The sequence below is a fragment of the Pan troglodytes genome, chromosome 11 (genome assembly GCF_028858775.2).
Source record: "Pan troglodytes isolate AG18354 chromosome 11, NHGRI_mPanTro3-v2.0_pri, whole genome shotgun sequence".
Lineage (NCBI taxonomy): Eukaryota > Metazoa > Chordata > Mammalia > Primates > Hominidae > Pan > Pan troglodytes.
Window position 1 is genome coordinate 78568692 of NC_072409.2, and position 70994 is coordinate 78639685.

The following is a 70994-nucleotide window of genomic DNA, read 5'->3' on the forward strand; positions in this document are numbered from 1 at the left end:
TGATGACTGGTTTTACCCAATGAAGCCCAGGTCAGGCCTCCTCTGCTTAGCAGATCCCTCTTCCTGTGCCCTCAGCTGGCTCTGTTCCTACCACCCAGTAGCACTTATTGAGCCCCAGCTGTGTGCATTGTTTTGGGGGAGGGGACCCATTAACCTTCCGTGTCCCCTCCTGGCCCTGGTGGACAGGTTTCTCCCATGCCCAATGCCCTTGTTTGTACTTGTGTGTAAGAGGAGCTGGGCTCAGGATTAACAGAGAACACTCACTGGTTAACAGAGGCCGAAGGGCCTGGCCTGGGGACAGAAAAACACCTCTTTTTGTCAATGTTTGATGTGTTTCAGAAATGTTCCCTGGCCTGGGAACACAGATAATGGCCTGAGGGTAAGACACTTATTAATGTGTTACTTAAGAGAGGGAGGTAGCAGGGTGGAGCTGTGGCCGGGATCCAGGTGGCCCAGGGACTTGCTGTGTGATCTTCAGCGGGTGATGTCACCTCTCTGTGAATATCATACCAGTTCCCTCATTTGGGCCCTCATGGGGCAGAATGTATTCAGATCAAATCAGTGGAGAAGAGGTCACTCTGTTGTCCACTGGGCCTCCCAGGCCTAGGAGCAGGTAACTGAACAGCCCTGGAACAGAAGTGAGGCCCCCGGAACCGAGGGGCAGGCCTGGGCCCCTCTGCTTGTCCTAAGCTGGCTTCGGCTTCTGCGGGCACCAGGGTTGGTTTCCTTGAATGGATTTGTATTTGTGAAGTACCCATATATGTGTGTTGTGCTGTTGTAAGCACTACATATATCCTCTCAACAAGCCAGGAGGCAGGTGCTATTATTATCCCCATGTTACAGATGAGGAAATGGAGGCGCACAGAAGTTTTTAATAATGTCTTGTTAGTGGTAGAGTGGAGTTTAAACCCACTGGCTCCAGAGCCTGGGCCCCTCACTTCTCTCCCCCATAGCTTCAGTGCCTGATGAATGTCTAGCATGGCCCAGGGCCCATGCAAATGCTGCCTTGTGTGACAATCGCAGTAACCCTCAAGGGTAAGTGTTGTACCTATTGTGTGGCTGAAGAAACTGAAGCTTAGGAAGATGATCTAACCTCACCAAGGTCAAACAGCTTGTAAGCGGGGGAGCCAGGATGCAGACGACCTGCAAACCCTGGGGCTGCCGTGACCTCACATGGTCCCATGCACTTCCTCCAGCCAGTCAGCAGGTGACCCAGGCCTGGGTGGCTCATAATATTGGGCGTTTCATACAGGGAACTACACCAAGTATTGAAGAGGTCATTTCTGGATTGAGACTGCCCCTGTCCAGGCTCCTGAGAGTACACACATCAGACCAGTCTCAGAGACCAGTCCGTGTGACCAAAGGCGCTTGCCTGGAACAGTGTGGCCAACGTGGAACAGACCTAGCATGGATGGTCAGGACACCCAGGCCCTGGGAATGGGAGTGGTCCCTGACCGCATCCCCCAGCCCATTCTGACAGCCCGTCCACATGGACACAGACACCTTAACACACTCAAAAAGGACTCTCCTCAGGATGACCTTCACTCCCACCCCCAAACCCTAAGATATACCTGCCAGTCCCCCAGCCTCTGGGGCAGTGGGTGTCATCCTTGGCCGCGTCACCCTCCAAACAAATCTCAGGGCTGGATGGCATTAGCATCTCTTCTGGTTCCAGGGTTGACTGGGCTCAGCCAGTGTTTCTCGTTCAGGCTCTTTTGTGCGGTTGTAGCTGTAGTCAGATAGGAGTTGGCCTGGAGTCATCCGAAGACCTCCTCACCCATACATCTGGTCATTGATGCTGGCTGTCAGCTGAGCCCCTGGCTGTGCTGTTGGCCTGAACACCTACACATGACCTCTCAGTGTGTCCTGGACTTCCTCACAGCCTGGAACCTGGGTTTCAACCCTGGGCCAACCCAAGAGACAGAAAAAGTGGGGGCTTTCAGTCTCTTCAGGCCTGAGCCTGTGGAAACAGGACCCTGAGCGTGTAGAGAAAGCAGGGCTCCCATGATGCCTTGAACAAGATACTGCCCCTCTCCCCTGGGGCCCTGATTCTTCATTCATAAAGTGTGAGGAAGATGTACTAGAGCAGGGACTAGCCAACTTTTTCTTCAAAGGGCCAGGGAGTCAATATTTTAACACTGTGGCCCATACTGTCTTTGTTGCCGCTCCTTAACGTCACCATTCTGGTACAAGAGCAGCCACAGCCAATACATAAACAAAGGGTGCAGCCGGCTTCCAATAAAACTTTATGCATGGCCATTAAAATTTGAATTCGCATGTCTTTTATTTATCACAAAATATTCTCTAGATTTTTTTTTTTCTGAGCAGGACCCATTCTTAGCATGGGATTCATATGAAAATAGGTGGCCAGATTTGGCTTGTGTGTGTCATTGGTCCCTAAGCCTCTGGACTTGGGCAGAGCTTCTCACTTTAACTTGAAAAGGAATTACCTGGGGATCTTGTTAAAATGCAGATTCTGATTCAGTGCATTCGGCAGAGGCCAGAGAACCTGCATTTCCTTTGAGTTCCCGGGTGATGCTGCTACTGGTGGTGCTGCTGCTGGTCCGCAGAGCGCACTTTGAGAATCATCCAGCTCAGCCAGTCTCTCAGGTTCAAAGTGTGGCTCTGCACTGAAAGAATGCTCAGTCAGAAGCCTGGACACACTCAAGGGCCTGGAATTTTTTTTTTCCTTTCCTTTCCTTTTCTTTCCTTTCTTTCTTTTTTTCTTTTCTTTTTTTTTTTTTGACAGGGGTCTCACTCTGTCACCCAGGCTGGAGTGCCGTGGTGAAATCTCAGCTCACTGCAACCTCTGCCGCTCAGTCTCAAGGGATCCTCCCACCTCAGCCTCCCAAATAGCTGGGATTACCAGCACACGCAACCACACCTGGCTAATTTCTGTATTTTTTGTAGAGACCGGGTTTCACCATGTTGGCCAGGCTGGTCTCGAACTCCTGGCCTCAAGTGATCCTGGGCCAGCATTTTCTGTGTAACCTTCATCTCTGTCCCATGTTTTTTCTGCTTTATTTATTTCCTTGTTTTTTGTGTCTCCCGCCAGTCCAGCCGCCCCCAGCTAGAACACAAGCTCCTTGAGAGTCGGGCCTTGTTGCTGGGTTGCCCCACAGTCTGGCACCATGCAGGTGCTCAGTCAATATTCGTTAAATAAACGAATGAGTGATGCAGGCGGTGCCTGGTTGGCCTCCCTTATCGCCCATCCCCACGGGGACTTCGTCATTCTATCACCACCTAGTGGGCACTTTTGTGTACTGCGAGGTGGGGGAGAAAAATGTCCATGTTTGAGCCTGATCCAGGCCGAAAGTAGAGAGATGTGGGCAGAGAGATGCCCCTTCTGGTGCCCCTGTATCCGTGTTTTTGTCTGCTTGCACAGAGCTCCTCGGAGAGCCTTCCTGGAGAAGGCAGCATTTGAGCTGAGCAATGAAGACAATATGCTTTGGAATGGTAGGAATGCGAGAGGGAGAAAAGGCATTTCTGGCAGAACAAACGGTGAGCAAAGGCCTGGAGGCTGGAGCGAGTCGGCATCGCCAAAGGGAGGAGAAGCAGCAGCAGCTGAGATGGGCAGTGGAAGGTGAGGTCAGATCAGGGTGTAAGGAGGTGGAGAGCGGCCCCAACGGAAGGGAACTTGCGCTGAGAGTGAGTGATTCGTGCCAGGCACTCCACACACAAGAGTTTGTTTAATCCCCACAAAGGCCAGTGAAGTTGATTTTAGGAACCCCAAGTTACAGACGAAGAAACTGAGGCTCAGGTCAGTGGAGGGACTTGCCCACGGTCACACAGCTGGTAAGGAGCAGAACTGGGTTTGAATAGAGATCATCTGACTGACTGTCTCCTCTCTGAGGGGGCCCTGCCTCTGGTCTGTGCTTGGTGAGGGGTGGGGCAGGGCACATGCTGGAAGCCCATTATACAGATATGGAAACTGAAGCCCAGATGGGGCGAACATTTTCCGATGACGCGCAGCAGGCAAGGCGCAGTGTGGCTTTCACCCTGGCCCTGCCTGGGCTTTTGTCTGACTGCTGGAAGCTGATGCTCTCGTACAAGAGACATGAGCAGCTGGCCACAGAGGGTAGCAGAGAGCCCAGTCGGGACCCCTTGGCCAGCCCAGACCCCTGGGAAATGTGCTCAGGCTTCAGCTCCCAGTGAGGTGTGGCCCTGGGGGGCAGGGTAACAGCTCATCAGCAGACCTGGGTTGCCCCCAGACTCAGCCTGCTGCAGCCTTGCACCCCACACAGGAAGCCACTTGCCCCTTTCTCAGCCCCTCAGTCTGCTCTTCTGGGGAGCAGAGGGCCCCAGCCTGGAAGATTCAGAGGGGCAAGAGAGCCACCGCTACTCAGACAGGATCGGGCTTCAAACTATGTGATGTTCACCCCACAACAAGCCTTCAAGTGGGCACTGTTAGGATTCTCACTTTCAAGTCAAGATAACTGTGGCTCAGAGAGCCTCAAGTCCTTCTGCCTGAAGGACCTGCCCAAGGTCACCACGCTTGAGCTGGACTCAAATCCAGGTGAAGGTAACTGCTGTGGTTTGAATGTCCTCTCCAAAATGCCTGTTGAAATTTAATTGTGGCTGGGCATGGTGGCACATGCCTGTAATCTCAGCTACTCAGGAGGCCGAGGCAGAAGAATCGCTTGAACCCAGGAGGCAGAGGTTGTGGTGAGCCGAAATGGTGCCACTGCACTCCAGGCTGGGTGATAAGAATGAAACTCCATCTCAAAAAATAAAAATAAAATAAAATAAAATTTAATTGCTATTGTGACAGTGTTGAGAAATGGGTCCTTTAGGGGTGATTGGGTCATGAGGTGCTCTGCCCTCATGAAGAGATTAATGCAGTTATTGTAGGAGTGGATTACTTATGGCAGGAGTGAGCTTCTGATAAAAGGATAAGTTTGGCCCCATTTCTCTCTCTGTCTTGTGTGCATACTGGCCATGTGATGCCTTCTGCCACAGGATGACTCTCTCCAGATGCTGGCACTATTTTTCTAGACTTCCCATCCTCCAGAACCATGAGCCAAATAAAGTTATTTTCTGTATAAGTTACCCAGTCTGCGGTATTCTGTGATAGCAGCGGAAAATAGATTAAGACAGTAACACTGAGGCATGTGACCACAACCCTCATGGCTGCCCTGTCCTGACCTGCCAGCCAACCCCAGTGGCTCCTTCAGCTACATCTGCTTATTCATCCATAGCCTCAAGGCATCATGGTTGCAGGCCTCTGGCTTTGTGCTAATGTGGCCCCCACATACATACCCCACTTTTCCCTCGGACCCTCTCCTTTTACCTTCCCAGCTTCAAGCCTGGGAGCGACACAGGGCAAGGACAGGGTAGGGTCCAAGCCTTTTCATGGTTCCAGTGCCCAACATGGGTCCCCACAGGGTGAACACTCTATAGACATATTCTGTGTAAGTGAGTACATCCCTGTAAATGGGGATACCATTCCCAGTTTTTAAGTAGGAAAGCTGAGAGTTAACAGGGGACAGTGCCCTGCCTGGGTCACCAGCAAGTTCGAGGCAGAGCAGCGCCCTGTCCAGGCTTCTTGCCATCCAGCCTCAGGTTTCCTCCCTGGGGCGATGCAGCCTAATGAAGCTCCCTCAGCAGCTGGCATTACCTGAAGTCCTGCCCGTGAATCAGAAAGCTAGCACCCTGGGCTGCTTTTCTGCCAGGCATTGGCCGATCGCGCAGATGCCCAGCTGGCCCCTCTGGCACGCAAACACCCGGAATGTGCATTGGTTAGAGACCGCCGGGAGAAGATGACCGTGGTCAGATTTCTAGGGCTCCCTGGGAGGGAGTGCATTCTTTCTGTTGGGGATTTTTTACCGGAGCAGTTTCCTTAATCCTCCTCAGGGCATAGCTGGGATTTAGTAATGAGTTGTAACAGCCAGAATGGTTGATTCTCTGAGCCAGGACCCAGCTGTTCATTCTTGAACAAGCTGGGCTCCTCTTTTCCAGAGGTCCTGGCTCAGCTACCGCAGGGTGAGGTTGGGAGCAGGAATCCAGAACCAGCGTCACACCACCGCTCACAGGGGCAGAGCCTGTGCCCTCATTGTATAGATGGAGCCACGGAGGCCCAGAGAGGCTGTGAGGTGGGGTGGAGTCAAGAGCCAAGGTGGGCAGAACAACTTTGTGTGCAAAGACTCAACTGTGGGTGGAGCCAAGGGGAGGGGCTACCTCCCAGGACCGAGGCCAGTCTTCGGGCACCAGGAACAGGGCCTGCCAAGGTGTCATGGGACCTCAGGGCAGGACTGGTCCCACTGGGAAGCTTCTCCCCAGGAGACAAGCTCTGCGTTGCATTCTGTTTTATAGGGGTGCAGTCAAGGAGGATCCGTCCAAGCTGAGAAACAGCAGGAGTGACCCCTGGAAGCTGTGTCTTGGGTCGGGTCCCCAGAAGCAGGCTCTCTGCTGAGGATTTGTGAGCAAGTGATTGATTAAGGAAGTGCCCCCAGAATAAACCAGGAAAGGAGTGGGAAGCAGGAGAGGGGAGGGAAGGAAGACCAACAGTGCCATGTCTGGCCAAGTCCAGCAGGCAGGTGCTTCATTGTGATCCCGAGGGCCACTCTGGAATGCAAGTTACATCTCAGGGTTATTGAAACCCCAGGCAAGGAAGCTGGGCTTCCACACTCCCCACACCCCATGAGTTAGCATCATCCAAGGAGATCTGGGCAGAGTGCAGCTTCCTGGAGGAGGAGGCATGGGCCTTGCTGTGTGACGACCCAGCAAGGGGTGTGCAGGTTCTGAGGAAAAAGGGTTTGAGCAGAACCTGAGGGAGGAGCTCAGGCATGCTGCTTGAAGGCCAAGGTTGCCCTGGGTAAGGACCAAGGTCCCATCCCTGATTTAGGACAGGCCAAGGAGGAGCAAGGGGATGGAGGCAGGGGATGGCTCCCTGCAGGCCCAGGTGAAGTTCATGCTACCATTTCAGCAAAAGTCCCATAAACCACCTCAGGAAATCCCTCTGTCATCTGCCGCTGTTTGGGGCCAAAAGCTTGAACTGTGATGAATTTTGTGAAAGGGAGAACTGCCTCATTCTGCCAAAGCCGTTCAGAAGTGAGTCACTAGCCCAGAACAGGCCCCACATAGCTGCGCCAGCTCAGACCCCATCTAGCTGCACCTGCAGGAGCTCAGGCCCGAGGTGGACATCGGGCCTGGGCCCCAGGGCAGAGCCATGACCAACAAGGGGCAGCCCAGGGAGCTACTCCCCAGCCTTCAGTGGGCCCCACTTCCCTTCCCTCCTCCCCTCCCTGAAGGCCCCGCCCAGACCGCTTGGCCTCCGGCCTTGCCTCCTCCAACCTGATCTCCTAGGGTTGCTCAAGGGTCTCCTCTAAAAAGCAAATCCGGTCTTGTCTTTCCCCTGCCTGCCACATTCCGTGGCTCCTCACTGCTCTCAGGAGAAAGACCAAAGTCCCTGTGTGCTCCCAAGCCCTCTCCTGATGATGCAGAGGCGTGGCCCATAGGGACTGAGAGCTGCTCACTTCAGGCAGAAGCCAGGCATCCTGGCAGCCCCTGAGAGCCGCCCAGCTGGCCAGAAGGAGCTGCCCCGGACCTGCTCCCAGGCCTCCCTTTCCCTGTAATTCATATATAGAAAGCATCTAAATCAGGAGCCAACCCTCCACCAGAGGGAGCGGCGCCCTGGAGCTGGAAGTGGAGCTTTTCTTAGTCATTACATTTGGTTTTGTTTTGGGGGAAAAAAACAAAATGAAACAATTAAGGTCTTATTTTCACAATCACCTGTGGAATGAGGAGGCTTCCAGATGGTATTTGGTGAGAGCACCAGGAACCTTGTGGTCCTGTGAGGGCATTCAGGGGTAGGGAGTCTAACTCATCACCCAATCCTCATGGCTCCAACTTTAAACACACCCAGAAGCCTATCTCGTCCCCCAGCCCAGCTCCGTCGCCTGCACCTGGTCCAAGCTGAGGACCCTCTGCCCCAGCCTCCTGGTTGCCCCACTGTTTCTGCCCTAGGCCTGCTCCAGTCCCTTCTCACGGACAGCCAGAGCCAAGCCTCTGCTCCAGTAAGGGATCTCTCCAAAGGCTCCTGTCTCCCTCCGGGTAAGGCCAGGGTCCTAATCACGGCCCACAGAGGCCAACACCACCGCCTCTGACCTCCCTCCCTCTGTCTCCAGCTTTCCTGGGATCCCGCCTGGGATCCCCTCTGCCCAGCACTCAGACCTCCTGCACCAGCTGTTCCCCTGCCTGGAACATTCTCCACTCCCCCTAGGTCCACAGGGTCTGAGCCTCATGTCCTACAGATCTCACTCAAAGGGTGGCCCTTCACTGGCTTCCCTGATGGCACCACTTCCTGCCCACTGGTCCTTCTCTCCCTCCCTCACTCTGCCTCATCTAGCCCTGGACACTCCACCAATCTGATACATCTTTATTTCTCTGTTTATTGTCTAGTTTCCCTCCATGCCCACCAGGATGTAAGCTCTGAGAGCAGGGGCTTTGTTTCATTCGCTGCCATAATTCCAGTACCAAGAACAATGCCTGGCACCTCCTAGTAGGTGCTCAATAAATATTTATTGAATGAATGAATGATTGAATTATGTCTGTCATTGACAGAGGGAAGTCTGGGCAACATAGTGAGACCCCATCTCTACCAAAACTAAATAATTAGCCAGGTGTGGTGGTGCATGCCTGTAATCCCAGCTACTCCAGAGGCTGATACAGGAGGATTGCTTGGTCCCAGGAGGTAGAGGCCACAGTGAGCCATGATCACACTGCTGCACTCCAGCCTAGGCAACAGAGAGAGATATAGTCTCAAAAAAAAAAAAAAAAAAAAAAAAGAAAAGAAAAAAAGAAAATAAAATACATAGGGGTGGGCAGATTTCCCCTAAGATGCTCTAAGGATGCCCTCTCTAGGTGCAGGAGTCAGTCTAAAGTTACCTCCTGGGGGAAGTCTTCTGTCCAGTTTTTAAATGGAAGCTAGCAGGGTGCTAGCTGCAGGCAGCAAGTCTCATCACTGAACAGAACCGGTTTTCATTTGGTGCAAACACTATCTCCTCCAGGAAGCCCTCCCAGGACCCTTCCCAGCCCCTAGTGAAAGTGCCTCCCTCCTGCTAGCCTGCCACTTTCTCCCTTGTGGTCCATTCTGGATGTCAGTGCCGGGCCAGTGAGCATCCTAGCGGGTGCCTGAGTCATACCCGGAGTGCACCTGGAGAGCCCCTTTCTGCTCACACTTTACAGGGCCCCATGCTGGCCTCAGACACGCCCATCTTCTCATTTAAGCCTTACAACAACCTTCCGAGGTAGTCATCACCATCCCCATCTTACAGATAAGGAAACTGCGGTCAGAGGCCACAGAGGTGACTTACCCGAGCCCCACACCTGGTGTCACAGTGGAGTAGAGCCTGGCTCCTTGGCCCTGAGTTCAGCCCCCATCACAGCTGCCGCATTCACAGTCAGTGCTCAACACGTGTTCACGTGTTTGGAGGACGAACCAAACCCGAGTTCTCGGGGCTCCCCAGCCAGCATGAAGACCGTGTAACCACAGCACGCATGGGCGGGCCGCTTGGCAATGGCCAGGCTCATGCTCTACTGAGCCCCTGGGGGTCACGACTCCCCTGCTGCTCTGTGCAGAGAAAGAAAAGGCAGTCACCTCTCTCTTCCCTCACTGGAAGGTGAGGCCCAGGGGGTCCGGCCTGTGGGATGTGAAGAAGCCACACATTGGTGCCCATCACCTGGTCCTCAGCCTCTCCTTAGGGCAGAGTCGAGGCCCAGAAGGTTGAAAGAGCTGGAAGCTGGGGACAGAGCCTGCACCAGTGCCTTTGCCTCTTATCAGTCAGTCCAATTTTTGTTCTCTGACTCCCCCTGCTACATACCAGAATTGTGCTCTCTCTCTCCCCCTCTCTGGGATCTGCACCTCAGTTTCCTTGTCTGTAATATGGGGGTAACTGAACCCCCATATTAAAAGGATCCAAGGATAAATGAGATAACACAAGTGCTTGGCATAGGGCCTGGAAGAAAGAAAGTAAATTCCTTTTTTTTTTTTCGCTCTGTCGCCCAGGCTGGAGTGCAGTGGCGTGATCTCAGCTTACTACAACCTCCGCCTCCCAGGTTCAAGCAATTCTCCTGCCTCAGCGTCTTGAGTAGCTGGGATTACAGGTGCGTGCCCGGCTAATTTTTGTATTTTTAGTAGAGACGGGGTTTCACCATGTTAGACCAGGCTGGTCTCGAACTCAGGTGATCCACCTGCTTCAGCCTCCCAAAGTGCTGGGATTACAGGCACTGTAATCCGCGGTGAGCCACCGCGCCCGGCCCAAAAGAAAGTAAATTCTTAATAAGCAGAACATGTAATTATTAGCTAGCACATATATTACTTTGCCTCCTTCTTCCCCACTCTTACAAATGGATCTCAAGGCCTGGAGCTACAAAGTTGGTTGTTAGACATCCTATTTGTTTAGGATGAAAAACAAAACAAAATAATAGTGCCCAATGCTGGAGAATGCCATGCAGAAATAGTACAGTGTCAGCCGGGCATGGTGGCTCACGCCTGTAATCCCAGCACTTTGGGAGGCCAAGGTGGGTGGATCACCTGAGGTCAGGAGTTTGAGACCAGCCTGGGCAACATGGCGAAACTCCACCTCTACTAAAAATACAAAAATTAGCCGGGTGTGGTGGCGCATGCCTGTAGTCCCAGTTACTCGGGAGGCTGAGGTGGGAGGATTGCTTGACCCAGGAAGTTGAGGCTGCAGTAGGCTGTGATCATAACACTGCACTCCAGCCTAAGCAACAGAAGAGATCCTGTCTCAAAATATAAAATAAATAAAACAAAGCACAGTATAATAGCATTTTATGAGCATTTTAAATATTCAAGGTATTTTATCAAATGTTAAATACTAATAAATTCTCATTTTTGTCTCAGCTCTCCTGACTTTTAAAATGTATACCAAAAAATAAGTCATTTCGAAGCTGTCCAGTTAAGTGAGCTATAAACTGGATTTATAATATTGCCAAGTAAGGCATTTCCTCAAACTGGCAAACTAATATAAATGTCTCCCCCTGTCTTTTGTCAGGTGTAGTTTTTCCTTCTTCTTTTTTCTTTTCAGACCTGGTGAGCAGGAAGTACAGGATCGTTTTGAATTCAGCAGATTTTGAATAATGCCAGATCAGGAGTGGATCTCTGGGGTAAGATGCAATGGTCCCACACACTTATATGTCACCAGAGTCCACTCTTTGGGGAACAGCAATTTGACAGAACATGTCAAGAGCTTGTGAAAATAAGTAATTCACATTCGACCTGTTACCCAGAAAAAAACCGGGGTTCATTCACCTGGTGAATCTCAAACGGCTCTCCACGAGAACGCAGGTTTGGATCAGTAGGAATTTTATGACTCGCCACAGGTAAGAAGAGCCCTGGGAGGATTCTCCAAAGCAGTGTCTCCCTGAGGGAAAGTGACAGGAGGGTTTTATGCAGTGATGGAGGGGACGAGGGGCCCCGCTGCTGCAGACGCAGGGCCCCATCGTGCCAGCCCACAGGTTGCCTGTGATGGTGATGAAGGTGTAGCTCCTCCTGAGGTGGAGCTCATGGTCAGCATGGTCATGAGGAATGTGTACTCAGGTTCATCTAGAACAGGGGTGTCCAATCTTTTGGCTTCCCTGGGCCACACTAGAAGAAGAATTGTCTTGAGCCACACATAAAATACACTAATACTAACTGTATCTAATGAGCTAAAAAAATCGCAAAAAAAAATCTCATCATGTTCAAAGAAGGTTTATGAATTTGTGTTGGGTCACATTCAAAGCCGTCCTGGGCCGCCGGTTGGACAAGCTTGATCTAGAAGTTGCCTGGGTCTGTCAGGAGCCGGTGCCAGCAAGTAGGTGACCACATTCAACACAGGGTTTGGGAAAAAACAAGCTGCAAAGCAGGAGGCTGTCAAACAGGCTTATTGTGCCAGTTGACTAAATGCCTATAGTCCCTAGAGACCCTCCCTGTCTGCTTACAAACCTGTTGGAATTTTATTTGGAGCCTTAAAGGAAATGTGACTGTGGGACCTGAGTCACATAACAGGCAGCCACAACCTCTGTTTCTCTGATTATAGATCAACTTTTTCCATACCTACATTCTTTTGTAAAATGTTGTAAAAGACTAAAGGGCACTGGAGGAAAGACCCCCTTTTCCTCATTACTGACTCTCCTTGTAGGTTAACTTCCTTCTTTCTTCTCTTGTACCTGACTCCAACCAGATAGCACAATAGGCTCTGTGACAATCAATTTACTCAAGATAGGTGTTGACTATACCTTTCTGACAAAGAACAAGCTGCAACCAATCAGATTGCTGTAATTCATAGATCAGCCTCGTATGGAAAAGGCTGCTAAACTTTAGTAATCCTGCTAAATTTCTTTGTTTCTACCTATGCAAGTAAAACCTTAACTTCTCCATTTCAGAGCATTGATTCCATTCCTCTGGAGTCTGTGTCTCCCGGACAGTCATCCTTAAACTTTGCACTTGCATTAACTCTTTTTTTTTTTTTTTTTTTTGAGATGGAGTCTTGCTCTGTTGCCCAGGCTGGAATGTAGTTGTGCAATCTCAGCTCACTGCAAACTCCACCTCCCAGGTTCAACCAATTCTCCTGCCTCAGCCTCTTGAATAGCTGGGATTACAGGCGTTGTGCCACCAGGCCTGGTTAATTTTTGTATTTTTAGTAGAAACAGAGGTTCACCATGTTGGCTGGGCTCGTCTCGAACTCCTGACCTCAGGTGATCCACCACCCCACCCCGCCGCGGCTTCCCAAAGTGTTGGGATTACAGGCATGAGCCACTGCGCCCAGCCGCATGAACTCTTTAGAACAGTAATCTGATCCTTTTGATTATCAGGTTGAAAAGCCATAGAAACAATTTATATGCTTTAACCAATTATTTCCTCTGGGATTTATCCCAGAGGAAATAATTTTTTTAAAGCAAACCAAAAATATAAGTGTTGGGGTACAGAAAATGATTCCCCAAAATGTGGCACTTGGGCATGCTGAGTGCTTTTGAAAACTGAAAGGCCTTACAAATAAGCCTCAGCATCAAGGCCTCTCTAACCTTGTCTCGTTCTCTCCCTCTCACCCCTCAAGTCCTTGGAGGGACTCTCTGGAATTTCCTTATCTGACCTAGAAAGTGTCTTGCCAAAAGAAACACATTTGCCTTCTGTCCGTCTGTTACCCCATTATCCACTGCAGAAAAGAAGCCGGAAGAAAAGAAGTCAGAAGTCCAACCACAGCTGGATGGACTTTTCCACAAGATGTCTGCCTCTCAGACTCATTCCATTCACAAGTTAATTTCTGTCTCCCTGATCCATTCATTCTCCTTAATAATCATTTACTGCTCCTCAAAACAATGCTCTATGTTTCCCATCTCCTTGCTCCCCTGGGAAAAAGAGTACATAAGCTTCTGTACCCCATTGGGGGATTGGGGTAATCACACTGTAATTCTCTCCCATGAATGTTAATAAATGTGTATGCTTTTTCTCCTACTAATCTGCCTTTGGTCAGGTGATTTTCAGTGAACCTTCAGAGGGAAAAGGGGAAGTTTTCCCTTCACCCATATGCAGGCATGTAAAGATGTTCATTGCAGTGCTGTTTATAGCAGAGAAAATGGCAAACACAATCAAACAATAGGGGGATGGTTAAGAAAAAATGCACAATTGCAGTTAGACTGTTCTCTACCGGCAGGGAGGTTTTTTTTCACCCTTTTTGATTCTCACAGCAGCCCTATGATGTAGACAAAACCGGGTTCACATTTATTCTCCCCATTATTCATGGGGGTGGGGGCCAGGAGGCAGACTGAGTTTCGAGAAATTCTGGGCAGAGCTTCCAACAGGGAATCAGATTCTGAACTGGGACAGCTCCCAGGTGTCCTAAAGTGGAATCCAGAGCTGACTCACAGCAGCGTGTGTCTCACAGGGGGATCCAGCGGCAAGTCCCCACTCTTGGATAAAGATGAAACCACCTTTGCGAAAATTATGACAGAGGCCGGGCGCGGTGGCTCATACTTGTAATCCCAGTACTTTGGGAGGCCAAGGCAGGCGGATCACCTGAGGTCAGGACTTTGAGACCAGCCTGGCCAATATGGTGAAACCCCGTCTCTACTAAAAATATGAACAAATTAGCTGGGCAGGTGTCTGTAATCCCAGCTACTTGGGAAGCTGAGGCAGGAGAATTGCTTGAACCTGGGAGGCGGAGGTTGCAGTGAGCCAAGATCGCATCACTGCACTCCAGCCTGGGCAACAAGAGCGAAGCTCCAACTCAAAAAAAAAAAAAAAAAATTATGACAGAGAAAGAGATCTGACCTAACCAACTCCATCTTGCCTTTAACCTCCAAGCTGCCCTGTTCATTCCTGGGCATAGGCTGAACTTAGTTTATAGTTTAACTTTGAAACAAAGATGCTAACAGCCCTTTCCCTAAACAAACCCCTTCCTGCCTGAGGACCAGACTGTCTTTGTAAGACTAACAGGCTAGCCATAAGATTTGAAATTATGGTTTAGGAGTCACACAGCTGGCTACAAGATTCTGAACCTTCCCAGTTCCTCCTAGGGATAACATCGCGATTGTAAAACCTAAGATTGGCACTTGAGGTATTTCTCAGACCCTGCACTGCTGATGCACTCTGATGCACAAACAGGTGCCACCCAGGCCTGTAATCTGGCTCAACCAGTTCTGCGATCCTACCCAGGAACAGAAGACAGCAAGAATCCACTTCAGGCCAGGTGCGGTGGTTCACGCCTGTAATCCCAACACTTTGGGAGGCCGAGGTGGGCGGATCATTTGAGGTTAGGAGTTCGACACCAGCCTGGCCAACACGGTGAAACCTCATCTTTACTAAAAATACAAAAATTAGCCAGGCATGGTAGCGCATGTCTGTAATCCCAGCTACTTGGGAGGCTGAGGCAGGAGAATTGCTTGAACCCGGGAGGCAGAGGCTGCAGTGTGCCGAGAATGCGCCACCACACTCTAGCCTGGGTGACAGAGGGAGACTCTATCTCCAAAAAAAAAAAAAAAAAAAAAATTGACTTCAACCCCCGTATGATTTCATCTTCAGTCTGACCAATATGCACTCCCCAATCCCTGGTCCCAGACCTGCTGAATTATCCTTAAAAGACCCATTTTTGAATTTTCGAGGGGCTGATTTAAGTAATAATACATTCCAGTCTCCTGTTTAGCCGGCTCTACATGTATTAAACTCTTTCTATTGCAATTCCCCTGTCTTGATAAATCGGCTCTACCTGGGCAACGGGCTAGAACTTGTTGGGCTATTACTAAGACAGTGTAAGATCAAGCTTCATTCTGGCCCACTCTCCCCATCTCACCCAGAAGAGGTGGACTCCTAGGCTGCCCCTTCCTCTCTTGATCTGACTGGGATTTCCCCCCTGTTAGGGAGCTCTGGAAGAACCCCCAGTCCCAGGCCCCACCTGGCTCTGAGCTGGGCTTACAGGAAGCCCCCTGTGCACCCCTGTCCCATGAGGTCATGTGGAAAAACCCTGGGAAACTCTAACACCTGCTGCAGGTGCTGGCTGTTCCTTTTTTTTTTTTTTTTTTTTTCAAGCTGTAGAATTTCTCTGCCATGCAAAACTTGTTGATAATAATATAACAAACATTTCCATCTCTATTGCCCTGCTTAGGAAATAAATCTTACGGGGACACTGGAAGACTCTTGGGTGCCCCTTCCTGATCCTGTTCCCCACCTCTGTCACCAGGGGTAACCCAAACCTGAACTGCGTGTTTATCCATAAATGATAAGTGGTATTGCTTTGCATGGTTTTAAACTTTCAGTAGCGGTTTCTGTCTTTTATTCATTCATAAACTCACAAACATATACGTATTGAGAACCTACTGTATGTGAGGCACCATCCTAAGCCCTGGGAACATCCGTAAACAACAGAGAGGATTACTGCTCTCATGGGACACACATTCTGGTGGGGTGAGCCAAACCATAAACAAAAGGTATGAAACTGAGATACATTATTAATATGTTACAACGTGAGAAGTACAGAGGGAAAAAATAAGGGAAGCTGGAGAGGCAGGGGTGGTGGAATATTGCAATTTTAAGTAGGATTGCAATTTTTTCCCCTTTTTTCTCTTTTGAGATGGGGTCTTGCTCTGTCCCGCAGGCTAGAGTGCAGTGGTGCAATCATAGCTTGCTGCAGCCTCAAATTCCTCAGGCTCAAGCAACCCTCCCATCTCAGCCTCCTGAGTGGCCAGGACTACAGGTGCACACCACCAAGCCTAGTTAATTTTTTTTTTTTTTTGAGACGGAGTCTCGCTCTGTTGCCCAGGCTGGGGTGCAGTGGTGTAATCTCCACTCACTGCAAGCTCCGACTCCCGGGTTCATGCCATTCTCCTGCCTCAGCCTCCCGAGTAGCTGGGACTATAGGTGCCCGCCACCACGCCCAGCTAATTTTTTTGGGGTTTTTTTTGGTAGAGATGGGGTTTCACCGTTTTATCCAGGATGGTCTCGATCTCCTGACCTTGTGATCCTCCCGCCTTGGCCTCCCAAAGTGCTGGGATTACAGGCGTAAGCCACCGCGCCCGGCCAATTTTTTTTTTTTTAAGTAGAGACAAGGTCTCGTGATGTTGCTCAGGCTGGTCTTGAACTCCTGAGCTCAAGTGATCCTCTTGCCTCAGCCTTCCAAAGTGCTGGGATTATAGGTGTGAGCCACCATGGCTGGCTGTGTATGTCTTGTGTATGTCATGGCATCCTTGTATGTCTTGTGTATTTACTCAATATTGTATATGTTTTGTATAACTGTGCCATCTTTATTCATTCCCCTGTCAATAAGTATTTATTATATCTTTCTCTTGTATTTGTCCTTATAAACAACGTTGCCATAGCATTCTTGTAAATGTCTTTTTTTTTTTTTTAAGTCAGTGTCTTGTTCTGTCACCCAGGCTGGAATACAGCAGCACGATCATAGTTACTGTAACTTCAAACTCTTGGGCTCATGTGATCCTCCCACCTCAGCCTCCTGAGTGCCAAGACTACAGGTGCATGCCTCTATGCCCGGCTCATTTTTAATTTTTTTTGTAAAAACAGTGTCTTGTTATGTTGCCCAGGCTGGTCTCAAACTTCTTACCTCAAGTGATCGTTCTGCCTCGGCCTCCCAAAGCACTGGGATTACAGGCATCAATATCTTTTTGTGCACGCACGGGAGAGATGTTCTAGGGCATGTATCCTAATATAGAATTGTCGAGTCCAAAGTATCTTCAACCTAGCTTAGCTAGATGGTATCAATGGCTTCTGCAAAAATAAATAAAATAAAATAAAATAAAATAAAAAATGAACCAAGCATAGTGGCACACACCTGCTGGGTCAATAGGCATAAGTGTTGTCAAAAAAAATTAAAAAATTAGCCAGGACTGATGGCACACACCTGTAGTCCTAGCTACCTGGGGGGCTGAGGTGGGAGAATCACTTGAGCCTAGGGGTTTGAGGCTGCAATGAGCTAGGATCACACCACTGCACTCTAGCCTGGGCGACGGAGTGAGACTCTGTCCTAAAAAAAAAAGAAAGAAGAAAGTAATTTTAAAAATATTTTGTTTTCAAAAACCCAGAATTGAAGAACACAAGTATCTGGCATGAAGAAAATATCCTACAAGTTTGCAGAGAAAAAGTGGATTTCATACAAAGGATCATGGATCCGAATGGCACTGGATTCTTTAACAGCGTCAGTGGGAACCGGAACATGATGGAGGAATATGTTCAAAATTCTGAAAGAAAGAGTTTGTAGTTAAATTAGTGATGAAAATTAGTAAACCAAGCCAATGGTAAAAACAAGACAATTGGGCCGGGCAGAGTGGCTCGCACCTGTAATTCCAGCACTCTGGGAGGCTGAGGCTGTGGATCATCTGAGGTCAGGAGTTTGAGACCAGTGTGGCCAACATGGCAAAACCCCATCTCTACTGAAAGTACAAAAATTAGCTGGGCTTGGCGCGTGCCTGTAGTCCCAGCTACTCAGGAGGCTGAGATAGGAGAATCACTTGAACTTGGGAGGTGGAGGCTTCAGTGAGCCAAGACTGTGCCATTAAACTCCCGTCTGGGGGACAGAGAGAGATTCTGTCTCAAAAAAAAAAAAAAAAAAAAAAAAAAAAAAAAAAAGCAAGACAATTATTAACTCTAAAAATCTTGAAAACAGATTTGCAGTCAGAATAAAGCAAATAACGAATATTGATCTGATCAGAATGACAAATAACTATACTGGGAGGCTGTGGGGGGTGGGAATACATGTATTAATATGTGTTTTGTTCCAGGGTGGGGGGTATTGTGAGTGAGTGATTGATGAGAGCCAAATTCTCCCCTTCCATAATGAAAAATCACTATATAATGTATAAACCTGAAAAATCAAGAAGTAGCAATATAAGCATGGTATTTAGAGAAAATACACTAAATACTTAAAGGATTGAAATAGTATCTCTGAGGCTGTGTATGGTGGCTCATGCTTGTAATCCCAACAGTTTGGGAGGCCAAGGCAGGAGGACTGCTTGAGCCTAGGAGTTCAAGACCAGCTTGGGCAACACAGGGAGACCCCTGTCTAGGATAAATGATAAAAGTTAGCTGGGCATGGTGGCACATGCCTGTGGTTCCCACTACTCAGGAGGCTGAGAAGGGAAAATCACTTGTACCCTGGAGGTCGAAGCTACAGTGAGCCGAGATCATGCCACTGCACTCCAGCCTGGGAGACAGAGTGAGACCCTGTCTCATAAAAGAAAAAAAAAAAAAGTATCTCTGGGACTGAAAAAGCAGAGCAGGGCCATGACTGGGGGAGTGGCTTCAGGGAATTGCTGATTTTTGTAACAAATTTTGTAGAATTTTTTGACCTTTGAAATCATGTGCATGTATAACTTGATACAAATTAAAGTTAAATTTAAAAGCTCCCCTGAGATTAGCAGCCTTGAACATATGTCTTTCACATCTCTTCATTTGTTTCCTTAGGATAAATTCCAGAGGTGGGACTGCTGGGTCAACAGGCATAAGTGTTTTCAAGACCGTATCACCCACAGTGGTAAACAGGGCACCCATCTTTCCCTTTCCAGAGGGTTAATAGCCTTTACTTGCCAGTCTTTGCAAACACCATTATCAATTTTCACATCTCTGCCAATCTGATGGTAAAACATGGTATTACATGGTAGTTTTAATTTGTGCTTCTTTGACTACTAAATAGTTTTACATAGTTAACATATTTAACCATTTTTAGTTCTTCTTTTATTAATTTCCTGTTACTGTTATTTGTCCATTTTGTTCACCTTTTTCACTCTTGATTTGTAAGGGCTCTTTAAATAGCAAGCCTGCTCATTCTCTATCACACATTGCAAATATTTCCCCCACAGTGGGCCCTTCTCCTTTCAGTGTTCTTTTTTGATATAAGGGATTTTTTTGTTTTTATATAGTTCGTCTATCATTTATGTTTTTGGCCTTGGGGTTATCCCCGGAAAGCCCTGGCTCATCCGTGGGCCTTTTACAAGCGCAGCATCTCCTACAGCTTCACCTACTATTCCTATCGAGTGTTTCATCAACTCCAAGTTTTTCACATTTTTAATCTCTGAAACTGGGATGGTGCTCAGGTAGTAGTCACTGCCTGCTGCAAATCAGGATGTGCAGAAAACATCAGTGATTTGTCAACAAAGGTCCCAGAGACGACAGTGGGGTATTCTGCAAGAAATGCTGCAACGTCACCTGTTTCTTTTTCCTGCTGGGTACGGAAGGAGGTAACATTTCTCAGCCTCCCTTGCAGTTAGGAGTGGCCGCGTGACCAGGTTCTAGCCACTGGACTGTGGGTGGAGGTGATACAGGTGCCTTGCCCGGTTGGCCCATAAAACCTCCCACGAGATCCTCTACTGTCTTTCTTCCTGTTTGCCGTCAGAGGAGCTGGCAGTGGCTCTGGGGGATGGCACAAGCAGTGGAGGTCCCTGAATGGCCACATGGGAGGCAGCTGGCTAACCAGGGATTCTCACTGCTCTTTGTGTAAATAAGTAATTTACTTCCATTGTGTTCAGCCATTGAGGTTTGGAGTTATGTTCCTCATAGCAGCTAGCATTGCTGATACCTAACTGATACCCTTGTCTTCATTCTGACTCTAATCCAAACTCCTCTAGACGGGGTTTAGTGTTTTATCATTAGTATGATGTTGATTCTTGATTTTAGATAGATACACTTTATCTTGTGCTCTTTTAAAAACCGTCTTAGTATTGGAGTTATGCAAAGTGTGTAAAATTAATTGGAAAATTTTTAACTTTTTTCTAAGCTCTGGGAAAGGTTGCATAGCACAGAAATTAACTGTTGGGTGAAACTGACAAAATTCGTCCTAAGAACTGTGTGTGTCCTTTTGTAAGAGCACTGCTTTAACAAGCTTTACTTTTTTAAGACAGAGTCTTGCTCTGTCGCCCAAGCTGGAGTGCAGTGGTACCATCTCAGCTCACAGCAACCTCCACCCCCTTGGTTCAAGCAATTCTCATGCCTCAGCCTCTTGAGTAGCTGGGACTACAGGTACTCACCACCATGCCTGGCTAATTTATTTATTTATTTATTTATTTATTTATTTAGTAGAGATGGGGTTTCACTATGTTGGCCAGGATGGTCTTGAACTCCTGACCTCAAGTGATCAGCCTGCCTTGGCCTCCCAAATTCCTGGGATTACAGGCATGAGCCACCATGCCTGGCCTACTTTCTTTTTCTTTTCAAACTAACTTTTGTTATAGACTAAATTGTGTTTCCCCAAAATTCATAGGTTGAAGCCCTAAACCCCAATGTGACTGTATATGGAAACAAGGTCTTTAAGGAGGTAATTAAGGTAAAATGAGGTCACAAGGGTGGGACCCTCATGCAATATGACTGATGTCCTTAAAAGAAGAAAGACACCAGGGACACATGTGCACAGGGCAAAGGCCGTGGGAAGACATAGCAAGAAGGTGGCTGTCGGCAGGCCAAGGAGAGAGGCCTCAGGAGAACTAAGCCTGCCAGCACCTTGAACTTGGACTTCCAGCCTCCAGAACTGTGAGAAAATAAATTTCTATTGTTTAAGCCACCCAGTCCAGTCTGTGGTATTTTGTTATGGTAGCCCTAGCAGGACAACTTTTATTTTATTCGTTTTTCATTAAAAAAAGAAAATAGAAAAAGAAAGCCATCCATAATTCTACTACTCAGGAATAACCATTGGTCAAATTGTGGTAAATATCCTTGCAAATACCCACTGACATTTATATATTTACTCATGTAAGTGGGAGCCATTCTCTATATATACCAATTTGCAACCTGCTTTTTACAAAATTTAATTAATTATTATTATTATTTTTTAGAGACAAGGTCTTATTCTGTCACCCAGGCTGGAGTGCAGTAGTGCGATCACGGCTCACTGCAGCATAAGACTTCTGGGCTAAGTGATCCTCCTGCCTCAGTCTCCAGAGTAGCTGGGACTATAGACATGTGCCATTATACCTGGCTAATTTTTAAATATTTTGTAGATATCAAGTCTTGCTATGTTGCCCAGGCTGGTCTTGAACTCCTGGCCTCAAGTGATCCTCCCACCTTGGCCTCTCAAAGTGTTGGCATTACAGGTGTGTGCTACCATACCTGGCTATGCAATCTGCTTTTTTTTTTTGGAGACAGAGTCTCGCTCTGTCACCCAGGCTGGAGTGCGGTGGCACGATTTTGGCTTACTGCAACTTCCACCTCCCGGGTTCAAGCGATTCTCCTGCCTCAGCCTCCCAAGTAGCTGGGATTACAGGCATGCACCCCGATGCCCAGCTAATTTTTTTGTATCTTTAGTAGAGACAGGGTTTCACCACGTTGGCCAGGCTGGTCTTGAACTCCTGACCTCGTGATCCACCCGCCTTGGCCTCCCAAAGTGCTGGGTTACAGGCGTGAGCCACCGTGCCCAGCCACAATCGGCTTTTTATACTTAATATCACAAATATTTCCCATGTGGCCAGGCGCAGTGGCTCACGCCTGTAATCCCAGCACTTTGGGAGACCAAGGCAGGTGGATTACCTGAGGTCGGGAATTTGCGACCAGCCTGGCCAACATGGTGAAATCCCGTCTCTACTAAAAATACAAAAAATTAGCAGTGAGCGGTGGCGAGTGCCTGTAATCCCAGCTATTTGGGAGGCTGAGGCAGGAGAATCTCTTGAACCCAGGAGGCGGAGGTTGCAGTGAACCGAGATCGTGTCATTGCACTCCAGCCTGGGCAACAAGAGCAAAATTTCATCTCAAAAAAAAAAAAACAAAAAAAAAAAAACGAAGGTTAAGATGTAGATTTTTTGTTATGTGTATTTTACCACAATTAGAAAAAAATGCTCTGAGGTTTTGTAGTTACCGGGCTGGGGCACCACCTAGAGAACGGTGCCCACTGGGCATGGAGAGCATAGAGCCCTGACTCCAGAATTCCTGGTGTGCCCCCAGCTGCCCTGAGGGGTCCTGGCCCATGCCTTCTCTTTGGGCCTCACCTGTCAAATGCTAAACAGATCCATGGAATGGAAGATGTCCACGCTTCCTCCTGGCCCTGATGAGCTAAGATGAGAATTAGCACAAAAGCGTGTGCTTTTAAAAAAGTAGATAGAGAATTAAAAATACAATCAAAAATCACACTCACTATTCCAAGATTAAAAACATTCTTTAGAAACTGGGCTTATTAGATGACATACTTCCTGCATTGTGTGGGAGGGGAGGGGGCCGGGTCACCGGCGCTCTCCATAGGGGGCAAGCAGGTGAAATGATTATGAAATATGTCAAGAAAATGGTCCTTTTTTCTCGCCAGGAGATAAGGAAAGGTAATTTGGTCTGTCAGTCGCGCACACAGAAGACGTCATGGTCAACTGCATTAATACTGAATACTTTGTCCAGAGTCACAGAGCTCAAAGAAATTACAGAATCTTTCTCCTGTGAATTCTGGCACTACTCTCAGCAGGCCTTTTCCCACCTGAATTCACAAGAGAGATTAATAATAAAAGGCAGGGCTGACGGTGGGACCAGAGCTGCTTTTCCTGGGACCCCCTCCTCCAGCCCACCGGTTCAGCCTCATCTCTTGCCACACCCTCCCCTGTCCGGCTTCAGCCCAACTCAATCCCAGCTGTCCTGCTCTCTCCTCTTCCTATGGGCTCCTCTCCCATAGACGCCAGTCAAAGCCCACCTGCCCAAGCCACCTCCTCTGGGACATCTCTCTCCAGTCCCGATCACCTCCCGTCTGACTGACGCTCCCTCTGCCCCCACGTGCTCACACTTCTTTTTGCAGTTGTTGTGAGGATTGTGTGTCCCTATCTCCCTTCCCCAAACACCCCAGACCTCCCCGAAGGACAGACTTGCCCAGCTGGCCTCTCCCACAGTGTCCAGCCCAGGGTCTGGCACTTCTCAGTGGAAGGGGTGAGTTCACGAGGCGTCTACAAGCTTTCTCTCTTCTGATCTAATAAAAGGGTATCTGTGGTAGATTCTTTCTTTTCTGTATTTTTTGACCTGGCAGGGGTGAAGATGTGTGGTTAGGGTTGGGAGTAGACATTGGGATGCTCTCTAAACCCGTTGTTAAGCTGTTAAATTGCAAGAAACCATCTTCCTCTCCACCCTCCATTCCCACCCTATTCCCACAGGGTGAACAGGAAGCGCCCGCTCAGAGCCCTTATTCCAAAGGTGGAAAAACCTCTTCCCTTTGCTGCTTTTGGGGACTCATCAGTCTCTGGAACAATTAAACCTCTTTCAATGCAGTTATATTCCCTCATGTAATAAGTACTGCATTATTTTTAGACTGTTTTACCCAATTAATTTTATTATCAGTTAATTATGTATTACCATCTTAAGAAAATGAATATTTGCCCAGTTGCTTAAGCTAAATCATTAAATATGTATGAATTCCTTTCTTTAAATGCACACCTGTTATCTTTTACAGATGCAGAAGACGTGTTTGGAGCCATCTGTGCCTCTGAAACAGACCCCCATACAAAAGTGCTATCTTGGCCCTACGAGACAGCTCATGTGGGGCTGGGAGGCACCTGGGAAGTGAGGCCCACAAACATGTCAGAGATCTCGGCCTCAGGGTAAGTGGGAGGGCCACTGTCCTAAGCACCAGCTTGGCAGAATCTGGGGTGAGGGGAGGTGGGTAGAGCCCAGAGCCAAATGCATGAAGGTGCATGGATACGGAGCAGCCCCTGGAGGGTGATAGTTTAAGAGACAAACCTCGAGGCTGGGTGCAGTGGCTCACATCTGTAGCCCACAGATTTGGGGGCCAAGGTGGGAAGATCATTTGAGGCCAGAAGTTTGAGACCAAGCTGGGCAACATAGTGAGACCCTGTCTCTGCAAAACAAAACAAAAGAAACAAAATTTAGCCAGGCCTGATGGTGCACACCTGTAGTCCAAGTTACTCAGGAGGCTGAGGTAGGAGGATCCCTTGAGCCCAGGAGATAGAGGCTGCAGTGAGCCAAGATCATGCCACTGTACACTGCACTCCAGCTTGGGCAACAGAGTGAGATCCTATCTCAATAAAAAAAGAAAAGAAACAAATCTTGATTGAGGTGGGCATGGTGGCTTACATGTGTAACCCCAGCACTTTGGGAGGCCAAAGTGGGAGGATCTCTTGAGCCCAGGAGTTCAAGACCAGCCTGGGCAATAATATAGTGAGACCCCCATCTCTAATTAAAAAAAATTAGTCAGGCATAGTGGCACACAACTGTAGTACCAGCCACTTGGAAGGCTGAGGTGGGAGGATCTCCTGAGCTCAGGAGACTGAGGCTGCAGCGACCTATGATTGTGCCACTGCACTCTGAACTCAGCAACAGAGCAAGACCCTGTCTCAAACAAAATAAAACAAAAAAGAAACTCCTCCTGCTGCCTCTGGGTGATTGGGCGCAAAGCTCCACAGAGGTCAGCACGTCCGGTCCCTGTGGGACCCAGACTCACTGTGTGTGACCTGGGGCCAGTCAGCAGACTTAAGCAGCCTCAGTCCCCTGGCCTGCCAAAATATTGAGATTACAGGCATAAGCCACAGTGCTCAGCTGAGAATTTTCTTTTCTTTTCTTTCTTTTTATTTTTGAGACAGGGTCTCTGTCTGTTGCCCAGGCTGGAGTGCAGTGGTGTGATCACGGCTCACTGCAACCTCCACCTCCTGGGCTCAAGGCATCTTCTCACCTCAGCCTCTCGAGTAGCTGGGGCCGCAGGTGTGTGCCACCATGACCAACTAATTTTTTTATTATTTTTTTTATTTTTAGTAGAGACAGGGTCTCCCTATGTTGCCAGTATGGTCTCAAATTCCTGAGCTCAGGTGATCCTCCCACACTGGCCTCCCAAAGTGTTGGGATTACAGGTGTGAGCCACCCACTCAGGTGAGAATTTTCTTAATAACAAATTAGATGAGACATCCCAATTGTTTGTTGTAGTGAGATTTGATTATAATTCACTCAATAAACACCTAAGCACTTTCTTGGTTGGGTACTGGGGAAACAGTGATAAATCAGATTTAGTCTCTACCCCAAGGATCTCCCACTCTGATGGGGAGATAAGCATGTGTGTAAGAATATAAATTGAATATTCAATTTATATTCTTATATTCAATTTATATTATCATAAATACACAGAGGAACTTGGGCCACAGTGTATATTTTTACAAGATTCCTGGAAGCATAGATTAGGGAGTAACTGGTTCTGTATAGGGAAATCAAGGAAGGCTTCTGAGAGGAGGTGATGACTGAACAATTTACTTCATTCATCTGAAAAGACTGAGTACTGTGTAAGCGAAGGGGTGTCACTGTATATGGCAGCCCTGTTGAGTGGGCCTTAAAGGACTCTTGGTTGCAAGTGAGAGATACCTAACTCATTGTAGCTTAGGCAACCAAGGAATTCATTGGCTCCTGAAGTGTGGAAGTCTGAGGGGAAGCAGGCATAGCTGGATGCAGGGGCTCAAGCAGCCTTGTCAGTTCTCTCTCTCTCTCTCTCCCCCCGCCTCTCCCCACCCTCCCATCTCTTGCCTCTCTGCTTCGCTTTCTTCTATGAGTTAGGAAAGATGGTGGTGGGCAGACAGAGAACGTCCCAGCAAGACAGCTCTATCCAGGGGAGTCCTCCTTTCACCCAGGGACTAAAGTAACAATCCCAGAAAAGAATTCTTATTGGCTTCTTGAGTCACATGCCTGCCTCTGAACCAATCACGTGCTGAGGGGTGGGGCAGAGTGCTCCTCAGAGGGCCTGGGTTGGAGGAAGAAGCCACCAGGATTAACAGCCTCATGCTGTGGGAGGAGGGTTCTCCCAAGGACACTTGCAAACAAAATCATACATCCACTACAAAGAGCGGGAAAGACCTCTCCAGGCGACTCGGAAGGAGGTCTGTAACCCAAACATTGCCAAAAATGCTACTCCCAGGGTCTCTGCCATGCAGGATGCCATTATGACCAGTGACCCCTAAGCTACTGGGCAACCCTGCCCATGTCCAGCTGTGAGGACTGTTGACCTCTGAACTCAGCTGGGGAAGAGAAAAGAGGCACCCCCTTCCCACCTCTTCTCTAGGCTGTTAGAGCTCAAAGGGTGCTTGGAGTCCACCCATTTGTTCCATGGAGCTCTTTAAAAATAACAGCAAGAGCTCATGAACTAGAATGCACACAACTTTCTTTTGAAACCTCCTTTGCTCAGCCACAGACCATGGGAATTAAATTTGTGTAGTGCATTTAACAGACAATGAACATTGAGCGAGGTCACAAATACATGTTGGGATTACAAGACAAGACACCGAACAGAGACCAGCCATCATCCTCAGCCTTGTTATGATAGCTGCCTCATGTGCTGCCCGTGCCTGGATTCCCGAGTCTGACATCGCCCTCGTAGGTGCCAGCCTCTCACGCCGTGCCCCCTGCTCCTAGCACGACACCATTTCTAAAAGGTGGATCACCGCCGAGCAGTTAGAATGATATGGAACTGCTTTGTCTTTTTCTTATGCATTTAAAAATACTTTCAGGCCAGGCGTGGTTGCTCACGCCTATAATCCTAACAGTTTGGGAGGCCAAGGCAGAAGGATCGCTTGGGCCAAGTAGTTCAAGACTGGGCAACATGGTGAAACCCCATCTCTACAAATACAGAAAGAATAAAAAAAAATTAGCCAGGTATAGTAGTGCTTGCCTATAGCCCCAGCTACTTGGAAGGCTGAGGTGGAAGGATTGCTTGAGCCCAGGGAGGTCAAGGCTGCAGTGAGCCATGATTGCACCACTGCACTCCAGCCTGGGTGACACAGTGAGACCCTGTCTCAAAATAAATAGGCCAGGCACGAGGGCTCTCACCTGTAATCCCAGCACTTTGGGAGGCCAAGGTGGGAGAATCATTTGAGGTCAGGAATTCAAGACCAGCCTGGTTAACACAGTGCAACCCCATCTCCACTAAAAATACAAAAAATTAGCCAGGTGTGGTGGCACATGCCTGTAATCCCAGTTACTTGGGAGGCTGAGGCATGAGAATCACTTGAACCTGAGAGGCAGAGGTTGCAGTGAGCTGAGATCTCACCACTGCACTCCATCCTGGGCGACAGAGCAAGACTCTGTCTCAATCAATCAGTCAACCAATCAATAAAAATACTTTCAAGAAGGCGGTCACTGGCATCTTTTTGGCTTTTAGACCAGAGTGACATCATTTGAGAAAGACTGTTCTAGTCCAACCCTGCAGTTTTATAGATGGAGAAACTGAAGCCCAGAGACGGAAAGTGATACTGAAAGTGATTTCAACAGCTGGACTCAGAGTTGGTCTGAGACTCCTGGTCTGACACCTTTGAATTCGGTCAGGTGAGGAACTCGGGAAGGTCTGCAGGTGGCGCTGCTTCTAAAGGGCCTTCGGGACACTTGGGCTCAATTTTCTCACTTAACCTTGGGTTTCTGATTGAGAGTGGGAAACGCTGCTTTTCCTGATCTCAAAGGCGAAGGTTCCACCAAAGTTGTTCACACAAGTGTTATAAGAGAAAAATTTTAAACAAATTAAAATGTGGTACATCCTATTTAATGGTAATCTATGAAATGTACATCTATGAAAAACTGTATTGCTACCAAAAATGGCAGGTATGAAAATTAGGGATTACGGTAGATTAAGAGCAGTGATTGACACTACGATTACTGGCTTCCATGTATGCATGCCCTTGACCCTGAAATTTGTAGTCCCTCCCACTCTGACTCTGGGCCGGTCTTGCGACTTGCTTTGACCAGCAGAATGTGATGGAGGGTGAGACACTGTGTGGCCTGGTCACCCCAGTTGCCCAGGCCATGACCAGTCAGCCAAGACATGTGAACAGTGCCAGCTTACACCAACCAGGGGACCCAGCAACTGATCACAGATGCATAAACAAGACTAGCTGAGCCAGGCCCAGACCCGTAGAACTGTTCCCCTGACCATAGACTCTTGGGCAATAATAAATCTTGTATTTTTTAAATTTTTAATTAATTAATTAATTTTTTGAGATGGAGACTGCTCTGTTGCCCAGGCTGGAGTGCAGTGGCTCAATCTCAGCTCACTGCAACCTCTGTCTCCCAGGTTCAAGCGACTCTCCTGCCTCAGCCTCCTGAGTAGCTGGGATTACAGGCATGTGCCACCATGCCCGGCTAATTTTTTTGTATTTTTAATAGAGACAGGGTTTCACCATGTTGTCCAGGCTGGACTCGAACTCCTGACCTCAAGTGATCTGCCTGCCTCGGCCTCCCAAAGTGCTGGGATTACAGGCGTGAACCACCGCACCTAGCCAAATCTTGTTATTTTAACCCGTTGAATGTTGAGTGTTAGATCGTTATGTAGCAATAGCTGCTGGATATGGAGGTACTATTGAGCCTGGAGAGGGAAGCACGTGGAGACAGCAGGGCAGACGTGTCCATGAGCAGCATGACCTCCACCATGCGCCACGGAGAGGAGATGCGCAGCAGTAGCCCGTGCCCCTCATACCAGGGAAAATTCTGGAGGGAAACACACCGAATAGCTCAGGGATGGTATTAAGGGATGAATGGGGTAATTATGTTTTTCCTTTTTCTCTTCTCCAAATTTCCTGTGATATTCTTTTTTTTTTTTTTTGTCTGTTTTTTGGTTTGAGTTTTTTTTTTTTGTTTTTTGTTTTTTGTTTTTTTTTGAGACAGGGTCTCACTCTGTCGCCCAGGTTGGAGTGCAGCAGCGTGATCATGGCTCATCACAGCTTCGATTTCCTGGGCTTAAGTGATTCTCTAGTCTCAGCCTCCTGAGTAGCTGGGACTGCAGGTGCCTGCTATCATGCCTGGCTACTTTTTGTATTTTTAGTAGAGATGGGGTTTTGCCGTGTTGGCCAGGATGGTCTCGAACTCCTGACCTCAAGTGATTCGCCCACCTCAGCCTCCCAAAGTGCTGGGATTACAAGTGTGAGCCTCCGCACCCGCCCTTGGAAATAATCACTTCTAACCTGTGAGTTTCTGAATGGGGAGAGTGAGGATGAGAGTCCACATTTGGTGGCAAAGCCAGAACTAGAACTTACTTCTCCTGAGTTGGGTCTAATATTCCTCCTAGCGGATGCTAAGCCTTTCCAGCAAGGTTGAGGCTCTGGGCTGGGACTAGGGTGAGGCATGCTGCCATCAGGGTGAGAAGTTTCAGGAGGCACTTGCTCCCAGGGCCCAGCCTGCACTCAGCCAGGAGAGCTGGTGCCTCCCAGCCTGCTGTGGGCAGAGCCTGTGAGTGGGTTTTGTGTGGCTGCCGGTGCTGCTGGAAGTACACTGTCCCAGTGTGAGAAGCACAGGGTGAAAATATGTGGACTCAGCACCTGGCACAGCTGCCTTAGGAGGCGTTGAGGAGTCGAAGAGCTGTGCAGAGTGGTCACCACTTGTTTTCCACTAAAGTGTGATTTTGTCTTATTTTCTTTCTTTTTTTTGCGTCGCAGTTTCACTCTGTCCCCCAGGCTGGAGTGCAATGGCCTGATCTCGGCTCACTGCAACCTCTGCCTCCAGGGTTCAAGCGATTCTCCTGCCTCAGCCTCCCAAGCAGCTGGGACTACAGGCATGCGTCACCATGCCTGGCTAATTTTTGTATTTTTAGTAGAGATGGAGTTTCACCATGTTGGCCAGGCTGGTCTCGAACTCCTGACCTCATGATCCACCCGCCTCGGCCTCCCAAAGTGCTGGGATTACAGGCGTGAGCCACTGCATCTGGCTGTCTTATTTTCTTTGTTGTTGTTGGTGATGTCCCTTCTCCCACCACCACCATCCCATGGGGAGGATTTAATAAAGGTAGAAATGTCTCAGGACAGTAAAATCAGGAACCTTCAGAAATGGTGAAGAGATGCAGTGTTAATCCCTTCAAGAACTGAGGTGAGGGTGGGGCGCGGTGACTCACACCTGCAATCCCAGCACTTTGGGAAGCTGAGGCAGGAGGATCATTGAGGTCAGGAGTTCGAGACCAGCCTGGCCAACACAGTGAAACCCTGTCTCTACTAAAAATACAAAAATTAGCTGGGTGTGGTGGTGTGCACCTGTAATCCCAGCTACTCTGGAGGCTGAGGCAGGAGAAAGGTGGAGGCTGCAGTTAGCTGAGATCCTGCCACTGCACTCCTGGGCAGCAGAGTGAGACTGTGTCTCAAAAACAAACAAACAAAAAAAAGAATTGAAGTTAGATACTTTTAAAGATTTTTGAATATCAAAGCAACTTTTGGTCTGATCCGGTAAACTGACTGAGCAAAGCGACAACTTTAAATCTGTGTCACCTCTTCAAGTGTGTCAAGTGCCTTCAGAGTTTCCTAGGAGAGTACTCCTGGTCACAGATTACTTTCGCCTGTTGGTAGGGTGATGCCCTGAGGAGAGGAGAGGGGCAGGAAGGCTGGGGGAAGTTGAGGGCCCCGCTGGAGAGGAGTGTGGGCAGGAGGGCCTGCGTTTCCTTCCAAGTGCCAGGTGAGCTTGCTCCTGACTCTGAGACCCCATTCCCTCTCCCCCTGGTGGGGTTCCTCAAGAGAAAATGCCACTGCACTTCTGTGAAGTGGGCAGTCGGGGCCCTGAGCACTGGAATGGGTGACGTGCCCAGAGCAGAGGGCTCAGCGGGGCTCCTGAGTTGGCATCAAGACTCAACAGAGGCCGGGCACGGGGGCTCACACCTGTAATCCCAGCATTTTGGGAGGCCAAGGTGGGCAGATTGCCTGAGTGCAGGAATTCAAGATCAGCATGGACAACATAGTGAGACCCCGTCTCTATGAAAAAAACCATAGCTGGGTGTGGTGGCACTCAACTGTGGTCTCAGCTACTCAGGAGGCTGAGGTGGGAGGACTGCTTGAGCCCAGGCGTTCGAGGCTGCTGTGAGCTGTGATCGCACCACTGCACTCTAGCCTGGGCAACAGAACTAGACCTTGTCTCAAAAAAAGAAAAAAAAAGACTCAGCAGGGCTGTCCCCAGGGCAAAGCCAAGGGCCAGTGAGGACGTCATGGGAATGCAGCGTGATGAAAGAGAACGTTTTCTCTCAGAGCTGCTCGAGAAACATGGTGCAGCCACTGTGGGAAACCAGATGGCAGTTCCTCAAAAAATTAAATGTAGAACTGCCATATGGTCCAGTAGCTCTGCCTCTGCATACCCAAAATAATTGAAAGCAGTGGCCGGCGTGGCTCATCACTGTAATCCCAGCATTTTTGGGAGGCTGAGGTGGGGGGATCACTTAAAGCCAGGAGTTCGAGACAAGCCTGGGCAACATAGCAAGACCCTGTCTCTACAAGAAATAAAAAGATTAGCTGGGTGTGGTGGTGCCCACCTGTAGTCCCAGCTATTCAGGAAGCTGAGGTGGGAAGATTGCTTGAGCCCGGGAGATTGAGGGTGCAGTGAGCTATGATCGCACCTTCTCCAACCTGGGTGACAGAGCGAGACCCTATCAAAAAAACCCCCAAAAAACAAAAACAAAAACAAAAAAACAAAAGCAGGTTTTTTTTTTTTTTTCTAATACAGAGTCTCACTCTGTTGCCCAGGCTGGCATGCAGTGGCATGATCTTGGCTCACTGCAGCCTCCGCCTCCTGGATTCAAGCAATTTTCCTGCCTCAGCCTTCTGAGTAGCTGGGATTACAGGCGCCCGCCACCATGCCCAGCTAATTTTTGTATTTTTAGTAGAGATGGGGTTTCACCATGTTGGCCAGGCTGGTCTCAAACTCCTGACCTCAAGTGATCCGCCCGCCTCAGCCTCCCAGAGTGATGGGATTACAGGCGTGAGCCACATGCCCTGCTAAAGTGGGTCTTACATAGGCGCTTGTACACCAGTGTTCACAGCAGCATCACTCACAATAGCCACAAGGTGGAAGCCACCCAACTATCCATCCACGGCCAGATAAATGGATAAGCAAAATGTGGTGTGTACAAGCAATGGACTATTATTCAGCCTTAAAGAAAAATGGGAATCCGGACATATGCTGTCACAGGGATGAACCTTGAGGACATTATGTTAAGTGAAATAAGCCAGACACAAGGGAAAAAAAATACTGTGTGATTCCACTCATATGAGATGCTTACAGCAGTCCAGTCCAATTCATAGAGACAGAAATGGGAGTGGTGGTTGCCAGCGGTTCAGGGGAGAGGAGGAATGAGGGAATATTGTTTAATGGGTAAAGAGTACCAGTTTGGGAAAAAAGTTCTGGAAATGGATGGTGCTGATAGTTGTACAACAACGTGAATGTGCCTAACGCCACTGAACTGTACTTAAAAATGATTAAAGTGGTAAAATGTAGGTTATGTATATTTTACCACAGAAAAAAAAAAAAGCTGTTCAACAGTGACTTGGGCTGCCTTGGGAAGTAGTGACCTGTCCATTAGTGGAGGTGTGGAAGTGAGGCTTGGACACTTGCTGGACGCTGGGGAGGGATGCGAGGATGAGGGAGAAGAGCGGAGGGTCATCCTGTGATTTGGGTCAGGATGGGGATAACAAGAGTGGCTGACATTTTTTGAGCTCTTATTTGTGTGCTGTGCCCTGAGCTAAACAATTCACGTAGATGGTCTCTTTTTCCCCTGGAGCCACTGAGGCAGGGTCTGTGTTATCCCACAGACTAACAAGGCCACAGCCCTGGTGGGCATCAGTCATTGCCACCTGCCCAGATCCCCTTCCAAGAAGGACGTGCTGCCCAGCAGCTGGGCAGGCGGTCAGCATACGGCCTTAAGTGACCAGCCCTGTAGGACAGCCTCAGCTGCCGAGATCACCCAGCCTGAGGTCACACCCTTCCCAGGGCAGCCCACATCCAGCCACTGATCTGCATGGGGGTACAAAGGCCTGGCCGTCTCTGCATGAAACTCCACATTCAGAACTTTTTTTTTTTTTTTGAGACAAGGCCTTGCCCTGTCGCCTAGGCTGGAGTGCAGTGGTGCAATCTTGGCTCACTACAACCTCTGCCTCCCGGGTTCAAGTGATTCTTCCATCTCAGCCTCCCGAGTAGCTGGGATTACAGGTGCACACCACCATGCCAGGCTAATTTTTGTATTTTTTGGTAGAGGCGGAGTTTCACCATGTTGGCCAGGCTGGTCTCGAACTCCTGACCTCAAGTGATCCGCCTGCCTTGGCCTCCCAAAGTATTGGGATTACTACAGGCATCAGCCACCACACCCAGCCCACATTCAGAACTTTTGAAAGGACATTCGGGCTTCCAGGTGTCCCCTGAGGTTGGCCCCATTGTTGCTCAGCCTGCATGGCAGCTAGACTTTCCCATTTGCCCACTCCTGCCTCTACCCACCTTGCCCAGGTGCTGATGCCAAGAGTCCTCTTCCATAAACATCCATGTCAGGGGCTCGGGAGGCTCACCTGCAGCGTTTGTTTAGGCCACTCCTCTGAGTGACGGTGGAGCTGGGGCCAGGGGAGAGAGCCTGACCTGTCTTGGACAGAGAGAAGCTCTGCTAACCCTCAAGAGGGCCACTCAGGGCTTCTTGGGTGACCCTGGTCCCCAGTACTCAGCCAGTCTGAGGACCCAGAGCCTTGGAGACCAGGGGCGAGTGTGCCTTGCGCTTCTATTATCCCCATTGCGCCTGCCTGATAGCAGAACCACACCACAATGACACTGGAGCTAAATTCTAATAGCTAGCCCCACCCGTTAATGGCCTCTTATACATTTAAATTGGGTGTGATCCTTTGGGAACTGTAATGTTATTCATGGAGATTGTGTCGCCTAATTTGAATACAGAAAACTGTACTTAAGAGATACGGCAGCTCAGATGGTTTCTTCTTTCCCTCCTCCTGTCCAGCTTCTCAGTTCGGCTTGGCTGAGGGTACACTGTGTGCCAGAGAAGCATACGGGCCGCTGCCACCATTAAGTAGAGAAAAGAATGCGGAACAGCAGGGCATGGTGGCTCACACCTGTTATCCCAGCACCATGGGAGGCCCAGGTGAGGATCGCTTGAGTCCAGGAGGTCGACCAGCCTGGACAATGTAGTGGGACCCTGTCTCAAAAAAAAGGAAGGAAGGGAGGGAAGGAGGAAGGAAGGAAGGAGGGAAAGAAGGAAGGAAGGAAGGAAGGAAGGAAGGAGGGAAAGAAGGAAAAAATGCAGTGTGGAAGTCAATTGAAACCAACAAAAAGTCAGAATTCCACTGTGTGACTTCAGCAAATTACTTAGCCTCTCTGAGCCTCGGTTTTCTTGTCTATAAGTGACAAGAGTTTTAGTTCTCCTGCTGTGGGAGGACTGCATGTCAGTGAATACACAGAGAGCACACAGCATGGGGTACTCAAGTATCAAATATTTGAAGTATTGGCTGCAAAAATTCACAAGAGTTATTTGTTTGGACCACCTCGATCCTCATGTTTTTCAATGTAAATAACAATAGAAAGATTGGCAGGCAGGTTGTTTTTCATTTTTCTTTTTTGGGTTTTTGAGACAGGGTCTGCTCTTGAATACACCAGCAGCCTTGACCAAGATGTTCACGGCGGCTCGATCGGTGGGGAGGGGGTTTGCCCAGATGTGCAACAGTAGGGAAGGCTGTGGAGGAAAGTAAGGAACTCCAGCTGCCTGCAGAGAATGTGACACTGCCGTAAGACCAGGAGAGTGGCGGGGCCCCTGTGAGGCTCCAGAACTCAGCGCCTGCTCCCTCTTTCCTGGTGGAGGAGCATCCCTGCCCCGACAACACACACATCACACAGGAAGTGGGGCTTTTCCCTACAGAAAACCTGGCTTCAGACCTAGGTAGCTCTGGATAACCAGGACAGAATCACATCTGAGCTGGAACTGTCCCCATCTAACCCCACTGCTCCCCACACAGAGGGGACACTGAGGCCCAGTGGGGGATGACTTGTCCAGGGACACACGGCTGGCCCAGAACTTGGGTCCTGGCCTCTGTCTTGGGCCCTTCTCTGACCAGCTGCCTTTTCCACTTCCTTGCAGCTGGCAGGAGGTGCCTCCTTCTTTGCCCAGAAAGAAGAAAGAGTGGCTGCTTGGCCCGGGGGCTGTCAAAGGGCAAACCAGGTCAATGGTCCCACCCGGCCCACAGCGTCAGGGTCCCCCACGAACGACTTGGCTGAGGCATCCCTCCAGGGGTGGGGATTGACCCCTCCATCCTCATGGCAAGCATGCTAATAGGCCTCCTCCTATCACTGCCTCCTGTTTCTTGGATGGGATAAACTGTTTGGCCTTTGGACAAGATTACTTTTGCACCAAACAGGATTGTTATCACTTAATTGAAAATAATTATCCAATGCAAATTGAGTTCAACTTATCTAGCTGGAAATAAAGAAGTGAGTATTTTGGGTGGTTTCACTGCTGCAAAGGCAGGTATTTTAAGCAAATGAAAGTAACGAGATGCAGGCTGTGTTTTCTGCAGGAGGCCCTGGGAAATCTGGGGGCCTTTCTTGAGTTGGCCCCTATGGCCGGGAAGTCTGGCTCACCCCCTTGTCCACATCAGCGGTTGTTCTAATGAGTCTGTACTGGAGGAGAAGCTCTGACAGAGCCGGAGGCTGTGGGGGTGGCTGACTGTGGCAGGGGTGCCTATAATCCCACACTGTGGTTCTGTCCCTGTGGAGCTTATCTCTTCAGACACAGGCCCTGGCCTCCTCCAGAAACAAGAAAAAAGTGTAGGGGGAAGGAGAGAGTGCTCTTAATGTAGGTCTACTGTGAGCGGCCATGTCTCCTCCTCTGTGTCCTTTACCACAGGCACTGTGCCCTTCAACCATCCAGGTACCTGAGCCAAACCAAGTTCTCTGAGGCTCTCTCCGTCTTGCCCACTCACTTGACTGGCCACTAACTCCATTTGTTTACTTAAGTATTTCTTGGCTTTGTTAATTTCTTTCCACGCCCACTGTATCAGTTGCCCATTGCTGCAGCAATACTGCGTAACAAACAGCCCCAGAATCTCAGTGGTCTGCAACAACAGGCATTCCTTCTCAGGGCCTGCAGCTCTACTGACCTTGGCTGGGCTCACTCAGGGGTTGGCAAGCTGGTGGGCATCTCTGCTGTACGTGTCCCTCATCCTCCTAGGGTCCACGGCCAAGCTGGACAGGTTCTTCTCATAGTGATGGCAGATGCATGAGAGGAAAAGTAGAAATATGTAAGGTCTCTTACCATCAGCTCTCAGACCTGGTATCAAGACTCATCTGCCCCATTCCATTGATCAAAGTAAGTCACAAGACCAAGCCCAAAGTCTCATATAGCCAGAGTGTGGATGCAGGGAGGTGGAAGAATTGGGACTAAAATTCACACCTACTACTGCCACCACTGACCTTCCTGGGACCTCCAGTCCTGACGTCCCCACTGGAGTCCTCACCTCTGGTCTCAAACTCTCTGATCTATTCTCCATAGAGTAGTTAGTTTGCTCCTTCTAAAATGCAGACCTGAGCATATTACCTTTCAGCTTAAAAATCCTTACAATCCTTCTTTCATGTGGGGGTCTTATTCCTGTTTTCTGAGAATAATTGAAATTCAATTGTAAAATTACTCTTTTTAGCAATACCCTAAGGAGCCTATGAAAGATGCCAACAGTACAGTTATCATGGTGGCCCCTGTAATTGAGTGGCTCTGGTTCTCCTTGTTTCTAGGGGCAGCCCTGGCCGTGCGTGCTCACACACGGCAATGCACGGGAGATCTGCAGCCCGGACAGGAGCCGGAGCACCTGGGAAGGACATGAGGCAAATGCTCAAGAACTTGAGAACAGCAGGCCCCAGTGGTGGGAGGGGCACCCTTTGAGCACTGTTACATGGGAAGGCCATGGCACGGTGCCAGGCTCATGGCAGGGACTTTATTCTCTTCCAAACTCCAACCATGAATCCACCCAGGTGTAAACCTTCTACAGTAAGCCAATTGTGCCTACTGAAGCTCTGTAGACAAGTGCTGCTCAAAATGTCACCTGCAGACCTGTGCTGCTCTGCAAACGCTTGGTTAGATGTCCAAGAAGGGGAATAAGAAGCTCGCACTGGAATGTACGTTACTGTCACTCAGCGGGCTATTTAGTCCCGCTGACTTTTTCCACAGCAAGACTTTCTCAATAAAGGAAGCAGGGCACTGATTTACTCTCTGGGGCAAAAGCTGCTTAACTCATGGTAACAAAGTTTGTGGCCCAGCTACTTTCAGGCTGCTTCTGGGGACACTAACCTGAGGTGTCCAGGCATCTCTGAGTGGTACCCAGGGAAAATTATGAAGGCATTAGGCAAAAGCTAGTAGTTTAAAAAATCATAAACGCTATAATAATAAAAAACGAGAGGTTACCTCAATATAAAAAGAGATAACTGGTTAAATAAGTTATATATGTCCTCTTAATGTAGTTGACAGCACTTATAAAATAAGAGGTTGAGGACTTTATAACGGGACGAAGAAAGGCTTAGGATATGACAGGAAGTTACAACAGAAGTATGATATAAAATGGTGTGAGCAGCCCCCACGAACACGTAGAGAAGATATATGTGCTCACACTCACCTACTCGGAAGGAAATGCACAAAAATACAAATAGGGGATTTGTTAGGGTGACGTAACGATTAAGTTTTTCTTTTCTTTTTTTAAAATTTGAGACAGTGTCTCACTCTGTCGCCCAGGCTGGGGTGCAATGGCGCCATCTCAGCTCACTGCAACCTCTGCCTCCCAGGTTCAAGCGATTCTCCTGCCTCAGCCACCTGAGTGGCTGAGACTACAGGCGCCCGCCACCACGCCCAGCTAATTTTTTTCATATTTTTAGGAGAAATGGGGTTTCACCATGTTGGCCAGGCTGGTCTTGAATTCTTGACCTTAGGTCATCCACCTGCCTCGGCCTCCCAAAGTGCTGGGATTATGGCCATGAGCCACCTTGCCCAGCCTATTTTTCATACTTTTGGGATACAGTTCTGTTACTTTATAATGAAAACAATTGTACGCCTAGTAATAAAATATTTCCACCATCCATCCAGTTGGTACCCTGTATTTCAGTGTTTCATTAGATTCCCACATTTATACATTAAACAGTCATTAATTCAGATACACAAATTCAGGGTTTATGATCACTCATACCCCTTCTTCCCTCCCTTCTTCTCTTTCTCCCTCCCTCCCCCCTTCCCTGCCTCCCTTTATCCTTTCCTTCTCTCCCTCCTTTCCTCCCTCCCTTCCTTCCTCCCTTCCTTCTCTCCCTGCCCTCCTTCTCTGCCTCCCTCCTTCCTTCCTTCTTCATTTAGTAAACCTTTAGGGAGCACTCCCTAAGTGCCGGTCCAGGCACTGCAGGGCAGCAGTGAGAAGCCATCACTCCCGGGCCTCACTGGAGGCAGCTGGGGCTCATCCTTGCACTCTCTGTAATTCATCTCACAAACATCTGCCCACTTTGCTCTGTGACCCAGCCTAGAGGACAGAGGCAGGTTCCCACTGTCCAGCAAGAGAGAAGACAGATGCATATCCAGGACACTTTTCGTCTTCAGAAATATTGGCTAAGAGCTTAAAAACTTAATACATTCCTGTAACAAATTCAAACACTGCTTCGTATGAAAGCAAAATCAACTTGCCAGAGATAAGCAAGAGGAGCAGTTTGGTGTGTATTCTTCCAGATTTCTTTCTATGAATATGCAAAGACATATTTCTTTATATAAACATTTATAAATTTATATTATGTAATATAGAATATATCAACATTTATATATTTATATTAGGTAATATAGAATATATAAATATAGGACAGGTGTGGTGGCTCACGCCTGTAATCCCAGCACTTTGGGAGGCTGAGGCAAGCGGATCGCTTGAGGTCAGGAGTTCGAGACCAGCCTGGGCAACATGGTGAAACCCCGCCTCTACTAAAAATACAAAAAATTAGCCAGGCGTGGTGGCCAACACCTGTAATCCTAGCTACTCAAGAGGCTGAGGCATGAGAATCGCTTGAACCAAGGAGACAGAGGTTGCAGTGAGCCGAGAGCGTGCCACTGTACTCCAGCCTGGGTGACAGAGAAAGACTCTGTCTCAAAAAAAAAAAAAATATATATATATATATATATATATAAATTTATTTATATGCTCTCTCTCTACATATGTATACACACATACATTCCCAAACATCTATATACGTGTCTATATAAATCACGCAGTTTTATTTTCATTTTTAAATAAAGTTCTGCAACTTTAGTGTTTGTTGTTCTGAAGCAAAGCATACAAATGTGTGAAGTGCTGGGAGCCACAGAGGACAGTGCCGGTGCCAGTGCCGGGATGAGGTGGCCCTGAGGGTGGGGTGACTGTGGCATCCTTACTGTACCCCTCGCTGGGACGGCATGGTCTCCCCCAAGGCTTCACTGAGGTGGCGCTGCAGCCGGCCGCTGACCATGACAGGATTTGGCTGGGCAGAGACGGGAGAAAGGGGTACCAGGGGAAGACAGGGCAGAGTGAAGGCCTCGGGTGGGAGAGGCGGCCGTGCCCTCGGTGGCGCATCCTGCACGTGGAAAGCCTCCCCGGATGGTGGACGGGCCAGTGGCGCCCAGACTCATGGCTTGATTCAGGCACATCCCTTTCTCCTGCCTTCCTTTGGAGGTCCCACGCAGTGGCCCGAAAGCATCCGGAACCAGCCACATTGTGGGGAGAGAAATAATCATTGGGGTCCCGATTCATCATGGAAACAAATGCTGTACTTGAACACTAAGGAGAGAGTTGCATTTGCAGAGCCCGTGTTGTTTATGCCGTGAGAAATGACTTCATAGGCTGAAGGGTGGGGCTGGATGGGGCTGGCCGGGTCTCAGTGTCCTCTGCCTATTCATTGTCTAGGGGGCAAGCCAGCCACAAGTCCACTTCCACACTGACAACTGTTTTCAGAAGATGAGACGTCTTTACATGTGGGAATTTACCTAATGCTAATCTGGATAATTAAGAAAAACCCAGCCAAAATACCCCGAAAAGATTCAGAAGGAACTACTGCTGATCTTCGTAAACACAATGGCACATTTCTGTATCTTATTCAGATGGCACTCCCAAAATAACTGGTTCAAGGGCCTCCCGGGTGGCCGGTGGCAGGGGGCAGATGTCTTATGAGGTCCTGGTCCTGACAGCCCAGCCTTCGGCACAGACTAAGCTGCAGACACCCTCAAACCCTTGCATGCTTGGTCCATGGAGATTTAGCCACATTCCCTTCCCTTATGACTCTCTTCCCTTCTCTGGGTCTCAGTGTTGCCCTTTGTAAAATGAGGTGAGGGTGGGGGGCAAGAAAAGGCCATTACAAAACAAATCATAAAGTAAGGAAAAGAATCACCAAGAATCCTTTCCAATCTGATCTTATTTAAAAGCAAAAAACACACTCTAGTCCCAGCTACTCGGGAGGCTGCAGCGGGAGGATTGCTTGAGCCCAGGAGCTCAAGGCCAGCCTGGGCAACGTAGCAAGACCCCATTTCTTCCTTTCCTTCCTTTTTCTTTCTTTTCTTTTCTTTTCTTTTCTTTTTTTTTTTTTTGACAGAGTTTCACTCTTATCGCCCAGGCAGGAGTGCAGTGGTGTGATCTCAGCTCACTGCAACCTCCGCCTCCTGGGTTCAAGCAATTCTTCTGTCTTGGGCTCCCGAGCAGCTGGGATTACAGGCACCTGCCACCATGCCCGGTTAATTTTTTGTATTTTTAGTAGGGACGGGGTTTTGCCATGTTGGGTATGCTGGTCTCAAACTCCTGACCTCAGGTGATCTGCCCACCTCAGCCTCCCAAAGTGCTGGGATTACACGTGTGAGCCACCGCACCCGGCCTCAAGGCTCCATTTCTAAACACACGCACTCACAAAACAAAATGAAACAAAACCCAAGGGGAAACCAGATCAGCTAAGAACCCCTAAGCTGCCCTAGGTTCCAAGCCTCAACTCATGACCTTGTCCTGATATCCCCTCACTCTATCCCAGGACACTGTGTCTACCTACCTATGTATTTTACCTTCTCTCCTACACACACACACACACACACACACACACACAGAGTCTTGAGCTCTCCAGCTTGTGCCTTGGTTTACCCATCAATATTCTCACGTACAGTGACTTGGGACCTCAACCACATCATCTAGACTGTGGTACATCATATCTTCTCCCTTGTGCCCCAAGCTGGCATGGCTACCCGACCCCGCTTTGAGATCATCGACAGCACAGACCACCCTTGGTCAGCCATGCTGGGATCATTCCTGGAATCAGACAACTTCATCTGCAGTTGGGTGTCCCTGTCTCTGTCCTATCCGTCTCCTCTCCCACCACAACCATGTTCCGACCCTGACCAGTGCTCTCAGCCTGGATGACTCCTCCACTGGCCTGCCTATGAGCCTTTGAACAAGCCTGTCTGAGATGCTTTTCTCCCCATTCATTCTGCTTTCATCTAAGAGCCACTTCCTTAGGGGAAGCCTGCGCAGATTCCACTCTTCCAACCCAAGTCAGAACTGAGCCGCCTGCCCCACCCCTAACCAGTCCCACAGACCCTGTACCAGCCCCAGCTGAATGCCATGGCCATCTGTGTACATACTAACTTCCAGCTCTTTTACACTGCCTTTTAAAACACTTAAAAAAAACTGACAATAACCTACATAAAGTACAATTACAACTCAACACATTTTTCTATATTTATACATCCTTGTATGGGTTTAGGATGCAGATGGGTAGGTCAAGGCACCAACTGTGAAGCTAAAGACTCTCTGTGGGTGTCCCCATATGTGTTGGAGAGACAGGACTACCTATAGGTAACCTAGACATTGGGGGCAAAGAAAGTAGACACATACTCAGTGTCCTGGTATGGGGTTAGGAGGTCTCAGGACGAGGGTCTTGATCTCCTAGATGAAGACACAGAACGTTTTCCGCACCCCAGAAGGTTCCCTTGTACCCCGTTCTGGTCTCCCCAAGGGAACTGCTATCCTGACTAACAGCACAGATTTAGTTTTGGCTTTTTGAATTTTAGGGAAATGGAATCTTTTGTGTCTGACTTCTTTTCCCTGCAGCTCAATGTTTGTAAGATTCCTCCATGTTGTTGCAGGTGGTGTGGGATTCTGTTTTGTGAATACCTCAGAACTTACCTACCCATCCGCTTACTGAAGGGCATTTTCAATGCGGTTTTGCGTAGGTGAGAGATTGTGCTGAAAGTGCAACTTTAAAAATCTTTTTTTTTTTTTTGAGACAAACTCTCATTCTATTGCCCAGGCTGGAGTGCAGTGGTGTGATCTTGGCTCACTGCAACCTCCACCTCCTGGGTTCAAGTGATTCTCCCACCTCAGCCTCCTGAGTAGCTGGGATTACAGGCGCCCACCACCACGCCCGGCTAATTTTTGTGTTTTTAATAGAGACGGGGTTTCACCATGTTGATCAGGCTGGTCTCGAACTCCTGACCTCAGGTGATCTGCCCACCTCAGTCTCCCAAAGTGCTGGGATTACAGGCATGAGCCACTGCGCCAGGCCTTCTATTGAGATTTTTTAAAGTCGGCCGGGCAAGGCGGCTCATGCCTATAATCCCAGCACTTTTGAGGCCGAGGTGGGTGGATCACCTTAGGTCAGGGGTTCAACACCAGCCTGGCCAAATGGTGAAAGCCTAGCCAAATGGTGAAACCCCGTCTATACTAAAAAAAAAAAAAAATTAGCTGGGCATGGTGGCACATGCCTGTAATCCCAGCTGAGGCATGAGAATGACTTGAACAGGAAGACAGAGGTTGCAGTGAGCCAAGATTGTGCCACTGCACTCCAGCCTGGATGATGGGAGTGAGACTGTCTCAAAAAAAAAAAAAACAAAAAAACAAAAAAGAAACCTTGTTAGAAGACAAGGGAAGAGGCTAAAAAAATCTTGATAACTTAATGGCTTCTTCATGCTCTATTGAACTGACTGCTATCATTTACTTCTCCATTCTCTCATTGTCAAACATTTCCACTATCCATAATTATCAGGAATATTCTGTGAACATCTTAGTGGATCAGTATTTAAGGGGATCCTCATTAGTTGTTAGGGAAGAGTCCGAGAAGTGGCTGAAGAAGTAACCTTGTGAGAAGACTCTTTAGACATAAGACCAAAGTGCTGAAATGAAGCTTGCATTGGTTTGCGAGGGCTGCTACACCAAAATAACACTGAGTGATGTCATCCACAGATGTCTAAGACCAAAGCATCGGCAGGGTTGCTTTCCGCTGAGGCCTCCTCCTTGGCTTGCAGGTGGCTGCCCTCTGGCTGCCTCTTCATGTGGTCCCTGTGCACCCCTGGGTCTCTTTGTGTGTTCCGGTCTCCTCTTCTTATGTATTAAGAACACCTGTCAGATTGGACTGAGGCGCTCCATAGTGACCTCAGGTTAACTTAATCACCCCTCTAAAGGGCCAGCCTCAAATACAGTCACATTCTGAGGTACTGGGATTTAGTACTTCAACATATGAATTTTGGGGGAACATAATTTAGCCCATAACAGAACTCCTTCCTCAGAGGTTGGAAATGTCCCTTGGTGTCACCAGGCTTGGGTGTAGCCCTCTAGGTTCCTTCCAAAGCTGAGCTGTATTTTGGTGTGAAGACCTCTCTCTTTCAGCTTCACCCGTTTTCCTTTATCAGTTTCTCATCACTTCACTGTCAATCAATCCAGAAACTCTTAACCTTGGAAGCACATTGGAATCACGTGAGTGCTTAAGAGATAATTGTGGTGCCTGTGTCCCCATCCAACAGATTCCGATGCCATTGGTCTGGGGGTGCAGGCTGGGCACAGAAGACTTTAAATCTCAGGTGGGCTGGGCGCGGTAGCTCACGCCTGTAATCCCAGCACTTTGGGAAGCCGAGGTGGGTGGATCACGAGGTCAGGAGATCCAGACCATCCTGGCTAACGTGGCGAAACCCTGTCTCCACTAAAAATACAAAAAACTAGCCAGGAGTGGTGGCAGGCACCTGTAGTCCCAGCTACTTGTGAGGCCGAGGCAGGAGAATGGCATGAACCCAGGAGGCAGAGCTTGCAGTGAGCTGAGATCGTGCCACTGCACTCCAACCTGGGCGACAGAGAGACTCCGTCTCAAAAAAAAAAAAAAAATCTCCTCAGGTGGTTCCAGTGGTTCCGAAGCGAACACCTCCAGTCTTTGATCTCTCTGTTCCTTGCCTTTTGTAAAGCATGAGACAGGGCACAGTGGCTGTTTAATTACTGTCTTCCAATATTCATTAAAGCTTCATATTCCAAAGCCTGTTTTTAACTCCTCTAAAGTTCATTTCAAAGCTTGGTGGTAATTTGGCTCTTTTGTTAAAATTAAGTCCTTAAAGTAAAAATTAAAAGACAAAATGGAAAACCACTGGGCATAGAAAATCCACCCTGGGTTTAATAGAACATCTTAAGTTGTGGACTAGAGTGAGACTCTTGCTGCTCAGTGCGGGCGGCGGGGGAGCTTGCTATACATTGTGCTCCTTGAGGCTTAGGTTCTGTGGAAGCTTTTACAAGAAGAGGATAAAAGCTAATTTTCATGAGAGCCCTGCTTCTGTGGTGGGGTGATTAGGAAACTGTTGTGTTGAGTTTGGGCTCCTCCAAGTTAGCACCCCAATTCTCAATGTTTGAAACAAAGCTTTAGAGTATTCTCCCCATGGGTGAATCTTACAGACTCACTGAGCTAAGGAAGTCAGAGACAAGAGTACCCACTGGATGATTCCATTTATATGAAGCTCAAGAATAGGTGAGGCACTCCTGTGTCCTTGCACGTGCTGCTCCTCCTGCTTGAGATGACCTTCCCAATCTTGCTCACCTGGAAAGTTGACTGTCCTTCATATCACAGCAGAAAGCCTGTTTCTCTACCTCTAGGATGGCCTCAGTCACATCCTTCACTTGTCACTATTCGTTTTGTTTTTTGGGACAAGGTCTTGCTCTGTCACCCAGGCTAGAGTGCAGTGGCATGAGTATGGCTCACTGCAGCCCTGACCTTCCAGGCTCAAGATGTCCTCCTACCTCAGCCTCTTGAGTAGCTGGGACTACAGGTATGGGCCACCATGCGTGCTTTTTTATTTGTTTGTTTTTTAATAGATGGGGTCTATGTTGCCCTGGCTGATCTCCAACTCCTGGGCTCAAGTGATCCTCCCACCTTGGCCTCTCAAAGTGCTGGGATTACAGACGTGAACCACTGTGCCCAGCCTAGTGTTTGCTTATGTGTGTGTGTTTGCTATTAGGCACTGTGGTGCTTTCTTGGGGGAGCTACTCTCTCTGTATTTGCAGTGTCTGGCACAGTGCCAGGCACTGAGTAGGGCCCAAAACACGAGATTTGTCACTGAATTGTGTTTATTCCTTTTTTTCTTTTATTTAAAAAAACTGAGACGGGGGTTTCACTATGTTGCTCAGGCTGGTCTTGAACTCCGGGGTTCAAACAATCCTCCCACCTCAGCCTTCCAAAGTGCTGGGATTATAGTCATGAGCCATTATGTCTGGCCAGAATTGTGTTAGTTTAGAATGGGAAATGGAGAGCTGTGACAAGACATTCTTCTGTTACAGCCATTCATTTGTTCATAATGATACTAAGCAAGACGGAGAAACATGTGATTCAAATGCCTCTTTGGGAAACACTCCCTTGTTTGGGATCTGCAGGCACAGGTATGGACAGTTCCCAACTCCAGAGCAGACAGTAGAATGGCTCTATAAAACAGAGGGATGAGAATTTGGGACCGAGGTGGGGCAGTGCTGGAACAATGGAGGGAATTGAGGGGGAGAGGACAGAGAGAGTGGGTAGGGGGAGCTGCAAGGACAGTGGGAAGCTATGCCCAGTGTCATGTAACCTGTCCTCGTAGCCCCCAAATCTTCACTGAAACTCCTGAATCCCGTAAAAGATTTGATGGGGGTGTGTTTGTGTGTGTGTGCAAGTGTGAGCAAGCGTGTGCATGTGTTATTGTGTATGTGGCAGCATGGGTGGTGCAAGTGTGCATATGTGCATGTGTACATACTTGCGTGTGTATGAGTGTGAATATCGAGTGTGAGTACAGAACTGAGAGGAGTTCTGTGCTTCCTGCCTGGACTGTCTCAGGAGTGAAGCTGAGGCAGCATGCGGGCGTCATGAGGAAGTAAGCCTTGGTATCTCAGAAATCACACACCAGAGGGCTGGCGTCAAACCTCTGAGGGGCCAGGAGCTTCCAGCTGAACTGAGTCACACATTTCTGGAGCGCCCTTTTGGGAGAGCAGGTCCTGGCTGACAGGCAGGGCCTACCCACCACGTTGAGAAGCCTGAGTCTCCAAGGGAACGGTGTTCAGGACTGATTAGCAACATCTCCCCCGGGATTTGACAGGAGGTTTGCCCTTCCTGGCCTCTAATGGGTGCCAAGCAAAACGCTGGGCTTTTGGGATACAGAGATGAATCAGATACCTGCCCTCGAGGAGCTCCCAGGCTTCTGTGGGAGGCTGAGAACGTAAAGAGACAATGACAAGCCAGTAGCTAAGGGCTAGGATAAGGTGGTACTCAGAGGCTGGGGGGCAGAGCTGAGAGACACAGTGACGGTGCCTGCAGCAGAAGGGAAGGGAGTTTCCCCGTGGAATTTCTGACAGGGTTTGGGGAAACAGTAGGAGGGCATTTCCAGCAGGGCCCACAGCATGAGTAAATTTTCACAGAATAAAAAGGTAGGGGTGCCTTGGGGGTAGATCAAAAGGAGGCGTGGCAGGAGATGAGCAGGACAGGAAATCCGGGGTGATTGGGAACGGCCCTGAGTGCTGTCCCTAGGAGGGTAGTCCCTAATGGGGTCACCTTGGCCAGGTTTGCCCGTTCTCATCCTGGCAGGCCCTTGGGAGGGCAGACACCCTACAGGTGCAGCTCAGGCATCTCAGGACACCCCCACAGCTGGAGGGAGAATTTCTCTGCCCCTGTGCTCCTGCTGTGTTTGGAGCTGGAAGACCCAGTTCAGACTCTGCGGGACCCTGAGCCCTGTCTGAGCCCTGGTGTTGTGTATGTTGTGAGCCACTGCAGGTGCAGGACAAAAGGCCACAGATAATTTGCATGGGATGGAGAACACATTTGCAGTTTCCTCCTCTCACACATTGGAAATTTCACTTTCACAGCCTTTCTTTCCTCATCACAACCACACCAGTTTCTTCATAGCACCACAAGAGTCTGTTGTCACAGAGAAACCCCAGCTTTCCTCTGTGGTGTTTCTGCCTCACTGGCCTCTAGGGCTCCAAAAAGTTCAACACCCAACCATAGATGTCCCCTCCTTCAGGTCTCCTGCAAACCCTGCTCCCACGCCCTGGTTCCCCACCTTGTGGAAAGAGTCTCACACTGGGGTCGGGCCTGGGCAGTAGTCCTGGCTCTGCCCCCAACTCAGTATGGGATGTGAGGCTCTCTCTGGGCCTCAGTTTCCCCATAGGTACCAAGAGCATTCTAGACTTCATTATCTCTGAAAGTCCTCCAAGACAACAGTGACTTTCTGATCTTGAGAGTTTCTTTCTCCTGGGAACCCCAAGATAATCTATAGCACGTGCTGGGGGCTTGGCCCTTGGTGGCCTAGGAACTCGCTTCCTTCGGGCATCTTTTCTGTTTGCTCTGCTGCTGCTCCCCACTCCCTTCCCAGTTTCCTCCTGTCCTCAGGTCTAGTTCCTGCATCTCAGAGTTCATTTGCTCCCTGACGCATCGTAACTCCATGGGAGGTGTTATTTTAGAGGTGCTCAGTCCACGGTGCTAAAGGAGGGGATGGGAGTCGGCTTCCTGGCCCAGGAGGGAGGCCTCTTCTCCGTCCAGCCCCTCACTCCCATGCCACAGCCTGGATCATGCCATGCCCAGAGATTCTTGCAAATAGCTGAAGGTGCCTAGAAGTAACAAGGCTGTTGAAGCTCAATATTTAAACACATTTTTCACTCCCTCCTAACTTGATGAAGTTTGCAAATTGTTTTCTGTTGACAAAATGTGGCAGAGAGAGTGTGAGGGGGTTGAGGGGGCACCAAGGCCTGGGTCTGGCCATTATTCTGACTTGATGTATGACCACCGCAAGCCTTTTCTCAGTTCTTCCCTCAATTTCCCATCTGTGAAGTGAGGAGAGGAGGCAAAGTCGGGTGGGCTAGAGTGGACTAGACAGTCCTTTGGCCCTTTGCAGCTCTGACACCCACCAGAACTTCAAAAATCCTGCCATGGCCGAGACTCCCTTGCAAGATGTTGCTGTGTGCACAGCCTGGCTTGCAGATGGGAAGGGAGGGCTCGTGAAAAGACAAGAATCCTCTGGAGCATATAGACAGTCTTCCACAGTCAGGTCTGCAGTGGGAAATCCAGAGTGACCCAGGAGGCCAAAGTTAATTGAGGAGATAAAACCAGAAAACTCCCCTGAGCAGCCAAGTGCAGGAAGGTTGTCAATGCAAATTAGCAGGAAGCGATGGTTAGTTGGGTGCAGGCACAGGAGACAGGTGGCTGGCGACCCATGACTTCTCCAGGATGATGGTGGGTCCTGCAGGCCCCCTGAGACTTGGTGTGGAAGATGAGGCAGGGTTGCGAAAGGAGGCTGAGGCGGAGGCGACTTTGACAAGTCTCCTCCCAGGAAGGTTAACCAGGGTAGGCTGGCAGGCAAGAGGGCGCCGGTGGAGGAAAAGTGAGTGGGGCCTGCAGATGGCTTCCATCTCAGGGAGGTTCCCCGTTCTGCTCCAATCTCCGCAGGCTCCCTGGTGGTGGAGAAGGGGTGGGGAGAGGAGCAAGGACTTTTCTGAAGGATGCAGTTAATTGTAAGGGACATTTCTAGTATCTGGGGTTATCGGAATTCATACAGGCTCGGAGGGAGGCTCTTCTCAGCCCCTGGTCCATGCTGGCTGGATGTTTGGATCTCCTTCACAGCACCATGTTAAGTGGCTCAGCTTTTTGTTGCTCGCCTCCGGGGACCAAGAGCTGTGTGTGTCCCAGGCAGCCTGTCCCACTGGTGGAAACTCCAGTCTGGAAGTGTTTCTTCGCACCAAGCCAAAGTCTGTGTCTCTACCTGTGGGCCTGACCTGACGTCAGTCCTCTCTTTCCTCCCCAAAATAGAGTGCTTTGCATCAGCATTCGGCACAATCTACCCATAGATATTCAGTCTGGTTATGTCTATGGTAAATTTTATGTAAAAAGCAGGAATAAATAATATAAAACTATAAGGCACAAGAGTTACCTGGTAGGCCTGGTACCGGGTTCTAGGAATTCTAATTTGGCCAAGCTTCTGTGTCAGTTTGCCAGTCTGTGTCTCAGTTTCCATATTCGAGATAAAGACCACTGTGATGCCTAATTCTATATGTCAACTTGGCTAGGCTATGATGCCCAGTTGGTTGGTCAAATGCTAGTCTAGATGATGCTGGGAAGGTATTTCGTAGATGTGATTTATCAGCTGACTTGAAATAAAGGAGACTGACATTGATAATGTGGGTGGGCCTCATTCAATCAGATGAAGGCCTTAGGAGCAAAAGCTGAAGTTTCCCAAAGAAGGAATTCTGCCTTAAGACAGAAATCCTGCCTCAGCTGCCTGCCCTACAGATCTTAGACTGGCTAGCCTACACAACTGTGCAAGCTTGAATAAATCTCTACTATTGGTTCTGTTTCTCGAGAGAACCCTGACTGATGTAACCACCTACCATGTCTGTTCATGTTTTTTAATTCCTTAGAAAGAAAAGCAATTTATGAGTACTAACATTACAAAAGTGCTAATTGCTAATTTGTGCAGTGCTGTGTTAATCTAAAACACATCTCCACACAAGTGACTCATCCCCCTAGTCAAAATCTTCGATGGTTCTCCACTGCCACCACTGCCATTGTGTCAGCTGCCTTTTTTTTATTTTTTGAGATGGAGTCTCGCTCTGTCGCCCAGACTGGAGTGCAGTGGTGCGACCTCGGCTCACTGCAAGCTCTGCCTCCCAGGTTCACACCATTCTCCTGCCTCGGCCTCCCGAGTAGCTGGGACTACAGGCATCCACCACCACGTGTGGCTAATTTTTTTGTATTTTCAGTAGACACGGGGTTTCACCGTGGTAGCCAGGACAGTCTTGATCTCCTGACCTCGTGATCCACCCACCTCAGCCTCCCAAAGTGCTGGGATTACAGGTGTGAGCCACTGCGCCCAGCCTGTGTCAGCTGCTTTTTACAAAGCATTATGCAAGTAGTTAATGACTAATATATACATATCTAATACATATACATCTAATGCAGAACTTTTTTTTTTTTTGAGATGGTCTCCTTCTGTTGCCCAGGCTGGAGCACAGTGGTGTAATCACAGCTCACCACAGCCTTGTTCTCCTGGGCTCAAGCGATCCTCCCACCTCAGCCTCCTAAGCAGCTAGGACCACAGGTGCACACCACCACTCCCAGCTAAGTTTTAGAATTTTTGTAGAGATTGGGGTCTTGCCATGTTGCCCAGACTCGTCTCAAACTCCTGGCTCAGGTGATTCTCCCACCTTAGCATCCCAAAGTGCCGGAATCATAGCCATTATCTGGAACCAGAAGACTACCAGAAGAAGGGCTGAGCCCAACACGAAGAGCTGGAGAGATGGGTGAAGAGGGCTATGCACTGTGTCTGGCCTCACTTTAATTCTTGCAAGAGACAGAGATATTATCTTCATTTTATAGATGAGGAAAATGAAACCACACTCTTTAGCTTGAAATTCAGAGACTTCAGTGATCTGGTTCATTTACCTCCCTCTATTACCCTCATGTGAACTAGAGTCAAGGGAAATTATACTAGACCTTCTTACTTAAGTGTGTCCTAGGTTATCCTACATCCAGGCTGTTGCCTATATTTGTCTTCCTCCTGAGATGCATTTCCTCTTATCCTAATTATTAGTCTTCTTTATGCTTCAAGAGCTAATTCCAATGCCATCTCCTCTGTGAAGTTTTCCTGGGTCTCCACCACCAGTGACACTAGAAGTGACCTCTCTCCACACACATAGACCCACATGAATGCCTCTTTGTAACTTAAGTTACACTGGTCTGTTTCAGGGCTTCTCTTTCCTATCTTAAAATGGAAGCTCTCTGAGGGTAGGAAACAAGTCTGAGAGATTATGACAGATGAGAACACTGAAATCCATGCAGTTTCTTTCTAAAGCAGTGAATTTTGATTCAAAACACAAATAGGCCTCCTGGACTAAACCTTTTTTATTTTATTTTATTTTTGAGACAGGTTTTCACTCTGGTGCCCAGGCTGCAGCCAGTGGCGTGATCCTGGCTCACTGCAACCTCTGCCTCCCGAGCTCAAACGATCCTCCTGCTTTAGCCTCCTGAGTGGCTGAGACTACAGGTGTGTGCCACTACAACAGGCTAATTTTTTTTTTTTTTTTTTTTTTTTGGTAGAGACATGTTGGCCAGGCTGGTCTCAAACTCCTGGGCTCAAGTGATCCACCTGCCTTGGCCTCCCAAAGTGCTGGGATAACAGGTGTGAGCCACTGTACCTGGCCTAAACTTCTCTAAGAAAGTGTATCTATGGTTTTTTGAAAGACCAGGGTTGTTTTTCTCTGGCATTATTTTGGTGGACTTTTATTTTCTCTGGTCTTATCTTCCATTTGAATGACAGGCCCTCTATTGATAATTTAGAAAGCTTACATCTTGTTTCATCTGCCTGAGATTTGACAGAGCATAAGGGCAAGCAACACCAGCAAGCTCTGTAACCCCCAAAGCCTATAATGCGAGCCCCACATTCACTTCCCTCCTCTCCACCCTTGAAGCCACATTTCCAAAGGAGCCACTGCAAACCTTTCCATTTGGAAGTGCAGTCTCCCAGTCCAGTTGACTAAGTTGTCCAGTTAGTTTTGGTTGTCTCCATTTCGGTAACATCATGCAGAGGACAGTGCTGGGGACCAGTGAGTTGAATCCATTTACTTAAGTCTAACTGTGTTAGGCCCCATGCTGGGCCCTGTGAGAAAGAATAAAGATGACATGGCCTTTATCCTTTCTATCAACAGATATATGAGCCCTTACACACCAGGAGCCATACTCTTTGGAGCACTTAACTCACCTGTACAGTGTCTATCTTCTCTGAAGGCTTAGAAGCCCCAGGAGGGCATAGATAACACCTGTCTGGTTCACTGCTGTACCTTGAGTTCAGAAAGTGCCTGGCACATAACAGGTATTTCATAAATATCTGTAGTGGAACTGAAGGGGTTTCCATCTGTCTCACCAACTAGAGAAAAAGCCACAGCTCCTTAAGGGTAGAAAGTCCTAGATGTCAGCACAGGACCTGGCTCAGGTCAGATGCTCAGCAAGTGTTTACTGAGTTAGCTGAATGGCCCCATGTTCTGTGGAGGTCCAGCATGGGTCACCCCGACCAGCGCACAGGTTGTGGTGTGAACTCTGGGTTCTTTGTGGGTTCTCATTTGCCTCTGGCTTTTGCTGGGAACTGCGGGCTTTTGCTGTCGTATGTGACTCCCTTTCCTTACTTGTGACTTAAGAGATTAAACTATTAATGGTGTGGAAGCTAAAAACAGACCCGTCTCCAGGAGGGTGCCACAGAATTGTTTTTTTTTTTTTTTTTTTTGAGACCAGGTCTCACTGTCACCCAGGCTGGAGTGCAGTGGTGCAATCATAGCTCACTGCAGGGGCTCAGGAAATCCTCCCATCTCGGCCTCCCAAGTAGTTGGGAATATAGGTGTGCAAAACCACACCTGGCTAATTTTTTAAATTTTTTTGTAGAGATGGGGTCTCACCATGTTGCCCAGTCTGGTCTCAAATTCTTGAGCTCAAGTAATCCTCCCACCTCAGCCTCCCAGTGTTGGGATCATAGGCATGAGCCACCGTGCCTGGCCTTACTTCTTATAATTTAATTTTTTTTTTGTAGAGACAAGGTCTCCCTATGTTGCCCCGGCTGGTCTTGAACTCCTGGGCTCAAGTGATCCTCCTGCCTCGGCCTCCCAAAGTGTTGGGATTACAGGCATGAGCCACTGCGCCTGGCCAGAACAGCCACTTCTAAGCACTTAAGGCTAGGTGTATGCTCACAAAGGGATGGTGAGGGGATAAAACTGATTTTCCCATCAAAACAGTATCAAATCGAGGGATATGTTCATTATCAAGAGCATGATACCTAAAAATGATCACAACCAACCATCATGGCCTGCTTATATAGTCTCTAGACTGTGCACAAGCCACATCTACATGACTGGTTGGGCAGAGAGTGGCCACATGGAATCAGAAGACTACCAGAAGAAGGGCTGAGCCCAACACGAAGAGCTGGAGAGATGGGTGAAAAGGGCTATGCACACAGCAAGGAGATTCTCAGAAGCTGGGTCATGGGAAGGCAACCAGGGTGATGCTTACAGCAAGGGCTCACCTTGCTTACCTGGATACAATGGGGCAGAGCTGGGGAGGCTGGGGACTTGCTGTGTGGCTGTTAGACTGAGGGGTGCCCACAGGGAGGCAGTGCTGCACACTGGCCATCAAGGATTATTCTTGAGTGATGCCAAGGGCTACCAACTACCATTAGAACCACAGAATACCAGAGTTGGGAAGTAATGAGAACCCATCCAGGCTAATCCTACCACTTCCAACTTTATAATGAGAAAACTACGGCCCAGATAGGAGGTCTCAAGTTGTTAGAGCTTCGGGCCCTCTCAAAGTGGCATGATTCCTTATGAGAGCATCTGATTAGTAACATGTGTACACTGTTTTATGTAAGACTGAGCTATGTTTGGTAGACGTACTTGGGGGGCATACGTGGACATTTATAAGGATTATTCACTAGTGTGTGCAGGACTGAACTCCTTGAAGAACATAACTCTGGGCAGGAAGGACATGAATCTGGTTTTCCCACAGGAAATCCTTTCTTCACATGTGTACTCATTGTCTCCCCTCACTTGGGCAGCCACAGGGCACTTCCAGAGAGGCTCCAACCTCCCCTGGCTCCCTAACACCATCCTAGTGGCCAAGAGGCTCTCCTTTTCTATTCCCTTTGGGGGTCCTTCCAAGTCTCCCTACGCCCCGCACACCTATTCCATTGTTCTTGGAAAAAGCTTCTCCATCAAGGAGGAGGATACCATCTCCTTACCCTGCTCACCTGTCTCCATTGGCTTGTCCCTCTGGATCCATCCCTTCCCACTTCCTTGATGTGAGTGCCATAAGTTGAGTTTTATTTCTCCAGCATCCCTCTCTCTTTCGGCAGCTTCCTGTCAATGTCAGCCTCACTCCAGCCAGTGTTCTGTACTGTCAGCCTTTCACAGGCCAAGGGTTTAAAGAGACAGACACCCTCCTCTTCGTAGCTGCTCATTCCCTCCTCAATGCACTGCAATCTAGTTTCTTGGCTCACTGCTATCCTGGAACTCCTTTGGCAGAGGTCTGCCACTAAATCTGATAGGTGTTTTCCAGTTCATGCTTTTGTCCAACACACATTTCACAAACTGAAGTATAAGGATATATGTAAGATGAGAAGTTATCACTAATTTAAAAGTCTTGAGGAAGGTATAAATCAGAATGGAAAGTCAAACAGAGGAAAAAAAGAACATATGGAAGACCGAATCCCCCAATAAAAGCTTGGAATAAAAACAAAAGTGCAACTAGGCAAAGCAATTCTTATAGTTTTTGAGGTAGGAGTGGGTTGAATAATGTTCCTCCAAAAGATATGTCCAAATCTTAATCCCTGACACTTGTGAATGTGACCTTATTTGGAAATAGGGTCTTCAGAGAGTAATTAAGGATCTTGGGATAAAATTGCCCTAGATAATTTTAGTGTGGGCCAGAAAGCCAAGACACAAGGAGACACAGAAGAGAACCCTATGTGAAGACAGAGGGAGAGACTGGACTTATACAAGCCAAGGAACGCCAAGGATTGCTCAGGCCCACCAAAAGGTAGGAGAGACACGGAAGGAATTATCTCAGCACAAGAAGAAGAAACCAACTCTGCTGACACCTTGATTTTGAACTTCTGGCCCCCAGAACTGTAAGAGAACAAATTTCTGTTGTTTCAGGCCACCACTTTGTGGTATTTTGGGACAGTAGCTCCAGGCAACGAATACAGAGTGCATCCTTGCTGTTTCACAGCTCCACGCCTCACACACATGGTTCATGCTCTTCCCCTTTTGTTAAGCTGCAACACTTTTCTTCTGTTATAATGACCCATCGGGAGGTCCTGCCCAGTCTCCCCTCTCTGTAGCAGGACCAATCATGCTTCTTTGGTGTTACCATCATACCTGTATCTCTCACTGCACTCCTCACCTCTAAGACAAAATACTGGTTTTCGTGTTTGTCTCTTGCTTGTTAGCCCTTGAGGCTTGAGATTTCTCCACAGCAAGCACAGGCTATGGACTTTCTTTGTGTCAGGTAGTATTCAAGCAAGAATACTACCTGACGCAAAGAAAGTCCATAGCCTGTGTTTGCTGAATAAATCACTCAGATGACAACAGAAACACCAAAGAGGGAAGGATTAATATTGTCTGGGAGTGGTCATAAAAGGGGAAGAGGATATTTTGGGTAGAGGTAATAGCACAGGTAAAGGCATGGAGGAGAAGCATGACCTATTCAGGAATTAGTCATTCATGTGGTGGGACTGGAAGGGTGAAGGGGATAGAGGAGAAAGAAGAGCGAAGAACTGCAGAAGATGAAGCATGAAAGGCTTTGAATTTTAGGCCAGAAGTTAGACTTCAGCCTGTAGACAGTAGTTTCCGAACGTTGTGCATGTAGTTATCACCAGCATGCCTCTTAGATAAAGGTCCTACTCACAGGCTTAAGAGGTCAGTGACCTCTCCCTGCAAGGCCCCTGCAGGTGGATACTTGCCTTATGATCAAGTCTTCTTGGCCCCATATGGACAAAGCAGGAAGTAAAACTGAAGATAGCCTATGGACTACTGAGCCTAACTCACCCAGTTTAATAAGAACAGTCCCAATTCAGTGAAAAAATATTAAAATGTTTCCAATGGATTACCTGTGTGAAACTAGACTTTGTCATATGTACACACCTGCAAAATGATCACAAGATAATAAACATACAGTTGGTCTATGGTATCCTAGGGTTCTACATCCATGGATTCAACCAACTGCAGATCAACAATATTTTAGTCAGGGAGCGGTGACTTATGCCTGTAATCCCAGCACTTTGGGAGACCAAGGCGGGTGAACTGCTTGGGCCCAGGAGTTTGAGACCAGCCTGGCCAACATGGTGAAACCCTGTCTCTACTGAAAATACAAAAAATTAGCCGGGTGTGGTGGTGCACACCTGTAGTCCCGGCTACTCGGGAGCTGGGACCACAGACGTGTGCCACCACACCCGGCTAATTTTAGTTTTTGGAGAGACAAGATCTCACTAATTTGACAGGCTAGTCTCAAACTCCTGGACTCAAGCAAATCTTCCCATCTTGGCCTCCCAAAGTGCTGGAATTACAGGGGTGAGCCACCAGGTCTGGCCAATCTTTTTTTTTTTTTTTTTTTTTACTTTTACTAGCGATGAGATCTTGCTGTGTTGCCAGACTGGTGTCCAACTCTTGAGCTCAAGTATTCTCCTGCCTCAGCCTCCCAATGTTGGGATTACAGGCGTGAGCCACCATGCCCAGCCCCAAGTATCTTTTTGTAAGAAGAACTGTTCTGAGATTATGGCTGTAGCGAATGACATTGGTGTTTCATTCATATCTCCATCCGTCAGGGGGCTGCCTAAACCCAATTTACCTGGCTTAAACAATGACTAATTAAAAAAAAAAAAGATACACACACTACAGCTCCATTGCCCCTTACTAGGGCAACTTTGAGGTGTGGCCTACACTCTTTCTAGCGTTCCCTGTGAGTCTGAAAGTTCCTCTTTATGAGACATGACTTGATAAGCATCCAGCTTGGCTTCCTTCTCTTCTTTTCCCTGTCTCACTTCCCTCCCCACTCCTTTACTGGGTTTTCATGGAATCATTTCCCAGGAAATCATTTTAAGAAGTAACTTAGGCCGGGCACAGTGGCTCATGCCTGTAATCCCCAGCACTTTGGGAGGCCGAGGTGGGTGGATCACGAGGTCAGGAGTTCGAGACCAGCCTGGCCAACATAGTGAAATGCCGTCTGTACTAAAAATAGAAAAATTGGCTGGGCGTGGTGGCACGTCCCTGTAGTCCCAGTTACTTGGGAGGCTGAGGCAGAAGAATTGCTTGAAATTGGGAGGTGGAGTTGCAGTGAGCTGAGACCATGCCATTGCACTCCAGCCTGGGTGACAGAGTGAGATTCCATCTCAAAAAAAAAAAAAAAAAAAAAAAGTAACATATATTAAACGAACAGAAAAACTTTTGGCTCAAATCACACACCAATCAGCTTCATCCTGTGATTCACTGCATGGTAATGTGTAATAAATCACCAAAACATTGGTGCTTCTTTGAAATGGAAAGTCCAACTGTGAGGTCTAAGGGCCTATGTTGGATTTGGATCCTGGTGAGGGTTCCTACAGCCTAATGACATTCTGACCCAATTAAGTGTCCCATCAGATTAGTCTCCAACTCTTTCCTCCCCTCACTAGCTGAATCCCTTTGTTCTCACACCACAGTTCTATATTTTTCTTGCCAGGGCTCAAGCCATAGCCTGGCACCCTAGCGTTTGTTTCCATGATTCCTAAACTATTAATTTCCCTCAGCTGGCTGAGTCTCCAGTGGCCCAGATCCTCCACAAAGTGGTCCAGACTGTAGACCTTCATGCCATGGAACTAGTGTTCCTTATTTCACATGAATGGCCATGTCCAACCAGTCTCTCAAACACTGGCAATATGATGAAATGCAAAGCCTTGTAAGACAAGGGCACATCCTGTTAGATGTGGAAGGCAACGTGAACTCTCTCTCGAGTGAACAGAATTCCATTTAAGAAATAGCTGGGGTTTCAACTAGGGTTTCTGAACCTCAGCGCTATTGACATTTTGGGCCAGATTCATTGTGGGAAGCTAGTCTGTGCATTGTAGGATATTTAGCAACATCTCTGGCTTCTACTTATTAGATGCCAGCAGCATCCTCCTTTTGTTGAGAAAGCGAAGCATAAGACCAGGGGATCAGGACAGCTATAAACAAATGAAAGGCTCCCTTATTTTGTATGTAATTTTTTGTTGGCAGAAGAATTTTCAGTTGTTTCCTATGAGAAGCTTCTCTCCACATCTTTTAAAAACAGATTTTCCCTATATTGCTAATCCTGTCTCTCCTTACACAGACAAACCCACATCAATCTTTTCACTGCAGCACTAATGAATAATGTTTCTTTGCTGCCCATCAGAGTGGCAAAGAGAAAAGGGAATGGCAATATTCCATGTGATTGTGGGAATGGGGAGATGAATACTCACAAACTGCCAGGGACATATAAATGATTGGGGAAGAATCTGACTTGGGAATATAATTTGGCATCATGTATTAAAACTTTTATGAAATATATGCATGCTCTCTGACCCTAAATTCCATTTTATCACAATTGAATAAATGGAGAAGATATTATGTAGAAGAATTTTTCAAAAATAATAAAAATTGGAAACAAAATGCTCGACAGGGAGCTGATTAAATCATGGCACAGCCATATAATAGAACATCATGCAAAAGTGCAGACATGTATTTGCTCCCAATGTAAGTGAAAAACAGGTTACAAAACAATGTATACATAGGTATAGGAAAGTCTGAAAAAATAGACACTAATAATTTTAACTACATTTTTGTGTGAAAGAATCACATATGACTTGTTTTTAACATTTTTCCCCCTTAAAATGATTATATAATCTTTGTATAACAGAAAAATAAAGAGCTACTAATAAGTACTGCAAATAGCAAGGTCCACGAAAGCAAGACTTTCCATGGAGAAAATGGGAGACTGGTTTCCCTTGCTCTGTTTTGAGAAGGCCAAACACAAACCAAGGTAGAACCCAAGATAGGAGCCACTCAAGCTGCTTCAAATCAAAGTTGGGCCAGAGGTAAGATGTTTAGAATCTTCTTAATCCTACCAACTATACAGATCTTTACTGTTTTGGACATTTGCTTTTCTTCTCTTGTATTTATCCATGTAAAGTCTTATTTAATTAATGGTTGAATCTATACATATTTTAAACTCCCCATTGTTGTATGAAGAGTCTATATGTTAATAAACTGACTGATTCACCTTAACTGAACATTTGGTGTTAACAGCTGGGGGCAAGGGAAATGAAGAGGAAATGAAGCAAAGACTCCTCCATGTTTCTGTTCTTCTCTTACCAGGAAATGAAGACTGTATCTTCATGCCCACAGGTGAAGTAGCTCAGCATCCTTTCCTATCTGCATGTAAATACATGGACCCAATAGGTAAATTATACCCTAGAACAAAATGTTTGTCTGTAAGTTTTGGGAAAAAATAAGATAATGTGCAGAGACAAACAGAAAAAAAAGTGCTTCCTTTCTCTCCTTCTCCAAACAATCTGCTATGTATGAAAGAACCTAAAGAACGGCAATCCTATTTCTGCCCTGAAAGGAGATGCCTTAGGATCAGAAGGGGTACTTGTTATACCACATGAGTAATAAGCCATGTTTGCCTCAAGTCCTACTGGAGAATAATGCCAATTATCTCAAGGTTTTCCACTTCCATGAAACTTTTTTTATGGTTGCCACGTTTAGCAAGTTGTTAAAAAAAAAACCCTGGTTGCTTACTTTAGGGTGAAAACAACTCTAGCTATTAGGAAGCTATGCATCAACATATAATAAAGTTAGCTGAAATCTATGCAGCAACAGGGAAAGTGGTAGACTAAACTCTGCAATCCTACAATTTGCACTAGCACTGATTTGAGAGGACAGAATTCTTCCTTCCTCTCAGAAAGATGAGAGATGAGTCTGCCAGAAATATAGGAATCTGCATACTTCCCAAAGAGTAAAATACAAATTTAAGAACCTGACATTATAAAATTGTCCTATTTAATTGATTTCATACCATTTTATTCTGACAGAGAGCTTGCACTTGGGCAAAAATGGCATTTTTGACTCCAGTCTACAGGGATTTTATAACTTTATCCACCTGCCCAACACAACTATGCCAAGGCCGGGAGTGATGGCTCACGCCTGTAATCCCAGCACTTTGGGAGGCCAAGGAAAGAGGATCACTTGAGCTCAGGAGTTTGAGACCTGCCTGGACAACACAGTGAGACCTTGTCTCTACAACAAACAAACAAACAAACAAACAAAATAAACATTAACTATGCTCTTTGTCACTCAAACTCTCATTGTCTTTTACATAATAAACACATGTATTTACTCTCTTTCAGATATTTTATTTTTCTTAGTCTGACATTAGGTTATGAGAAGTACAAAAGATCCACAAGTACAAAAAAATCTGTATAGCTTTGCGGTAGTTGAAAAAAATGCAAGAGAACAAAAAAATTTTTTGAGTAATATTCATCTCTGCAGATCTGAGTGACAGTCTGCTTGAAACACCGCTGTAAAAGTGGTAAAAAATGATTTCATTGTGATTATGTTAAAATTTTTGATGTCTCTTTTACTTGTTTAGGAAATCTGTCTTCTGACATTTATACTGGATAGTTCTTTTCCTGTATTTTGCTGAAGCTCAATTCCCTGCCTCTTCAGGGCTTCACTTTTGTTTTTATAGTCAGCTAGTGATGTTTTGTCCAAAGGAAGATTCTGACAACAGCTTCAGCAGACAGAAAATCTGGATATAGGTTTATAGTTATTGTCCTTTCCAAAGTAAAAAAAAAAAAGTTGAAAAATATTGATGACTTTTTCTTAGTGTTAATTTCTCTTCCTGCAAGGATTTAATTTGAGGATAAATTACCTTTGATGCAGTTTTTTTTCCCAAAGTATTTTTAAAACACTTTCTTGAAAAGATGAATTCTTCTACCTATCCCTAGGATTCTGAGTAAAGATGACATATTGGAATAGGAGAAGTCCAGGTTTATCTTTGTACTTTCTTACCTAATATCCTGTTGGACACAGAGAATTGAGATCTCCATGGATATTCAGTAACTGTAGGAATGGCTGAAATTAAAAAAACAAAACCAAAAACTCACTTTATTTAATCATAGATAATAAACACAATGCCAGAAGGTTATAGACACAAAGGCCAAATGAACAATGAAAAGCCACATCAGAGGCTGCCTGACGGCTTAAGACTTTTTTTTTCTCTGCTTAATAAGAAATAAGTTATCATTGTCATCATCTTCCCAGCACCTCTCCTTTTTCTTCTGCTTGCCCCTCTTGCCCTCCTTGGGAGACTTGTCTTCTCTTGACGTGTGGTAATGTGATGAACGGTGAAAGGGCTTAGAAGGCTTCTGGGTTTTAAAACTGCCAGGAGAAGAGTAGGTTTTGGGGCCCCTGGGAAAATCCTCATCCACTTCACGATGTCTGTCAGCCTTCCTGTGCTTCTCCCAGTTTCTATTCTTGTTCTTCATTTCTTTTTGTGTTTCTTTATTTTCTTGAGGCCACCTGTTGCTTTTCCATGAGGCACGGCCCTTCCTTATATCATGGTGGGGGTTCTCATTTGCTGCTTTTATATAAGGTAGCTTGGATGGCTCTGGGATAACCCCATTTTTCTTGAGTACTGAAAAATATAAAAGTATTTTTGCATATTCAGCAGCTAAACAGTCCATGCTGAGCTTTCCTAAGTGTAAATAACTTAACAGACAGGGAAGCTAGATATTTAAACATGTTAACAGTACGACATCACTCACTAAAAATTAAATAGTTGTAGCTCTAAGTTTCTGATTGCTAAAAATGAAACACATTCAGAAATCCAATGATAGTTAATTATCCTTTTCAACAGTTTAACAAGGTTAAGCAATGGAGATGAGGACCTGTAAGAACAGTAATCATCTTAGCTTTGTGAAGAAAAGTCATGTCTGACCAATACGAGTTTCCCCAGTGATGAAGAGTCAGCCTTTGAAAATGAGGCAAAGCAAGATTTATAAAATGGCCTTTTGATGGTCTCATATGACATTTCAACTACCCTCTAAAGATAAGGCCTGGCCACAGTACTTTTAGGTGGATGCCAAACTGCCCAAGAGATTATTCCTCCAGGGTAGAGATCACTGGCTTTAAGGAGTGTGTGTGAGTGCACGTGAGTGCAGGTATCTTAGAGGTTTTAGTGATAAAGCTGATGTTATGTTTTGTCAGAGCTTGACACACTTAATACGAATCTCTGATAGTGATTCTGATACGGGTAGGTGGGAGATGAGGTTACAGTGAGAGATGAAAACTAGCAGTCAATAGAATCTTTAAAGATTAAAAAAGTGGCCAATAAAAACTTTTAGCATAGACTTTTATTATAAAAATTTCAAAGGATCATAGTGAACACCTCAAAGTGGATTTATGCTACAGACGTCGATACAACTAGCTAAAAAAAAACCAAAATGGGTTTTCTCTAATTATAAAAGTTATAACTGCTCATTATAGAAAACCTGGAAAAAACAGAAAAGTACAAAGAACATAAAAAACAGAAAGCACATATAATCCTTTAATCTAGAGATGACATTTTCATGCAATTCTTTTTAATCTCTAATTTGGTTGCCTAATCATAATCTACAACTACTATACCTTCTCCACACAGCTGACCCTTGCACAATGAGTTTGAACTACATGGGTCCACTTAAATGTGGATTTTTTCAACCAAATGAGGATTGAAAATACACCATTCCACAGATTAGAAACTTGTGTATACGAACGGCTACTTTTTCCTATACTCAGGTTCTGCAGAGTCAACTATGGGACATTAGTATGTGCAGATTTTGGTAAACGAGGAGGCTCCTGGAACCAATATCCAGGGATAGCTGTAGATGACATACATTTTATATTAAATATGTAAAATATGCAGAAGCTGGGAGAGTAATAACTCTATTTTCCTCAGAATTAGTACCTTCATTTTGGAAAGGTCCTGAACTAAGAATCCAGAAGAGAAAAAGGCCAAAAGAGTCAGAAAATAAGGTATAGAACAAACTAAAAAAATACAGAACTGTTTTGTTTTTAAAGCAAGAAAGATAACTTGGAAAACCACCTTGAAGTGAATAACAAGAAAGAACAGAGGTAGAGAAAACTTAAATGATAAGATATTAATTTGGTGATAAAGAACAATGTTTCCAACAGTAAGTACAGAAACCACAGAGGTGGTTGTGAACTTGGAGCTCTGCTTGCAGCGGTGGCCTCTAACAAATGACTTCTTCAGGGAAGCTCCAGGAATAACTTAGCAGGAAAGCCTTTCTTTCCATAAAAAAATACTGGAGAAATACAAATGGAAAAAAAAATAATTACCTGTCAAACAGAAAAATCTCAAAGGAGCCTTTAAAAACTCTGCCTACATAGATGGACAGCAATATTTTCTGGACATTTCCTAAAATGATCACTGTAAAAAAATGTTTACTGTGAGGAGATTGCAACATGGGATTATTTCTGAAGTGGGTGCTTGGTTTCTGGAGATCAAGAAAGTTCCAGTCTCTTTGGTAATTACTAAAAATACTTTCTATGCTAACCAATGACCCCCAAAGCAGGCAAAGACAGTACAAACAAAGAAATTTAGAAACTACTGCAAATGTGATCTAACAAGAAGTCTAGCAACATACCTTTTATTTTTTGTTTTAGTCTCTTTTCTCTCTCCTGAATTTCATATTTGTCATCATAGTAGCAGATGAATGGAGATACTGGAGACGGGTCATACACTTCTCTTTCTGGACATTCCTATAAATTGTATTTAAACTTATGATGTCACATGGTCACACTGTTCAAAAACCTTTTTGCAAGATTCTGGAGCATGTTAATTAGAAATGAGCCCCATGTCACTTACCTCATGTGGTGGCTGTAGGATATGGTCCTTGCTGGGGTGTTGGGAGGGTCACCCAGCCCTAAACCCCACTGTGTTATGATATTCTTTCAAGCTTGAGTTTTCTTCCCTTACTTCTTTACCTATGAAACCCTTCGTATCTTTTTTCAGCCTTTTCTGCCTAACTCCTTTCACAGTCTGAGGTAGCAGCCTTGCTGCTCTGTTAGTGGGTTTATGTTATTCGGCCTCATGTTAGTATTACTCCTTTGCTTGTCCATCACTTCCAACAGCCTTCTATCAAGTTCTTTTCCATCTCTTCTTCCTATCCCCAAAATGTGGGTATAAGTTCTAAGCCCTTTGATCTTTTTTTCTAGATACAAATGGTTTGCAAGCTTATTTTAACTCAACATTCACTGCTTATAGGGGTAGTGATTCTTAACGGTGGGGGGTAGGTTGGTGGTAGGTTATGCCTAGTTTAAAATTGTTCCTAGGTAATTGTGAGACACCCCAAAAGAAGTTTCTCTTCTTGCTTCCACCACCCAAGTTGAAATCCCTACTCTTACTCATTTTCCCAGGACAGCTTCCTACTCTCATGACTCTGGCCTCTACACAGCTAGTATTTCCCAAATCCATAGGCTTTGGCCTGAACCACTCACCACATAGCAGGCTTTTGTTTATCATGATCTGTGACACAGATCCATTCAGCATGTTTGAAATCTTTTCTTTTGGAACTTTCCCCTTTCTGCCTCTGCCATCTTGCCTAAAAGTTACTTTAAAATGTTGTTTCTTAGCTAAGTAATGAAAAACAATTAGAATATATTTTAAAGAGTAGGTGAAAAATCCACATAAAATTAAGCCAAGTCTGAACTAGCCAAGCTAGTAGCCATTTATGTACTTAATCTGTAGAATTAAAAAATTATAAATCATTCTAAACACACAATTTATAAAAAATAATTAAAAACCTATATTCACCCTCATATAAAACCATAACATTTTACCTTAGTTGCCTGTTTTTCCCCCAAGAATAAAGTATTACTGATATAGCTGAAATCCTCCATGTAAGTCCTTCCCATTTTGCACTCATCTCCTTCCCTTTCCAGAAGTTACCACTGTCATCAAGTTGAAGTCGGCCATTCTCATGTGTTTTTATACTCTTACTGATGAATATTCCAATGAACAGTGATGTAAGTTTTAAGTTTCAGACTTCATAATTTTTATTTGTTTTTTGTAGAGGCAAGGTCTCACTATGTTACCAAGGCTGGTCTCAAACTGGCAGCCTCAAATGGTCCTTCCAACTTGGCATCCCAAAGTGTTGAGATGACAGGCGTGAGCCACAGTGCCTGGCCTTATTCATTTTCTTTAATGGTATTGGTTCAGTTGATTTGTTCTTCTTGAGTCAGTTTGGTTAATTTATACATATATTTTAGAGTTATTTGCCTTTTCAGATTTAACTTTATGAAGTAGTCTTATAATTTAAAAACATTTATATAGTATCTTAAGTTACTCACACTTTCCACTCATTGTTTATTAGTACCTTTTCTTTTTCTTTCAGTAGTTTTTCCAGAAGTTTCTCTTTTGTTTGAAAAAAAGAGTTTTCAAATAATCAGCTTTTGGTTTTGTTGATGCTGTTCACTTTTCTATTTCAATAAGTTCGGTTCTAATCTTTATCATTTCCATCCTTCTGCTATCTTTAGATTTATCTGTTGTGACTACCTGGATTATTTAGATTGTTTTTTTGTCGGGGGGAGGGTCCTAGAGGTTATATGGCAAACTTACATGGTAACATAAAGAAACGCTTTTGGCAGGGCATGGTGGCTCATGCCTGTAATCCCAGCACTTTGGGAGGCCGAGGCAGGTGGATCACCTGAGGTCAGGAGTTCGAGAACAGATGGCCAACATGGTGAAACCCCAGCTCTACTAAAAATACAAAAAAAAAAAAAAAAAAAAAAAAAAAAAAAAAAGCCAGGTGTGGTGGCACATGCCTGTAATCCCAGCTACTTGGGAGGCTGAAGTAGGAATAGCTTGAACCTAGGAGGTGGAGGTTGCAGTGAGCCAAGACTGAGCCACTGCACTCCAGCCTGGGCAACAAGGGCGAAACTCTGTCTCAAAAAAAAAAAAAAAAGAGCAAATTGTGATTATGCAAAGGTAACAGAGGTCTTGATACACTCAACTAATACTCATTTCAGCAGAATCTTTAACTCTCCCAGCCCGTGCTCCCCCTTTCACACACTCCTGGAGTAATCTTTGTACAGTGACTACTGTTGTCCTTGCTTCCCCATCTAGAGAGTGAGTGAAATTAGGGAAGGGCAATGTCATATTCACCTTAGATCTAGTCTTTCACATGAGGAATCCATTCAATAATAGTATCTGTAAGGCTGGATTTCTGACATTGAAAGGGAAGGGGTCCACAGACATCTTTAACCACCTGCATAGTTCCCTATTTGGGTCTTGTATGGTCTAGACTGATGTGACTACACAGAGCTATATAATACTACAAATGTTTTCCAAAGCTAAATGTAAATTATATTTTGATTATCCACATCGCTGGTCCCCTCCATTAGCACAGACAATTGATAGTTGGCTATATAATTTATCTACTATTCTGGATTAGCCACACCAATGATCTTCTTCATTAGTGTAAATAATCTAGAGTTCCTCATCTATGGCAGTCATGAGGCTGCCAAATTTGCTTTATTGTAAATTAAAAATTATCTACATCTAGATTTTAGGGATAAATTCCACATGCTTTTAATATATTTCCTATCTGCCTTAACAGAAGTGACTAGTAAGCATCCAACTATAATTGTTTTTCTTTAATTGAACAAACATAAATGCTAAAATTATACCCCTCTGCTTTACAGAGGTAAGCAAGCAAAAATTGTACATCTATGTGATTTGTGTGGTAATGGAAAGCTTATGTGAATATGTTCCCTAAAAGACGTTGACAATATCTGAATGTTTAGTAATGAGGAATGGACAGAGCAGTAAAAGATCTAGAGATGATAATTCTGTAAAAGAAGTCTTCTTGGCTGGGCATGGTAGCTCACTTCTGTAATCTCAACACTTCGGGAGGCCAAGGAGGGAGGACTGCTTGAGGCCAAGAGTTTGAGACCAGCCTGGGCATCATAGTGAGACCATGTCTCTACATAAAATAAACAAAATTAGCTGGGCACAGTGGTGTGTGCCTGTAATCCCAGCTACTCGAGAGGCTGAGGTGGGAGGATCACTTGAGCCTGGGAGGTCGAAGCTGCAGTGAGCTGAGATAGTGCCCACTGCACTCTGAACCGTGTCTCAAAAAAAGTCTTCACTACTTGGTGCTGAGAGATTTCCTGTACAACTTCTCTGCTTTGGAGATAAAGAAATGCGACCAAAGAGAAAAAATGGGTTGTTTACATCACATGGTTGAGTCAGTAGCAGAGCAAAAACTGCAACTGAGGCTCAGAGCCTCATCCTGGCTTTCATAAGTTATGTCTCACCCCCACGGTTGCTGCTGCCCCAATATGGAAGATAAACTTTATCTGTTTATGGATTCTGTTCAGCACTTTTCTTCTCCAGTTGCCCTACAATGTAGGTCTCCAGCTCCCAAGATCTACACCAGTGATGTGTCATAGTTGGAATTCAAGTGGTAACCTGCAATACCACTCACCCCATCCTATTGCTCATACTTCTCAGTCTGAGGACTCCCAACACTGCATGCTTTCTGCCTCCTGACACCAGATCTGGTTTGATATTAGTTTATCTTGGTTTCTAGGCTACTAGAAGCCTACCTGGAGACTGGGAATAATACATTCCTTTTTAAGAATTTTCTACTTTCTGTGCCACTGCCTTTCCTCCACTGCCTCAAGATTCCCAGAAGTATGGGCTCTGAGCCTATTCTTATTACATCTTTTTTCTGAAATGAGCTGCTGCTGCTTCATACTTAATGTGGCATCTGCCTAGTGGCCTCATGCCCAGCTCTCAGCAAGAAGCTTCTTCTGCTTTGACACCTCAGCATCTAGAACACACACAGTTTGGCCTTTTCAGCTGGGGTTAGGGAATATGTTGGCTGGATAGGGAATCTGGGCATTTGTGGGGTAGGTGAGCAAGTCAATGATGCAGCATCTGTTTTTTCACCACTGAATGCCAGGGTTTACATGTATGTGATGTAGACTTAACTGAACATTGTACCAGGGAAAACTGGAGAACTAAGTAGAAAATCTAAAATTGGGCCGGGTGCAGTGGCTCACGCCTGTAACCCCAACACTTTTGGAGGCCGAGGCGGGTGGATCATCTGAGGCCAGCAGTTCAAGACCAGCCTGGCTAACATGGTGGAACCTCATTTCTACTAAAAAAATACAAAAAATTAGCTGGGCATGGTGGCATGTGCCTATAATCCCAGCCACTCCGGAGGCTGAGGCAGAAGAATTGCTTGAACCCAGGAGGTGGAAGTTGCAGTGAGCTGAGATCACGTCATTGCACTCCAGCTTGGGCAACAAGAGTGAAACTCCGTCTCAAAAAACAAAACAAAACAAAAAAAAACCCCAAAAACACAACAAAAATCTAAAATCGGCCAGGTGTGGTAGCTCACGCCTGTAATCCCAGCACTTTGGGAGGCCAAGGCAGGTGGATCACCTGAGGTCAGGAGTTCAAGACCAGCCTGACCAATATGGTAAAACCCCATCTCTACTAACAATACAAAAATTAGCTGGGTGTGGTGGCAGGCGCCTGTAATCCCAGCTACTTGGGAGGCTGAGGCAGAAGAATCGCTTGAACCCAGGAGAAGGAGGTTGCAGTGAGCTGAGATCGCACCACTGCACTCCAGCCTGGGAAACAGAGCAAGACTCTGTCTCAAAAAAAAAAAGAAAATCTAAAATCATGCTATGGCGGTGTCAAAGCAATTGTGTTTGTAAGAACTCATGAGAACTGCTATCATACTGTTGACTATTATATTTGTTTGATTTTATGAACTATATTAGTTTTATCCCAACCTGTTCATGTACATGTAACATAATTAGAGGAATATGCTCTGATAGCTTGTTACTCTAGCAGGGAGGGGAGGGGTAAACCAGTTGAAAATATATTAAGTCTTACTTTAATGTTTATTAAAAAGTAAGTATTTAGAGTTACATTCTTTTTGAGTTCATCTTTCAGAAAACACTCCCTGACAACAGAATGCTTCATGCCCAAATGTCACTCAAACTTACGTGTCCATAATGGCCTTTTTGCGCGCAGTGATAGCAATATGCTAAGGCTGATGGTCTTGAAGGGGTCTTCGGCTTTTTGGGTGGTCCAGGTTTGGTCTGCAACATGAATATTTGTGAGGGTTTGTTGATATTAGAAGAAAATTAAAACCTCATTCTTTCCAAAAGAGCTTTATAGGTAAGGGATTCCTTAGAAGTTTCTTAGAGTTTTGTATGGAGACCTGTATTCAGGCGATTCCATATATTAAAGTATATAACATGGTAAGAACAATTCTTTTACTCTTAATGTCAATGTGTGCTTCCCTCTCCTTCTTCCCTCCTCATTCAATTTGGCATTGTGCCAAGTACTGTGTTCGGTATCCAACACAGTATAATGGGTCAGCAGAACATGAGAGGCATATACATAATTACAAAACAATGTCAATACAGTGACAGTAGTATGTACAAGGCATTAATGGAGTGGTGAGGGGGACTCCCCCACCAGCGGATGGGGTTAAAGAAGGGTCAGAGAAAGTTTCCCTGCAGGTGTAAAACTTAAATTTACTCTCAAATTAGGTGTAAATCAAATGGAGAATCTTAGGCAGAGGGAACAGAATGAACAATGACATGGAACTAAAAAAGAGCATACATGCTGCCAAAATATGACATACATAGCCGGGTGTAAATGGAAGACAAGGTGGAAAAAGCAGGGCACAAGAATGGAGGGCCTTGTAAGTCAAGTAAAGGAGCATGAGCTTTATCCAGTTTTAAGTGTCGAAGTTAGGATAGTTGTAGTTTGGGCCAGGTGTGGTGGCTCACACCTATACTCCCAGCACTTTGGGAAGCTGAGGTGGGCGGATCACGAGGTCAGGAGTTCAAGACCAGCCTGGCCAGCATGGTGAAACTTCGTCTCTACTAAAAATACAAAAATTAGCTGGGCATGGTGGTGTGTGCCTGTAGTTCCAGCTACTTCAGAGGCTGAGGCAGGAGAATCGCTTGAACCTGGGAGTCGGAGGTTGCAGTGAGCCAAGATCGCACCAATGCACTCCAGCCTGAGCGACAAAAGCGAGACTCCATGTCAAGAAAGAAAGAAAGAAAGAAAGAAAGAAAGAAAGAAAGAAAGAAAGAACGAACGAACGAACTGGTATCACTTGGTCATTGAAAAGATGTGGGGAATGAGGGAAAGGAAAAATCAGGATGCCTCCAGATTTTGAACATGGGTGAACAAGGATTGATTCAGAAAAAGTAGAAAAAGAAAGAGGAGCAAGTTTAGAGGGAAAGTTGATGAAGACTGTCTTGGATATGGAGTATCTAGGTAAGGATCTCCAGGAGGCAGTTTCTATGTAGAGACAGAAGAGTCTGAGCTGAAGAGTAGATCTGAAAGTAATCAGCATAAGAGTGAAGGCTGAAATCACTAGAGTGGACAGGATCACCATGGACAGTGTAAGAGTGGCTGTGGGCTGAGGAAGGAACCCTGAAGACATCAATGTTTAAGGGGTGGGCAGAGGAGCCTGTGAAATGGACATAGAAGGGAAGGTTAAAGGATGCAGAGACATAGGAGAATACAGTAACAGACTTTAGAGTTGTTTCAAGAAGGATGAACTGATCTACAATGTTAAATATAGCAGAGAGGCCTAGTGAGATTAGGACTAAGAAACAGCCACTTGAAGTGGCAACTGCTCACAGATAACCTTACTGTGAAAATTCTGAGATATTCTAGAAAGAGTACAAGGCAGCAGGATGAACAGTAAAGTAATGTATACAAAGGTGGTAAAACTACAAAAAGAGCAAAGAAATCATTACTCATAAAAGCCAGGATCTGTGAACTTAACCAGGATTTTTTTTTTTCTTTAAAGCCAGGTTACTTCCAGTGAGGAGAAACAGCACACAGGATATTGGCATAGCTGAAATTTTCTGTTACTTCAACATGGCGATAGTTAACTTGTGTGTGTATTACATAACTAATTTATTCTTTTGCACATGTATTTTACATACTTTTCAGTATGTATATT

General features: G+C 46.6%; 1 protein-coding gene and 3 long non-coding RNA genes across 17 annotated transcripts in view; 2 read left to right on the plus strand and 2 right to left on the minus strand.

Annotated features, from left to right (window-relative positions):
• Window positions 1-419: 419 nt before the first annotated feature.
• On the minus strand, window positions 420-9754 carry LOC104007855 (uncharacterized). 2 transcript variants are annotated; one of them, XR_010148932.1, is made up of 4 exons: window positions 9681-9754; window positions 9315-9571; window positions 2451-2630; window positions 420-1729 (listed from the first exon to the last, which is right to left on the minus strand). It is a non-coding gene; the product is annotated as an uncharacterized LOC104007855 (long non-coding RNA). The 2 variants fall into 2 exon arrangements; XR_002937950.3 differs by lacking the exon at window positions 9681-9754 and having other exon boundaries at window positions 1572-1903; window positions 9315-9485.
• LOC134807741 (uncharacterized) lies at window positions 9593-13460 on the plus strand. The gene is made up of 4 exons (XR_010148934.1): window positions 9593-9780; window positions 10007-10104; window positions 11049-11127; window positions 13059-13460. It is a non-coding gene; the product is annotated as an uncharacterized LOC134807741 (long non-coding RNA).
• Window positions 13461-19322: 5862 nt separating this feature from the next.
• Window positions 19323-38221, plus strand: LOC134807740 (uncharacterized). Its single transcript, XR_010148933.1, has 4 exons — window positions 19323-19683; window positions 23847-23994; window positions 34113-34253; window positions 36890-38221. It is a non-coding gene; the product is annotated as an uncharacterized LOC134807740 (long non-coding RNA).
• A 22090-nt stretch (window positions 38222-60311) lies between these two features.
• ZCCHC7 (zinc finger CCHC-type containing 7) overlaps window positions 60312-70994 on the minus strand; it is a 238958-nt gene continuing 228275 nt past the window's right edge. For 8 of the 13 annotated variants that reach the window (XM_016960374.4, XM_016960375.4, XM_063787214.1 and 5 more), the window contains 3 exons: window positions 69007-69102; window positions 63627-63741; window positions 60312-61615 (listed from right to left, as the gene is read on the minus strand). In XM_016960374.4, the coding sequence (XP_016815863.1) occupies window positions 61182-61615; window positions 63627-63741; window positions 69007-69102 (645 nt within the window). In that variant the 3' untranslated portion in view covers window positions 60312-61181. The remainder of the gene's footprint in view (window positions 61616-63626; window positions 63742-69006; window positions 69103-70994) is intronic. The other 5 variants (XM_054657807.2, XM_016960379.4, XM_063787216.1 and 2 more) reach the window with 2 other exon arrangements.